Source organism: Sorex araneus, chromosome 6 (assembly GCF_027595985.1).
Source record: "Sorex araneus isolate mSorAra2 chromosome 6, mSorAra2.pri, whole genome shotgun sequence".
In the NCBI taxonomy this organism is placed as follows: domain Eukaryota; kingdom Metazoa; phylum Chordata; class Mammalia; order Eulipotyphla; family Soricidae; genus Sorex; species Sorex araneus.
This window is the reverse complement of record NC_073307.1, coordinates 145,156,763-145,211,299: the sequence shown is the minus strand read 5'-3', so window position 1 is coordinate 145,211,299 and position 54,537 is coordinate 145,156,763. Positions and strand designations below refer to the sequence as shown.

At 59.2% G+C, this 54,537-nt stretch overlaps 1 protein-coding gene across 4 annotated transcripts; it reads right to left on the bottom strand.

Annotated features, from left to right (window-relative positions):
* Positions 1–12,326: 12,326 nt before the first annotated feature.
* ALKBH3 (alkB homolog 3, alpha-ketoglutarate dependent dioxygenase) lies at positions 12,327–48,190 on the bottom strand. 4 transcript variants are annotated; one of them, XM_055143443.1, is made up of 10 exons: positions 47,984–48,190; positions 46,177–46,352; positions 45,794–45,897; positions 43,245–43,279; positions 40,129–40,176; positions 38,525–38,628; positions 36,743–36,831; positions 28,145–28,354; positions 13,760–13,858; positions 12,327–12,596 (listed from the first exon to the last, which is right to left on the bottom strand). In XM_055143443.1, exons 2-10 carry the CDS (start codon positions 46,283–46,285, stop codon positions 12,504–12,506), a joined length of 891 nt encoding a protein of 296 aa, XP_054999418.1. In that variant the 5' UTR covers positions 46,286–46,352; positions 47,984–48,190; the 3' UTR covers positions 12,327–12,503. The 4 variants fall into 4 exon arrangements, with proteins under 4 accessions (XP_054999418.1, XP_054999420.1, XP_054999419.1 ...); XM_055143445.1 differs by having other exon boundaries at positions 46,207–46,352; XM_055143444.1 differs by having other exon boundaries at positions 46,177–46,328.
* Positions 48,191–54,537: the final 6,347 nt, after the last annotated feature.

Below are 54,537 nucleotides of genomic sequence, written 5' to 3'. Positions count from 1 at the left end.
CAGGTACCTCACCCCAAAGTCACTGTCACTGTCATCCCGTTGCTCATTGATTTGTTCGAACAGGCACCAGTAACGTCTCCATTGTGAGTCTTGTTGTTACTGTTTTTTGGCATATTGAATACACCACGGGGAGCTTGCCAGGCTCTGCCATGCGGGCGCGATACTCTCCATAGCTTGCCGGGCTCTCCGAGAGGGGCGGAGGAATCGAACCCGGGTCGGCTGCGTGAAAGGCCAACGCTGTGCTATCGCTCCAGCCCAACCCCAGAGTCAAAGTAATAAAAAGAGAACGTGATGGCTCACGCGGGGACTCCAGACGGCAGAGCTGTCCAGGGGGGCTCGGGCGGAGCCGCTGGCACACAGCCTGAGAGGCAGCAGCCGCCCGTCTCGAGGCTGGACTGCAGAGCACGACCCGTCCAGGGACGAGAGGCACGTCTGGGGTTCCCCGGGGCCAGCCCGAGTGTGCGGGGTGTGCTGGGATGGAGGTCCCAGTTGGAGATGGGGTGTCGCTGCCTGCTGCCACAGATCCCGGGGGGCCAGGCCCAGCTGGGAGTTGGGGGTGATGCTTCAGCAGGTCAGACAGAGGTGGGGCAGGCCCGCAGCGGCAGGAGCACTGTCGAGAGAGGACAGCCGTGGGGCAGGCCAGGCCCTGAGAGGGACAGATGGATTCAGTTTGGAGCCTTCCGAGAGGGCCGGGGAGTGCTGAGGCTGGTGGGGGCTGGGGGGGCAGAGGCAGCCTGGAATCGGGGGTCCCTGAGGGCCGTTCCCAGGGAGCACTATGGGGCCGGGACGTCAGCAGAGACGGGGGCCTGGTCCTGGGCCCCCTGAGTCCAGGGAAAGCCCGGCAGCAGTGCTCCTCCGCGTTCCCGTGGGAAGGGTCTCGGTCCTTCCAGAAACATCCTTCCCTCCAGCTGCCCCGTGGCCTCCTGGTGGACGCGTGCGGGGCTCAGTGCTCCCGAGCTCCCTGTGGTGGCCAGTGTCCCGGGCTGCCTGGATGACGGCCTGGCCCCAGCCCCGGGCCTCGGCGGCCGCGTCCCGCCGTCCGCGTGGAAGGGTGACGCGGCCCGGACACACACCGGCCAGGGGGGCACAGCTGCAGGCCGTGTGCTGCATGCCCCGAGGAAAGAGGGTTGTGGGGGGGGGTCTGAAGGGCCGGGACTCACAGGGCCCTGGGAGAACTCGCCCCCCCACCGCCTCCCTGGGGAGCAGGAAGCCCCCTGGTCCCCCTCCCTGCGGGATGACCAGGAGCCTCAGAGGTGGCCCCGCCCCAGGGTCCCACAGAGAGCAGGCCAGGGGCCTGGGGCCTGCTCACGGGGCCTGGCCTCGAGGAAGGGGGAAGCCTTCATCGCCCCCCACACCCAGGCTGGTTGGAACCCCCATGATGCCTGTCCCCCCGCCCCCGCTCCCCGCCCCGCTCGGATCCAGCCACTCGCCTGCTTGTGGGCTCGGAGCAGCCAGAGCGGAGACCGGCTCCTGCTGACTCACCCCGGGGTAACCTTGGTGGGCCCACCTGGGGCCCCACCTGGAGGGGGGCAACCGCCTGAAATGTCCTTCCTGTCCTTCTTGGCTGCGAAACCTCTCCCCTCCCCCTCCCCTGGTGAGAGGAGGGAGAACCCTCCCCCCACAAGGCCACTGGAGGTGGGGCGGGGGGGGGGTGGAAGGGAGCCAGAATAGCAAGGACTCTAGCAGCAGAATTTCAGGGGCGCCCTGAGGGGCACAGCCTTGGCTCCAAACACACACACAAACACACACACACACACACACGCATGCACACATGCACACTCACACACACCTACAACTCTCACAATCACACACACACATACAATCACATGCACTCATACACATACGGTCTCACACATACACTCATACACATGCTCACACATATACGCTAGCACACACAAATACATGTGCGCTCACACATATGCATCAACACACATGCTCTCACACACATGCACACACACACACACGTGCTCACACACATATACTAGCACATGCTTTTACACATGCATGCATGCACCTCCCTAGCCCCCCCCCCCACTCACCCCTTCCTCTGTAGGTCAAGTCCAAGGCCACCCCCTATACAGGGTCTGGAGGGACAATAGGGGGTCTGAGGGACACTGGGGCCCGCCCTGGGCCCAGCTCAGTGCCTTAGTGCTCTGTGGTCTCTCACCTCATCCCTGCAAACACCCTTGAGGAGACCTACTTCACCCCAACTTCACAGACGATCCCTCAGGGGTCCCTGTCCTGGGTGGGCTCATCCCAGCACCGAGGGCCTAGAAGGTGAGTCCCCACTGGGACTGCACCACCCCAAGGAGCTCGGGGTGGCTTGGGCCCCAGAAGCAGGGTGCAGATATGGGTCCTCTGCTTCCCGGGGAGGGTCCCCTTTCTGTGTCTGCTCTGCACCCCCTGCCATGCGCCAAAGCCAGCTGCAAACCTTAGGTGTCCTCTTGGGTCTCCAGAGCAGGAGGGAGAGGAAGGGAGGAGGGGAGGGGGGCACAGGGGCTGAGGAGAGGGGGGAGGGGAGGGAGGGGCTTGGAGGGGAAGAGGGGAGGAGGGGAGGGGGGAGGGGCTTGGAGGTGAAGAGGGGAGAAGGGGAGGGGAGGGAGGGGCTTGGAGGGGAGGAGGGGAGGAGGGGAGGGAGGGAGGGGCTTGGAAGGGAGAAGGGAGAGGAGGGAGGGGCTTGGGGGGAGAAGGGGAGGGGAGGAGGGGAGGAGGGGAGGAGGGACAGGGGGGAGGAGGAGGAGGGGAGGGGAGGTAAAGGGGCGAGGAGGGGAGGAAGGGAGGAGGGACAGGGGGGAGAAGGGGAGGAGGGGAGAAGAGGGAGGGGCAAGGAGGGGAGGAGGAGGAGTGAAGGTTGTTCACAGCAGCCATGGGGGAATCATCTGGACTTGGGTGTATGTGACTTGGCTACCACGTGTGTGTGCATGTGTGCATGTATGTGCTCGTGTGTGCATGTGCCTACATATGTGTCTGTGTGCAGTGAGGAGCCCCTGCGGGCTGTGTGACCTTTCCCTGGCACTGCTCGGGGGTCACGAGTGGCTGAGCTCTGTCCCATCCCTGGAGGGAATCTCTAGCCAGGGGCGCCCCGAGACCTCCCTGGCTGCCCCCCACTGTGCCAGGAAGCAGGCCGTGGGCACCCCAGCAGCACAGGCCTGCAGGTGGGACAGACTGCATGTGTGCATACGTGTGCACGTGAGACCTCAGAGCCTGTGATAGGCGGGTGAGGTGGGCAGCCGGTCGTGCCACCCACGCTGGTGGGTGCGAGGTGCCACGGCGGCCCCGCCCGCCCGCCCGACTCTCTGCCCAGAGCCCACCCCCTCCCGGGGACCCAGCGGTCTGTGACTCCGAGCATCCCAGTGTTTGGATGATTCTGTTGGAGGGTTGCCATGACGATCCCCTGTGCTCGGGAGGGAGACACGGGGGAGGGGGAAAGGAGACGGGAGTGGGGGGTGGGGGGCGGGAGGGGAGAGTCCGGGAGACGCCAGAGATGCCCCCAGTCAGACCTGGAGCCTCCAGCAGCCCCTGGTCTGGGGCCCGGTCAGGGCGGGGTGAGCTCACCTGCTAACTGGGCCTCCCTGGGGCGGGGCGACCGTACCGGCTGCAGGCAGAGGGTGTGGGGAGGGCAGGGACAGCCCCTGGGGACACCGGGACGGGATGCATCTCAGAGAAGACCAGGAGAGAGCCGGGCAGCGAAGGGAGTCAGGGGGCCTCAGGAGCTGGGGCCCGGGAAGCCCCCCACCCCCACTCATGCTCCGACAGTGGGCACGCCGCCACTCATGTCCGAGCTCGGGACCCCCACAGCCTGCACAGCTCAGGGAGGTCTCAGCACCCCCCTCGTCTCAGGCCAGAGAGTCCCTGCAGGGGTGAGACTCAAAGCTCAGCCACTTGCCCCCTGAACTGCGCCAGCTTCCCCTTGGGGTCCTCGGCAGAGTGGCACCGTGCTGACTGTCCTGGCAGAGGCCCAGAGAGGGGAGGGACGGAGAGGAAGGGCACACAGCCGGCAGGGAGGCCGCTGGCAGGGCCGCCCCCCGCAGACGGGGACTTGGAGCCTGGCCCAGGGCTTTCTCTCGTCTCCGCACTTCCATCCTCTGCGGCAGTGGGCACTGTCCCTCCCCTATTCCCTGCCCGTGTCCACTCACCAGTCACAGTGCCAGGCTCTGCCACAATGTCTCCTAGTGGTTGGCAGAGCTGAGCAGCGGGCGGCAGCCTGCCCCTGGCGTCCCGCGACCTCGGGCTGGGGTCGGGGTGCCCTGCAGTCCCCCAAGTTCTGAGAAGCAGCCGCAAGGCCAGAACCCTCAAGCCCCTCAGGCTGTCTCCAGCTTTTAATCCTTCACCAGGGGGCTGGGCTGGGGGGGCGAGGGTAGGGGGTGTCCAAGGGGAAGTCGCCATCGCTCTCCGATGAAGACCCCCCACCCCCCGCCGTGAAGACGCCTGCCAGGCAGTCTTGGTGATGGGAACCAGCCAACAGCCCTTTGGGTCGATCTGGGGCTACTGGGGTTTTGGGCAAACCTGCGTTTGGGGGTTGCTAGAAAGTTCTTTGGGGGTCGGAGCAATAGTACAGAGGGCAGGATGTCTGCCTTGCACGCGGCTGACCTGGGCTCCATCCGCAGCACCCCGTATGGTTGGTCCCCCAAGCCCTGCCAGGAGTGACCCCTAGAGTGAAGACTTAACCCAGGAGTTAAGTCCTCAAGATGGCTGGGTGCGACCTCAAAATAAGTAAAATATTATTAAAAGTTCTGATGACCCTAAAATGGGGTCTGTTTGGGTTTTTGGGGGGGCCTGGGAGGTGGGGGTGGGGATGACACCGGTGGTGCTCAGGACTTCCTCCTGGCTCTGCACTCTGGGATCACTCCCAGCAGGGCACGGGGGCACCACTGTGGGGCGCAAGGAATGGAACCCAGGCCGGCCCGGTTGGCGAGGGCCCCCGCCCTCCGCCTGAGAAGCCTTGGAAGGTGGGTTCTGAGGGGCACTCTCAGAGCGATCTTGCCCTGCAGGAGGCCGGGGGGTTAAGTAGATTCCAAGAAGTCAGGAATGCTCCATCGTGGAATGTTCTGGGCCTTGCTCCACGCAGACTGTGCAGCCCGGCTTTCTCAGACACTGCCCCAGGGGCTTGCCGCTCGCCCACTCACCGTCCACGGGTGGGGACACGCTGGGGTGATCAGCAACCCCCCCGCCCCCCGTCCCCGACACTCGGCTTCTCCCAGATGTTGCCTGGTCTATGGTGGCCCATGGAGGGCAAATCCCCATCCTTCATCTCTCCCCGGGCCCCACACAGGGGATAAGCCTCGAAGGGAGATTTCGCTGAGTGACCACCTCCCACCCCCCTGCACCTACTGCCGTCCTGGCCGGAGTGTCAGCCCGGGACGGGCTCGGATGCCAGGGCACTTCCCCACGGGCACACACACAGCCAGGTGGAGGGGGACCTGGGATCTCTTTTGTCTTTTTATTTTTTTATTTTTGCGAGGGGGGGTGTGGGGTGGGGGGCACACACCAGATGCTCAGGGACCACTCCAGGCAGGGATTGGACCCAGGTCAGCCACATTCAAAGCAAGAGCCCTGCCCACTATTCTCTGGCTCCGGTGCCCCCACCCCAGTCCACTCTATTCCCAGAGTCTGGCAGGGGCAGACACAGGGTCCCCGTGGCAGAGACGGAGAGGCACTGTTCAGGGGAGCCGGACCCTCCTCCCCTGGGGTCTGCTGGGGCTGTTCAGACGCCTGCACCCCATGATCGTGCTTCCTGTCAGCCTGGTCCTGGGGCAGGGGTGAGGGGGCAAGTCAAGGAAGGGGACACAGTGATGGAGGGGAAAAGTGCCACAGAGGCAGGCTAGGGGTGGGAGCGACACTGGGGACACCGTGGAGGGCAGCGGACACTGGGGAAGGCACTGGTGCCGGAACAACGCACGCCTGAAAATTCAATCCAAAATGACTTTGTTAATTCACAGGGACTCAATTAAAAAAAAAAAAAGATAAATAAAGAAGAAAATCCCATGGGGCTGGAGAGAGAGAACACAGCGGGTAGGGCATTTGCCTTGCACGTGGCTGACCCGGGTTCGATTCCCAGCATCCCATACAGTCCCCTGAGCACCGCCAAGAGTAATTCCTGAGTGCATGAGCCAGGAGTGACCCCTGAGCATCACCGGGTGTGACCCAAAAAGCAAAAAGAAAAAAAAAAAAGAAAACCCCAGCGGAAGGAGACCGCACAGCAGCGCTCCACGAAGCGTCCGTCCCGGTCAGCTGTACGAGCAAAGGGACTCCGGTCAAAACAGCAACCAGAGCCCTGGACTGCACCCCTCTCCCCCCGCCCCCTGCATCTCACAGGAGAAAACGAGGCACGGGAGGGAGGGCAAACGGGGCCTGGAAAACACGGGCCTAGAGTCAGAGCAGGCTGGGGGACTCAGGAGCAGGCTCGACCCGCCTCCACGCTGGGGGTCCCCCCACCCCGCCCACTACAGAGGCCTGATTTCTCCCTTGTCTCCACCCCGCCCCCCCCCCCGGGGTACTGGGGGAGCACCCTGGGGTCCCACTTGGTGGTTCCGGGGCCTGGCACAAACACGTGCTCGGCTGCTCCAGCCGCACCCCCGGCCCCTTCTCTCAACCGGAGACGCCATCGGCCTTGCCAAGCGACAGGCAGGGCCCGAGGCAGGGGACCCCTCGGTCTCTCCCCTCCGCTCTGCTGGGGCCACACCCCAGCTGCCACAGCGGCCCTGTGCAGACCCCTCGCCCGTGGAGAGAGAGCGTCTGTGGCCGTGCCGTGCCACCCACTCATCTCTGCAAAGGCTGCCCGAGGGGACCCCGCCCCCCTGCCCCCCCACCCTCCCTCCCGGGCTCTGACTCCTCTGCAGGACAGCTCCCCGACGCTGCAGGCGCGCCAGCCCGCCTCCCCCTCGGTTGGCTGGTGACAAGGAGTGCTACGGGGACTGTGGCCGCCAGACTGTCATGCTCACTCCCACCTTCCAACCGCCACTTCGGTCCGTAGGTGGAGGAACTGGGGCGCAGAGATTTGCCAAATGGGCCAAGCGGCTGTGAAGGGGAGTGGGCAGGCCCCGAGAGGAGATGCCGGGGGCAGGCGCCTGCCGGCCCAGCATGCACCAGGCCCCAGGCCCCCCGCAGAGGGACCCCCTCCCCCGCCCCCGCCCCACCAGGAGTGATCTCAGGGTCTGGCCCCCAAATGAAAGCCAACAAGGGGCAGTTGGGGCCAGAGGCAAGTCCCAGACCGGGCATCCCTGCTGGCCGGGACGGGAGCACCAGCAGGCCGGGGTGACGCTGCGGCGGGGAAGGTGCTTGGCCTTGCGTGCATCTGTCTGTCCCAGGAGTGACCCCTGACACCCCTCATGATCCCACGGACCCCGACAGGAGTGACCCCGAGCACTGCTGGCTGTGGCCTCTCGCCCCTTCCCACCCCCCCAACAAAGGGTGGGTCACACTCTGGGCTCACCTTCGAGCCCCAGAGACTCTCAGACCCGGCGCTCATGTGGTACAGCACCGGACCCCGCCAAGAGTGACCCCCGAGCACTGCTGGGTGTAGCCTCCCGCCCCTTTCCCCCCCCAACAAAGGGTGGGTCACACTCTGGGCTCACCCGAGAGCCCCAGAGACCCTCAGAGCCGGCGCTCACGTGGTACAGCACCGGAGGGGGGGTCCGCCCAGCTCAGGCCCCCGCCAGAGCTCTCGGGGTGCCCTGAGCCCGGGTCCTGTCACTCCACCTCGCTCCCCTCGTGCCCCAAACCCACAGGCTCAGAGTGGACACAGGGACGTGTGTCCAGACCAGAGGGCTGATCACCTACTGCTCAGCTCCCCACCCCTGCCCGTGCCTCCCCTAGCAGGTCAGGGCCCCGGGGTCTGCCACGGCACCCCCACCCCACGTGCAGGGGTGCAGGAAGGGCCCGAGACCGTCCTCCCGGGCTGCAGTGCCTCTTCGCTGTCGTCTGAGACGGCACTGGCAGATGCAGGGTCGCCGCCTCTGGCCGGGAAGTGCCCAGTGGTTTTTCCTTCCCGAGTTTATCTTCCTGATGGCGTACCAAGATGGACGCAGACGCCTTTGTGAGGGGCCAGGAGGAGCTGGGAGAGACCCCGAGCAGGACAGGGCTCTCTGGTCCTGAACATGGTTCCAGCCAGGAAGCAGGTTTCCCCTCGGGCTGCAAGTGTAGAACCCATCTCTGCAGGGACAGCAAGAGCCGAGGCGGCAGGCGGGGTGTGGGGGGCCTGGGAGAGGAGAAGGGGCTGAGCCGGGGTTGGGGGAGGGGGCGGAACCGGGCCAGGCCGGCACATTAGGGGACCTGGGGAGCACGTGGCGAGGCGGCCAGGAAGGACCTGAGCCGAGACATGAGGCCACTCTGGCATCTGGACGCTCCGTCCTGCAGGGGGCGGGGGGTGGGGGGGGGTCCCAGGAGGGAGGGGCTGTGCCCGGTGTTGGCCTCAATAGGGTCAGCTTCGCTCACCCCTCCCTGCAGCCCCCGGGCCTGGCCCCAAAGTGCAGGGCCTGGGCAAAGGCTGGTTGTAGGGCCGGGGGGCACCAGCAGCCCCGGGAGGAGCAGGGCGGGGTCGACAGGGGCTGTAGAATGCTCCGCTTCTCAATGCACCGCTGTTGGCGCCGCCAATGGAACCACGGACTGTTGTACCCCCACAGGGCCCCCAGGGCCCCCCACTGGGAGGAAACAGCAGCTTGGCACTGGCTGGCAGGCCCCAGGGGGCTCGGCTTGGGCGGACGGGCGGGGAGGGGCCTGAGCCCTGGCCCCGCTGGCCCCCTGGCCTGCCCGCTGCCCACCAGGCCCCTTCTGCGCCCACAGAGGTCAGGGCAGGGCGAGCAGGGCTGGTCTCCCAGTCTGCGTCTGCAGACGGTCAGTGGGGGTGACTCGGGGCCAGTCTGGTGTGGCCGCCCCGCCGGGGCCGGTGCCCGGTGCGCCTGCGCTATTTTCAGCAGGTGGCGGCCCGGGATGCGGCAGAAGCCGGGGACAGTTCGCTGGCTGCGCCGGCCCCAGCCACCACCTGCTTTTAGTAGAAGGGGTGTGTGTGTGTGTGTGTGTGTGTGTGTGTGTGTGTGTCTGTCTGTCTAGGAGGGTGTGTGTGTGTGTGTGTGTGTGTGTGTGTGTGTGTGCCTGTCTGTCTAGGAGGGTGTGTGTGTGTGTGTGTGTGTGTGTGTGTCTGTCTGTCTGTCTGTCTGTCTGTCTGTCTAGGAGCAGCCCAGTGGGTACTGGCCCAGGTGACCAAGGCCGAGTGTGGGGCTGACTCTGTCTCAGCCTGCCCCCAGCCTCAGTTTCCCCTCTGTGCGGCGGGGACGGCCGTTGCTGGGTCGGGAGTTGCCCCCTCCCGGCCTCGGGCAGTCTAGTGGGGGGTGCCAGGAGGGGGCCCCTCGACTCTCACTCCCAGCCTCGATGACTTCTGGGGGAGAAGAGGCAGGGGGTGGGGAGAGCGACCGGCAGGCTCGGCCTGGACCCATTTTCAGGGAACATTCCAGGCCTCTGGGCTCCAAGAAAGAGGGGCTGAAGGAGTGGGCAGCACCCGCCTCGGGGAAGCCCCTCCCCACCCCCTTCTGGGCAGACCAGACTCCAGCCCTTGGCCCCTACTGCCCCGTGGGTGACCCCTCCTCACGGAACCCACGGCCACCTGCACCCCCCACCGGCCTTCGGGGAGTGGACAAGGGGCCCCAGGCAAAGTCACACCCTTGGTGGCCGAACAAGTGTCAGCCCTGGGCTGCGGGGAACAAGGGGCGACAGGCGCGTCTCAGCACCCCCAAGTCTCAGGGGCGGGCTCGTCCGCGGATGTCCACACCTGCCTGAGGGCAGGGGCCACTGGGCGAGGGGCATGACGGTGGCCATCACTGGCCCCCACCCCCGCCCCTGCTCTGCCCTCTGACCCCAGGGGGCGCTGGGAGGCATACCCTGAGTCGTCTCTTCCGGTACCCTGCTGCCTCCTGCCGTGGGGTGGGGGGGGATGGGGGGGCTGTGACACCCGCCCCACCCTGAGTCTCATGGGGGACCCAGCAAACGGCCCAAGCTCCAACCAACAGGCTGCGTCGCCATGGAAACGCTCTCCGGCAGGCGTCAAAGGCTTCGTTACAGGAAAATAAAGTTGAGGAGCCTTCGGGCCTGACACGGCGAGTGTTTATGCCCAGAAAAGGCAACGGGGGCTGCGGCGTCTGTGGCCGCCATGGAGCCCCGCCAGGAGCGCAGGGGGAAGTGCTCCCCTGGGGCAGGGCCGGGCTGCGGGCGTCCCTGGGCGCCCCCACTCTGGTCTGGGCCCCGCTCAACTCAGACCCCGCACCCCGGGCGGGGGCAGGAGTCGGAGCAGGGGCCCCAAGCCCGGAAGCAGCCGGGCGAGTGCCCCCCCAACCCGACCCATGTCTGAGCATCTCCGAGCTCGTCCCCGCACTCAGTGTCCCCTCCGGCACGGCCAGTGGGCCGGGCGTCCCCCGCCTGCTGCCCGGACACTTGTGGGCGGCAGTCTGCTAAGAGACCAGGACGTGGCGGGACCGGCAGCCCCCGGATGGAGCCGGAGGGGAGGGAGGAAGGGGGCCCAGGTCGGGGGTGGGTTCCCAAAGCAGTGTGCTGTGTCCCCAGCCAGGGAGAAACTGGACTGTCCCCCCACCCCCACCCCCACCCCCCTACTCAAATGAGGCTTCCCAGTTCCACGGCCAGTTATGGAAGCTCAGTGTAAGTGAACAGGAACACCTGCAGGGGGCGCTGCTCACGGGGCCCGGGGCACGTGTGTGTGTGTGTGTGTGTGTGTGTGTGTCTCTGTCTGTCTGTCTGTCTGTCTCTCTGCCTCTGAAGGGCCCAATGGGGTGACTTTACGTGGACCGCACAGGGCCAAGTCCTGCGGGGTGTGGACAGGATCAGGATTCCGCGTGGGAAAGGGAAGCCCCTGCTCCACGGGCACCCGAAGCTCCCCCAAAGGGGCAGCTGAGAACCCAGACCTGTTTCCCTCCCGGCCCCTGGCTCCGTCTGCCTTCACCAGTCACTCGGTAAAAATAGCCCGGCCCCCATTCCTCGCCGTCTCTGCACGGCAGCCGCCAGCGGCTCTGGGCTGCTCCGGTCCCTGGGCGCGACGGCGGCGGCCTCTGCCAGGGTCCCGGGTGCAGGGCCAAGCCCTGGGGCGGTGCCCGCCGGCCAGTGCTCACTGCAGGCTCCCGCAGGGAGGCCAGTGGGCAGGACACAGCCCGACCATCGCTGCTCCCGGATGGAGACGCCTGGGGGTGGCCGGGTGGCGGCACGGGGCTTGGTCCCCACTCGGTGGCGAGGGGCGGTGCCAGGGAGGACGTGGGCGCGATCAGCCAGGACGCCCCCCTCTCCTCTGCCCCGGGAGCGGGGGTGGCTCGGCGCAGACCCAGGCCAGACCCCGTGCGTCTGACCGGGGGGAAGCGGGGAGCAGCAGAGGCTCCGGTTCCTTCTCGGGTGGCCGTGCCCGTCCATAGCAGGGCGTACCCCGCCGCCCACACAGCGGCCGGCCTCTCCCAGAGAAAGTGACCGCGAGAGAGAGGGGTGTGGGGGGGGGCAGCGCAGAGGGGGGAGGAGGCAGATCCCGGGAAGCAGTGACGTGGCGGAGCCGGGAGCCCCAGGTGGAGTCGGAGGGAGGAAGGGCCGGGTCTTGGGTGGGTTCCCAAAGCAGTGGGGGCCAGAGGCGGACGGGGGAGACCAGACCAGTGCACGCGGGCGCTGGGCCTGGCCCCGAGGGAGTGGCAGAACGGGCCTCCCATGCCCCACTTTCCCTGTTTCAATCGTTTTCTTTCTCAGGCGCTGCCGCCGTGGAGCGGCCAGGACGCCACGTGCTCGCGTGCGGGAAGGGGAGCCGGGGTGACATCACCGCCGATCCCCGACTCCCGGGGAGCTGTGTGGAGGGTGGCACAGAGGCCGGCCCGCAGGGCTGGAGCTGCCCGGGACACACCGACTCCCCAGGGCCCTGCTCCTGGCACCGGGCGGGGCCCGAGTGACTCTCGGCCCCGAGAGACTCTCCGGGGTCAGCCAGCTGGGCCCGAACGTCAGCCCGCTCCTCATTCATGACCTCACCCTCCTCGGTCCTGCCAGGGAGGGGACGGCGACTCCTGTGTCACAGGTCACCCAGGTGAGGGCCCGGACCTGGCACCTTCCCCGGAGCCTGTAGGCTGGTCTGAGTCAGAGACATGAGCCGCAGACCCCACTGCTGTTCCGTGGCGCTGCAGAGCCGGGCGGGGGGCTGCTGCCTCGGGGCTGGGGGCCCGCTCTGCCCCCAGGTGGCTCCCGTGGCCCTGCCACGCTGCCAGGGGTCACGAGGAATGTGCACGAATGCACGTGTGTGTGTGTTCGCCCCAAAGGCAAAACCCGCTCCCGCTTCCCCAAGTCAAACCCAGGACAAGATCACAGGCAAACCAGCCGCAGCCGCTTTTAATGTGGCGAGATACAGAGGCCCTCGGGGACCACGTTCCCGCAGTGAACACGGACAGCGACGGCTGCCCACCAGGGGTCCCGCCCCGACCTGGCACACAGCAGCAGCACACGTCACGGGGAAGCCTTGCTCAGCGTCGGGGGCCCCTCACTCACGAGTGCGGCCCTCCGGGGTCTGGGTAAACTGTGCGGAAGGTCAGGTTCACACGTGGCTCTCTCGAGTGGTACTCCTTGGGCACTCGGTGCTAAACGATACACAAGGCACAGGGACAGAAAGGTGCAGTCAGACACACAGACACCAGGGACACACAGACACACAGACATACATGTGCACACACAGGCACAGAGGAACACACAGACACACACGTGCACACAGACATAGACATACACATACAGACACATGCACGTAAATAGACATACACACACGCAGATAGACATATACACAGACACACATGCATGCAGACATGAGACACACTGACATACACAGACACATACACACAGACATACATGTGCACAGACACAGAGGCAAACAAACACACACATGTGCACTCAGATACAGGTGTACACAGACACACACGTGCACAAAGACATGAGACACATGCATACACAGACACACAGACACCCACACACATACAGATACACAGACACATACACACAGACACACACATGCACACAGACAGGAGACACACAGACATATACACATACACAGACAAACATACACACACACAGACACATGCACACACAGACACACCCACAAAATGTTACGGCAAAACCCAGTGCAGGTCCCAGAGGCCGCCACCCACGGGAGCCCTGGCACACGGGTGACCTGCCCTGCAGAGGCCCGAGACATGGAGACACGTCTGCACGCTGGCGGCACCGCCTGGGGAGACTCAGTTTCCTGCCAGCGCCACCCCCTCCCTCCCTGCCTCTGGCTACTCTCCCCGTCTCAGGCGAAGGACAGGTCTGAAGCCACAGCACAGCGGGTCAGGCACTTGCTCTGCAGGCAGACCACTCGGGTTCGACCCCCGGCACCCCAGAGGGTCCCCTGAGCCCCTCCAGGAGTGAGCCCTGGGCACTGCCGGGGGTGGCCCCAAACCCAAACCAACCCAGTGAAAACAGCCACCTCAGGGAAAGACAGAGGGCCGGGACAGCGGCCGGAGCTCCCGCTGGCCATGCCTGGTGGCTGGGGAGACGGGAAGTCCCTCCTCAGCCTCACCGCCATCGTGCCCGGGGGGTGGCGCGGGGACGGGAACCACCGTCCATTCACAGCCGGCCCTGGCATGGCAGCTGGGTGAGTCCCCCCAGCCCCACCCCTGGGCCTCCCTCCTTCCACCGCCTGGACTCCACTGTTCCTGAAGCTTCTGAGCCCCCACGCGCCCCCCACCCCGCCCCCCCAGGCCGCTCTCACCTGCCAGTCAGCCTGAGTGGCGCCCTCCATAAGCAGCAAGGCCCCGTGGCCCAGCGGGATCCTCACTCTCTCCGCGTAGGTGTAGTCGCCGTCCTCCTCCTGCAACACAGCACCGGCCCGCCGCGCTCCAGACGGCACCTGCGCTCGGGACGCCCGCGCTCGAGACGGCACCTGCGCTGGGGACGCCTCCGCCGAGGCCCCGGGCAGGGCTGCAGAGCCCGGGGGCCCGTCGCTCCCGGCCCCACCACAGGCGAGCCCTGGCCAGTGCGGGGCCCTGCCCCCCTCCCCCCCTCCCCCCCCTCCCCCCCTCCCCAGGTGGCAGCAGAGCCTGCGCTGGCCCGGGAGGAGAGTGAAAGGGGTCCTCGGACCCCTGGGCCGCGACGGAGTAGCAAGGGGCTTTCACGTGTGGCGCTTTACTTTCGGGGGTTGGGCCACGTCCGGCTGTGCTCAGGCATCACCATGACAGGGCTGGGGACGCCACATGGGGCGCCGGGGACTGAACCCGGGTCAGCTCGTGCAGGACCACGAAGCGTCTGACCGGCTGTGCTCTCTCTGGCTTCAGGAAAACGGGTGTTTACGGAAGGCGCGGCAGACAGGGGCCACGAGCGCTGACCCCCTTCCCACTTCCTGGTACCTACGCTTGACACTAGTCCTGGCCATTTCCAGCGCTACTTGGATGTTCTGGAGAGGGTCCTGATTCTTTTTTTTTGGCTTTTTGGGTCACACCCGGCGATGCACAGGGGTTACTCCTGGCTCTGCTTGGGGGACCAGATGGGATGCCGGGGATCAAACCCGGGTCGGCCGCGTGCAAGGCAAACGCCCTACCCGCTGTGCTATCGCTCCGGCCCCGAGGGTCCTGATTCTTTCCAGAACAATCCAGGGCCAAGACTGTCTCCAAGGCGAGCGAGTGCTCTGGCCGGGCCAGCCCAGTTCTGCTCCGTGGGCTCCGGGCGCCTTGGATGCACCAAGTTCCCGGGCCAGGCAGCCAGGGAGCTGTGTCCATGCCACGCCCCGGGGGTGGCCAGCGGGTGCCCCTGGCCCTAAACCTCCTCTTCCTCCCGCCATGAGTGTCTATCCTGCCCTGGAGGGCCTCATCTCCCTCCCTCCCCTCCGGGCAGACACGCCCATTCTCGACTTCAACTTGGTGTCACACTGCGCTCCCCAGGGACACCAAGACCCCCACAGTAATGAGCTTAAGTGAACGTCGAAGGGCCAGGCCTGGCCCCTTGGCAGTGACCTGTGCCCAGCGCAGACGGTTTTTTTTTTTTTTTTTTCCAGGCAGAAAGGAAGGACCTCGGATTTCAGGGGCGGATTCTGTCCGCACCGTTTCCCTCTCGGGAGTCAGCAAGCCCCCAAGTCCCCACCACTGGCCAGGCCTGACCCCGCTGACCCAGGCCCAGTTGGGAAAAGCATTAAGTCTGGAGCAGCCGTGCGGACGGAGGGGGCGTCTGTCCTTCTGGAGGAAGACACGGTGGCAGGGAGCCCGGGGGAGGGTTTACAGAAGGAGCCGGGGACCCTGCACTCAGGCTGGGGGGGGGGGGTCAGCACTCAGATCAAGGGCCAGGCGTCAGGGCGACAGAAAGGGCTTCTGCCGACCTGCGAGGGCAGGAAGGGCAAGCGGCCGGCAGAGAGCAGTCAGACGCGGGTGAGGGACGTGGAGGAATACTGACCCACAGAGGGAGACAGCTGGAGACCAAGGCAGTACTAGGGGCTGGGGGGACCAGGGGAGGGGCAGCCACTGGGAAGGCGAGTGCCGCGGATGGGGCTCCGTGGGAGAGCATTTGTCTGGGACAAGCCAGGCCCTGAGACTGGAGCAAAGGAGGCAGGCAGGCAGGCGTCCTTCTGGCCTGCAAAGGTGAGCAGGAACACCTCAGCAGGAGAGAGAACGCCCAGCGGCAGCAGCGGGCAGAGTCGACAGACCCGCAGAGCGGCAGAGGGGGTGCCCGTGCTCGGGGGGAGCCCCAGGTCACTGCAGGGGGGCTGGCTGCCCCCTTGGCCCGGGAGAGCGGAGAGGGGCAGGGCCGGGCCAGCCCGGCACAGAGCAGAGGCGCTTCCGTTCCCTCTGGGTCAGCGCGCCCGCCGTGGCGGCGAGGCCCGGGGCCCCGTGGGAACGGGTCGGGCTGGGGGGCCGAGCACGCGCGGGGCCGCGGGGCCGGCTCCAGTTACCCAGGCGCGGCTCTGTGTCTCTTCACGGCCTCCGAGCCTGAGCCCAAACAAAACAGAACAGAACACACCCTTCGAAGAAACGTGGCTGGGGATGAAATTTTCCATGCCCAGGTGCCAGGGGGAGGCCGCTGCCGGGCCGGCAGCAGGGGCGGGGTGCGGGGCCGACGGCCGCGGTGGCCCACGGGCCTCCAACAACCCGAGGGGGTGAGAGGGAGAAGAGAATCTCTCTCGTCTGGGGCAGCAGGCCGCCCTCACCTCTAGCCCCCAACGCCCGAGACTTGGGGCGCTGTGGCAAAGTGGGCTCGTTAGGGGTGAAAAGGAGAAAGCGGGCGTGTTCCCTGGGCCCCAAGGAAGCACCCGGGGCCGGAAGCAAGAGGAGAAGTCGTCTCTGCCTCACCGGGAAGGGGCCGTCCCGTCTGAGGGCCGTGGAGAGGCTTGGTGGGTGACTTTCTGTGTCCTGGGAGGCTGCAGGAAGGACCGCTCTGACGGGGGGCACTCCCCGTCCCCCTCTGCCCCGTTTCTTTCACACACCCCGAAGAGGCGCCTGGGCCTGCCTGGAGAGCCGAGCGCCCGTCTCTGTGCGGGGCGGGTGCCGGGGCCGAGGCTGCGCCTCCCTGGACTCTGTGTTTTCGACACCACAGGGTGAGCCACTTCCTCTACCCTGAACGTACGGGCTCGTTTAAAATCTGGTCGTACGCCGTTGTGTGAAATGGGCGCTTCCCGCCTTAAGCCCCTGCCTCTGTCATTGGTCCTGCCCATGCCTCAGGGACGAGTCCTGGTGTCACAGTGCTCCGTGTCGAGGGTCACTCCCAGAGTGCTCGGCACGGCCACGAGGCCCCCAGTGTTGGGGGGTGGGGGCAGGGAGGGTCCTCTCCCTGCGGCACTGAAGGCAGGGAGGGAGAAGCGCGGGGCGGCGGGATGAGGGGAGGCACTGGTGTGGACAGCATCTTCTCTGAGGGGCCAGGCCAGGAGGTGTCTTTTAAATTAAATGGAATAACGAGAGCCCAGGGTGCACCCTGGTGGCGTGGCCTGATCAGCAGAGTCCCCCAGGAGCTGCGGCGGCCGACGAGACCCCTGGAAAGCGCCGCAGAAGCCACCGCTGGCCCCCCCACCACACTGATCAGGGTCCGTGGCCAGTGAGGAAAACAGCACGGGGGGCACGAGGCTCAGAGCGCCAGTTCCCACCCGCCTCCCCAGGTGCACGGCCCCGGGCCCACACTGCCGCCACCTGGGGGCAGCCCCCCACCCGCGACCACCTGCGACCCCGGGAGCTCTCTCCCCTTTGTCCTGCCGCGTGCAAACATCTGCCTCCTCTCCCTGTCGCCTATTTTAGACTGTGTTTATGCGAGTCAACAGAGAGTCGCTGAAAAATTCCTCCTGGGTTTCTCCTGACCTTTCTTTGGCGCTCCCTCACAGTTTTTAGGCTTAGGAAGAATTTTCCCATCCTGAGAAAAGTTAAATAGACAACTGTGTTTCCTTTCTGTTAAAAAAGAAAAAAAAAAGAAGTTTACATTTTGGAAACTGAACTCTTGAGGGTCTGGCCCGGGCGCAGAAACAAAACAGGGCCGAGGGGCCCGCGCGGCTGGGACGGCAGGGACCTGTCCGCCGCGTCCTGCCCGCCCCTAGGGGGCACGTGCGTCCGGCGGAGCGCAGAGGACGCGCACGGCGTCCATCAGGCCCACGGCCACAGCGGCAGCGAGACACGCTGTGTTCGGAGCCGTCTCTGCTCGGTGAGCTCGACTCACCGGGGGTCGCACGCCCTCAGGGGCCTTCTTACTGCAGGGTCGGGGGGACGCGGGCCACAAAACATGCGGCAACGCTCAAGGCTGTCTGAACACACGATTAATTCTGAAGTCACCCGCAGGCACGGAGCTGCCGGGGCCTGGCAGTCTGTGCCTGGGCGGCATCTCTTGGGCAAGAGGGTGGCGAGGGGAAAGGCTGGAGCAGCCCTGGCCAGGACGAGCCACTGACGGAAAAAACGTCCCCCTTTCCCCTGGGAGGGTGTGACACAAAAACGAGCGAGCAGGAGGGACGGTTCGACAGGGCCAGGCCTGTGTGATGGCGACAGAGGCCCATGGGAAGGTGGAGAGCGGGCACTGGGGGGGTGAGGGTGCCCGAGATAAGCCAGGGCGGGGCGGAGAGCGAGCCAGGGACAAGCTGGCAGAACTGTGACTGTCGGGGAAGGGGAAGGAATTTCCACTCGCCCCTTCACGCCAGAGCGACTCTGAGTCGGCAAACGGGGGGTGGGGGCAGGGAGCGCAGCGGGCGCCTCCCGCCTTCTGTCCCCAACATGAGGTTCTGGGTGGCGGGGTGTCTGCTCTGGAGATGCTCAGGGGTCACTCCTGAGGCGCACAGGGGGTGCTGGGGGTTGGATCCGGGCAGGCGCCCTCCCCTGCGACCTGCAGCTATTGGGGCAAGTGCGAACACCGGGCCCCAGACCGCGCATCTGGACCCAGGGGCCACATGGCACGGCCCCCCCAGGATGACGGCACCTTGACGGGAGCAGCGCTAGGTCGTGGCTATTCCCGATTCTGATCTCAGGGCTACTGTCCTGTGGCAGCGGTGGCGGCACGGACCCTCTCAGGACCCCCAGGCCCCCAGCACCGAGGGCCGGCCTGGCAAGTGGGCGGGGAGAGAGGGGGAGGAGGACAGGGCTCTGTCCCCTGCAAATCCTGCTCCAACGAGGCCCACGTGGAACCTGGCGCCCATCTCGACGAGGAAGAGGAGGAGGGACGGGGCCTCTGGCAGAGGCGGGTGTCTGTGCTGTGACTCCTGGACGCCCACGGTGTGGCGGGGACACGCCGTGAGCTCAGACGGACGCAGAGGGAAACAGCAGGCGCACACACTGACTCCGTGACCCCGAGTCTGCAGGGTCCGCAGGGCGTCTCCCCGAGACCTCGCTCTCGGGCCCGAGCACCAGCACTGCGCTGGACCACCCAACACAAGGCCGGCCCGGGGGCTTCTGCAGACCGAGCGGACCCGAGCCTGCAGCTCTCGCAGGCACCACCCTCGCTGCCCTTGGGCGCCCGCATAGCGCACAGTGCTCTTTGGGCCCCAGGCTGGCTCCCAGAGCGCCAGCGCCCACCCGCAGCACGGCTGCCCGCTCTCGAGGGAGAGACATTTCTTCAGTCTCACGCGACACACCACGGGCGGTGGCCATCATGGAAGGAGAGAGTGGGGAGGAGAACAACAACAACAACAATGACAACCCCCAGCACGCCGTCCCTGCAGAGTTTTCTGCTGACTCGAACCCAACCGCATTTCAGATCGCCCGCATTGATCTGAAGTACATTACTCTAGAAACAGAAGCAGCTGCTTCTGAAACCGGAGCTGCCAGAGACAGAGGCGGGCGGGGAAGGCGGGGATGCGGAGTCACTGGGCTCTGCTCAGAGCGGGCCGCAAACGGTCCAGCGGCCGCTGCGCTTTCTGCCCACCCCAGGCCCCCCTGGCGTTTGGTAATGATTTGGCATGGAAAGTTCTGGTGATGTGCGTGAGAACGCGAAGCCCAAGGGCTGGGTGCAGGAGTCGACCCCACCCCACCCCACCCCGCCCCACCTGGCCCACCCCGGGACCTGGGAGGACGGTGGGAGGGACCCCACCCTGTCTCCACACTGGCAGTGTGAGGCCCCCACACCCCCACCAGGTGCCTGCCTTTGGGGACGCTGAGAGCAGCACGGTGGGGGCGGGGGCAGGAGTGACGCACGAAGCCCAAACCATCCTGGCGTCACTCTCAATATCAAGGTCACTCCAGCAGCTCCGAGGGTGAACTTGAAACCAGAAAGCTTGGCCTTGCCCGACTGCGTCCTCAGTGATAAGAGGCCTCAGAGAAGGCCCTGTCTGAGCCTGCTGAGGCAGGACAGGCGTGTGTGTGTGTGTGTGTGTGTGTGTGTGTGTGTGTGTGTAAGCGCCCAGTGCAGGCTCTGCGTGCGGGAGCCCCGGGTGAGTGCGTGTGCACGTGTGCACAGAAGGTTCTGTATGTGGGAGCCCCAGGTGTGTGTGTACATGTGTGTGTACAAGGGCCGAGTGCAGACTCTGCGTGCAGGAGCCCCTGGGTGTGTGCGTGTGCATGTGGGCAGGGAAGGCTCTGTATGTGAGAGCCCCAGGTGTGTGTGTGTGTGTGTGTGTGTACATATGTGTGTACAAGGGCCGAGTGCAGGCTTTGCATGCAGGAGCCCCCGGGTGTGTGCATGTGCACGTGGGCATGGAAGGCTCTGTATGTGGGAGCCCTAGGTGTGTGTGCGGGTGTGTGTCTGTGTGTAAGGGCCGGGTGCAGGCTCTGAGTGCGGGAGCCCTGGGTGTGTGTAAGAGCTGAATATAGACTCTATATGCCTCTGTGTGTTTGTGCATGCGTGTGTAAAGGTCGGGGCAAGCTCTGCGTGCAGGAGCGGTGTGTGTGTGTGTGTGCTTGTGCGTGCACACTTGTGTGGGCTGGGTATAGGCTGTCTGTGTGGGAGCCCAGGGCCATCCTAGCACTGCAATCGTGTCCCCTGTCCCAACACCACACACACACCTCCCCAGGGCTGCTGGTGTGGTCGCCTGTGTCCCTGCAGCCCCACAGCAGCTCGGGACAGGTGTCTCCCCCACCCCTAAGCAGGACCAGCGTCCCAGGCCGCACCCCGTCCCAGCCCCTACTGCTCCCCCTCTCGTGACCTCCGCTGCTGATGCATGCCGGATCCCCCCAGCTCGGGGGAGGGGGCACCTCCTCGCCTGCCCCTGCCCCGTGAGGCGGGCGCCATCGGCTCCACCCCGTGCCCCTGGTCTCCGCGCTGCTCTTGCGCCCACAGGACCAGTGACCTTGTGCGAGGACAAGACTCTCCTTGCTACAGGGACGGCTGCAGGAGCTGGCCCTGGGGCCAGTGTCTGGAGCAGGGCAGGGGGAGGCGAGGCTGCAGGAGTCAGGCCTGGGTCCAGCACAGAACCACTCCCTGCTCAGGGGGGGCCCCCGGGAAACAAACGGTGACTCCAAGCCTGGAGGGAGCCCCCCGCCCACACACACCTCGAGCCCTCGCAGGCCTCTGGTCTCTGCCGTCTCTGCAGACGGGAGAATGTCTCTGTTCCCCTGCCGCTGCTCCCGCTGCCGCCATGACCAGGGCCCGGTGCCGTGAGCGTGCGCCCTTGCTCACTGGGAGCTCCGCCCGCGGCACACGGCGTGGGGAGCACTGGTGAACACGCGCTCTGGCGTGAGCCGCACCAGGGACCCCCAAACAGCAGAGGAGCCGGGCCTGAACGCGTGGCCTCCCCGGCGCTACCCACCCACAGGCATGTGAACGCGCCCGCAGACCCTTGCGCACGCCCGTCACGGCCATGACCCCGCCGAGCCCATCCCGCTGCCGCTCACTCCCTCTCTCCATGCCCACCGCAGCTCCCCACCCCCTGGAAAACGCTCTCCCCCCGCCTAGGGAGCAGCCAGAGGCACCGGCAGGTCACCTGCCCGGACTCCTTTGTGCCCGGGGTCCGAACAGCGGGCACTTACTAAGAGTCTCACTCGAGACATCCTGAGACTTCTCAGAGCAGGGCTGTGAGGAGGAGGAGAAAACGGGGTGGCTGGGGCAGCAGCAGCAGCGTGTGTGTGTGTGTGTGTGTGTGTGTGTGTGTGTGTGTGTGTGTGTGTGTGTAACCATGAGTTCTTATGCGTATGTATGCACGTGTGTTTCTCTGAGTATGTATGTTTGTGTGTGTATATTTGTATCGTGTATATGTATACATGAGTATATATGAGTATGTGTGAGTGTATTTGTATTATGTACACGTGAGTATACATGAGTATATGTGTATGTATGCATGTGTTTGTATGTGTGTGTTTGTGTTTATGTTTGTATTGTATTTGTATATGTATAGCACATACATGTATACACACAAACACATACTCATATCTAAACATCTGTGTGTATGCATAGATGCTTGTGTGTATATTTATATTGTATATGTATATATGTGAGTATACGAGTGTGTATGTGTATGTATGCATGTGTGTTTGTACGTGTGAGTGTGTATGTGTGTGTCTGCGTGTGTCAGTGGGGTGGGGGGGTCCCCAGCCATCGCTGCTTTTCCCACCCTCAGACCGAAGCTCCCAGGATGCTGTGACTCGGACTCATTTCCTCGCATTCCGGAGCGAGCCTGGCCCGTTGCTCCCGGGAGCCCCTCCACGGCCGCTCCCTGGCGAGAGGCACCGAGCCCCGGCCGACTCACGCACAGGCGGTCTCACAGCCGCCCCTGCTGGGCAGAGACGGGTTCCCCTGCGTCAGAGGGCGCCCTGACGGGACGGCGGAGGGTCGTGCCCACCTGGTCTCGGCTCCCTCCTGCGTGGCGCCCTCAGGGACCCCTCACACTGGGGCCCAGGATGAGGCTCCGTGGAAGCGGCTCACCCGGCCCTTGATTCCTGCCGCTGTAGACAACCAGCACCCTCACCACACACACACACACACACCACACACACACACACACACACACACACACACACACCCAACACACACATATCCACCCATCCACCCCACACCCAACACACACACCACACCCACATACACATATCCACACACACACCCACATACACATCTACCATCCACCCACACCCAACACACTCCCCCACACCACACACACACCACACAACACATCCATATACACACCCCCCACAACACACCCCCACACCACACACACACACACACACTCCATACCACCCACCCCCACACACTACACACCCCACCTCCCTACACTCCCTACACCCCTCACACACACCCACTACACACACACACACACACACACACACACACACACACACACACACACGAGGATGGAGGCCAGATCCCCTCCGCGGACAACCTGCTGAAAAAACCAGGTCCTGACTCCCAACCCTCAGGAGCGTCACAAACTTCCTGCCATTATCTAATAACCCCCCAGCTCAGCCACCACGGTTTCCGTGGCAACCGACAGAGAAATAGCAGCCTGCCAAGTGGCTTCTGCAGCTCCGTTCCCGGCTTGTTTTTCGGGACAGAATTAAAGCCAGCAGGGAACAGCAGCAGACTAATCTTTACAGCGGGGACACGACGCAGCCCGCAAGGCACGGCCGGATTCGGGATGAGAAGGGCAGGAGAGCTGTCAGGAGCCGCGGGGGAGAGGAAGCAGATAAATTAAAAAGGGTCCTAATTGCGGACCGAAAAGAAAAGAAGGCTCCAGAAGTTCACCGGGCAAAGCTCCGCCTCTGCCGTGAGACTCTCCGCCGTCTGCCCCGAGAGAGGACGGTGCTTCTCTCTGGGATCCGGAGTGACCCAACAGAGGAGGGGCGGGATGAACGGGACGGCAAGACGGACCGGCCCCCTCCCCGAGGCCTGGGAGCACCCAAGGGGAAGACGTGTTTCTAGAATGAACACAAGCCAGGAGTGGACAGTGCAGGGCAGGGCGGGCAGCATGGAGGCGGCGGCTGGGTCTACCGCAGGGCACGCCGTGCAGAGCCCCTCAACCCTGAGGGCACCCCCGGGACGCGCTGCCCGGGGAGAGACGGGAGTGCTCTCAGCAGGTGCCAGTCCAGGAAACACACAGCCGCAGCTGGGGCGGAGGAGGCAGGGTTATTAAAAACAACAACAACAACAATTCCGGCTCCCTCTCAAAGTGTCCCCAATGCAGACCTGCGTGAGTGCAGGGAAACCCTCGGACTCTCCCAGGGCAGCCCCGGCTGCGTAACCGAGACTCAGTTTGACCAGCGAAGACTCCTCTTCCGGTGCTCGCTCAGGGGGCTCGGGGGCGTTGCTGGAGAGACACACCCCCTCCCGCACCCGCCCCTCGGGGGCGCACCGCGCGAGTCAGGCCCATGGCGGGCTCACCTGATCTATGCTTTGTAACTTACGCATTCACCTTGGGCTGCGTGAATCATATTCTCCCAGCCGTCACCAAGGCGTAGACAAAAACCAAGATGACACAGTTACAAGAGGAACTTCCTCTCCAGCTCGCGGAAAAGGGGCTGCCAGAGTAAGATCTTCTCTGACATACATTTCCAAGGCCGACAGCTCCAAGCAAAGAGTAGCCCCCGGGCTGGAGAAATGACTGCGGGGCGGAGAGGAGGGTTCGCCTTGCACTCGGCGGACCCACCCAGGTTCAATGCCCGGCGTCCCACATGGCCCCCGAGGCCTGCAAGGGGTGACCCCTGGGTGGAGAGCCAGGAGTAAGGCCTGAGCATCCCGGGGTTGCCGCCCCCGCCTGCCCAAGCCACGGGGGAGCTGGGGAAGTGGGGTGGGGGGAATCCAAGAACAGCTCTAGCACCAATTGTTTGGGGAGATCTGGGGGGCCCCAGATTTCTGGAATGTGTTCAAGAAATTAGAAGTCTGAACACAGGGGCTGGAGTGATAGCACAGCGGGTAGGGCATTTGCCTTGCATGAGGCTGACCCGGGTTCAATTCCCAGCATCCCATATGGTCCCCTGAGCACTGCCAGGAGTAATTCCTGAGTGCAGAGCCAGGAGTAACCCCTGTGCATCGCCAGGTGTGACCCAAAAAAAAAAAAAAAGTCTGAACACAAGTTTAAAAGTGGGTCTCCCATGACACTCTTCAAAGAAATGGATCAAGCAATCCTAAAATTCATATGGAATAACAAACGTCCAAGGATAGCTAAAACAATTCTTGGGAAAAAGATGATAGGAGGCATCACCATCCCCAACCTCAAACTTTACTACAAAGCAGTAACAATTAAAACAGCATGGTACTGGAACAAAGGCAGAGCCGTAGACCAATGGAACAGGGTGGAATATCCCTACACACAACCCCAAATGTATGACCATCTAATCTTTGATAAGGGAGCAAGAGATGTGAAGTGGAGCAAGGAAAGCCTCTTTAACAAATGGTGCTGGCACAACTGGACAACCACATGCAAAAAAATGGGTTTAGACCTTGACCTGACACCATGCACAAAAGTCAGATCAAAATGGATTAAAGACCTCAACATTAGACCACAAACCATAAGGTACATTGAAGACAAGGTCGGCGAAACCCTCCACGATATTGAAGATAAAGGTATCTTCAAAGGTGACACGGAACTAAGCAATCTAGTAAAAACAGAGATCAACAAATGGGACTACATTAAACTAAAAAGCTTCTGCACCGCAAGAGATACATTGACCAGAATCCAAAGACTATCCACAGAATGGGAAAGGATATTTACACAATACCCATCAGATAAGGGGTTGATATCAATGGTATATAAAGCACTGGTTGAACTCTACAAGAAGAAAACATCCAACCCCATCAAAAAATGGGGCGAAGAAATGAACAGAAACTTTACCAAGGAAGAAATACGAATGGCCAAAAGGCACATGAAAAAGTGCTCTGCATCACTAACCATCAGAGAGATGCAGATCAAAACAACCATGAGATACCACCTCACACCACAGAGACTAGCACACATCCAAAAGAACAAAAGCAACCGCTGTTGGAGAGGATGTGGGGAGAAAGGGACCCTTCTTCACTGCTGGTGGGAATGCCGACTGGTTCAGCCCTTCTGGAAAACAATTTGGACGACTCTCAAAAAATTAGATATTGAATTCCCATTTGACCCAGCAATACCACTGCTGGGAATATATCCCAGAGAGGCAAAAAAGTACAATCGAAACAACATCTGCACATGTATGTTCATCGCAGCACTGTTTACAATAGCCAGAATCTGGAAAAAACCCGAATGCCCCAGAACGGATGAAACTTTGGTACATCTATACAATGGAATACTATGCAGCTGTTAGAAAAAAGGAGGTCAAGAATTTTGTAGTTAAGTGGATGGGCATGAAAAGTTTCATGCTGAGTGAAATGAGTCAGAAAGAGAGAGACAGACATAGAAAGACTGCACTCATCTATGGTATATAGAATAACAGAGTGGGAGACTAACACCCAAGAACTGTAGAAATAAGTACCAGGAGGTTGACTCCATGGCTTCGAGGCTGGCCTCACGTTCCGGGGAAAGGTCAACTCAGAGAAGCGATCACCAACTACATTGTAGTCGAAGGCCATGTGGGGGAAGGGAGTTGCGGGCTGAATGAGGGCTAGAGACTGAGCACAGCGGCCACTCAACACCTTTATTGCAAACCACAACAGCTAATTAGAGAGAGAGAACAGAAGGGAATGCCTTGCCACAGTGGCAGGGTGGGGTGGGGGGGAGATGGGATTGGGGAGGGTGGGAGGGACACTGGGTTTACGGGTGGTGGAGAATGGGCATTGGTGAAGGGATGGGTTCCCGAACTTTGTATGAGGGAAGTATAAGCACAAAAGTGTATGAATCTGTAACTGTACCCTCACGGTGATTCTCTAATTAAAAATAAATAAATTTAAAAAATAAAAAAAAGAAAAAAAAAAGAAAAAAAAATAAAAGTGGGTCTCCTGCTTACCTGAAAACATCACTTATAGGCTCTAGGAAAATGCTGTTTTGTTTGGGGGCCGTTCCCAGCGGTGCCTGGTCGGGGGGTGGGGGCAGGGGGGGCGGCCTGAGGTAGTGACGGGGACTGAGCCAGTGGTCAGCTCTCTGGACCCAACGTGTCATTTTCAAACAATTCTAGTTTCAGACAAATCCAGACTCAGTTTCCCCTCTCCCATAACCGCCAGGGGTGGGGGAGCAAGCCACGGCGGCCGGCTGCTCCCCAGCTCGGGCCAGTTCAGCTCCTCGGCCAAGCGTCTCGGGTTTCCCGGCCTCAGCCCTTCTCAGCGGCCGGAGCTGTGTTTCAGCGCCAACTGGCTGCCGGCCTTACAGTGCCGAGTCCCCGCACCTGGCAGACCACCAGGGGACTTCCCCTTACAGTGGGGCTCACCGTGTGACACTCTGAGGATGGCGACGCTTGGAGGGCACTGGAGACATGCAGGGCTCGAGGCGCTGGCCCCGCTGGGTCCCCTGGGCACCCCGGGGCCTTCCTCCCGAGCACAGACCTGGGAGCAACGCCCACCGACTAACCCTCACGGAGGTGGTGGCTGGACGGGTCAGACACAGCTGCCACCCTGGGGCCGGGGTGGCCCGGGCTGGGGGAGGCAGCCCCGGAGACGGCGCCTCTCCCCGCGGCCTGCCACCCTTCTCTCTCGGGGGGCTGGTTTCAGCCGAAGGAAAGAGCCTGGCCCTGTGACCCCCTCCACGGCTCACGTCACAGCAAGCCCCGCAGGGGAGAAGCACTGCTCCAGTCCCCCCCCCCCTGCAGGTCTGGCTCGCCCCCCGGGGGGACAGTCACCCGAACCTCAGGGGCCGGTGAAGAAGAAAGTAAGGAGGCTGGAGAGAGCACCGTGGGGAGGGCGCGGCCCTTGCACACGGCTGACCGGGGTTTGATTCCCGGCACCCCGCAGGGTCCCCTGAGCACAGAGCCAGGAGTCAGTCCTGAGCAATGCGGGGTGTGTGGCCCCAGAACCAGACTAAAGAGAGAGAAGGGAGTGAGGGCGTCAGAAAAAGCAGCGGCCCTGCCACGGAGGCCACCGGGCAGGGGCGAGACGCTTCCTTCCGCCGCCGCCCTCTGCCGCACTCCCTGTCCCAAACAGGACAGGGTGGGCTCCGTCCTCCCCCGGGGAGTGAAGCCCAGTGCCTGGCCGTGGCGTGCAAGTTGGGCGGGACAAGCAAGTGTCAAGGCCCAACCTTGACAGCAGGGCTAGGGGTTGGCCAGAGACAGAGATGTCTGCTCCATGCCTGTGGGCCAGAGAAATAGCACAGCAGGCTGTCACTGTCACTGTCATCTCATTGTTCATCGGTTTGCTCGAGCGGGCACCAGTAACGTCTCCATTGTGAGACTTGTCGTTACTGGTTTTGGCATATCGAATGCACCACGGGTAGCTTGCCAGGCTCTGCCGTGTGGGCGCGATACTCTCGGTAGCTTGCCGGGCTCTCCGAAAAGGGCGGAGGAATTGAACCTGGGTTGGCCGAGTGCAAGGTGAACGCCCTACCCGCTGCGCTTTCACTCAGTATGTACTGGGCTGGAGCGATAGTGCAGCAGGTAGGGCGTTCGCCTTGCACGCGGCCAACCCAGGTTCAATCCCCAGCATCACATATGGTCCCCCGAGCACACCAGGAGTAACTCCTGAGTGCATGAGCCAGCAGGAGCCCCTGGGCATTGCTGGGTGTGATGCAAAAATTAAAAAGTAAAATAAAATAAAATAAAATGAAAATATATACTATAAACCCTGACCCTGCAGGCGGCCAACTGGAGTTCAATCCCCGGCATCCCACGGGGTCCCTCGAGTCCCACCCCGGTCAGCCCTGAGCACCGCGTGGGCCACTCACGGGGGGCGGCTTCTTCCTCATCTCGAAGGTGCGGGTGGCGCCCAGGCTGAGGGAGGCGATGACGGGGCGTGGGCCCAGGCTGGGCTCGTCGTCGCTGTGCCAGTCCACGCTGTCCTTCTCGTCGCGGTACAGGTTGCAGAGCAGCGAGTTGAAGCGGTGGCCCGTGTTCGCCTCCACCTGGCCCTTGAGCGCGAGGAGCACGGGCAGCCACTGCGGGCGGGGCGGAGGCAGCGCGCCCGGAAAGGGAGAGAGCAGGGAAGGCCGAGTCAGGAGCCGGGGTGGGTGGGAACGACACCCCCCACGGTGGGCACAGCTGGCGGGTGCCCCCTCGCTATGCTGCGCCCGGCACAGCGATGTCATGAGGACCAGACGGTGCCTCCCCACCCCCGAGGCCAGCACACGCCGGGCAGGCCCCCGGGCCCAACACTAGGTGGGGGGAGTGAGGCGGGTGGGGGCTCCGAGGACCCTCTGTCCCTCCCAGGCCTCTGTCACCCCCCACAGCTTCTCTGTCAAGAGGCTCGACCTGCCAGAGCGGCCCCATGCCCAGGAACAGATCAGGAGAAACAGGAGCTGTGCGCTGGCATCGAGGCACGGCCCCCCAGCCCGGCCTCTGCACGGGGCGCATGCCTGCCGCCTGGCCTCAGAACCACTGTCCAGCCAGGGCCTATGGGAAGTGACCTCTGACCACAGCGTGTGCGCCAAGGCCGAGAGCGGCTTCACTCTTGTCCAATGCCCATCTTCCCTGGAGAAGTCTCAAGTGCCCGGGCAGCCTCCTTGGTAGAGACTGTCCTCGCGCTTCTCCAACGTTATGACAACTTATCGGCCTCCCCAAGACAGCCTGGGTGTCCGTGCTATTCACAGGCCTCAGGGTGGAGCAGGAAAAGGGGAGACAGGTACGCTTTCAATGACTCAGAAGCGGAGTCTGAAATAAGATAATGCCAAGCCCGCTACGTGTTAACTCAAAACGTTTGTTTACGGTTCTCGTGGAGGCCTGGACCAACGGGCAGAAACGGTTGTGGAAGACCGCAGTCCAAGGCCATCGGGGCCAGCTCTCAGAGAGGTCTCGAGCCAGAGGGAGGCCCGGTTAAAACCCAGCTCTTCTTAAAAATGAAGGTGCTTGGGCCTGGAGCGATAGCACAGCGGGGAGGGCGTGTACCTTGCACGCAGCCAACCCGGGTTCGATTCCCAGCATCTCATCTAGTCCCCCGAGCACTGCCAGGAGTAATTCCTGAGTGCAGAGCTTGGAGTAACCCCTGTGCATCACTGGTGTGATCCAAAAAGCAAAAAAAAACGAAACAAAACTGAAGGTGTTTATGCTCAAGCTGAAACTGAATTCTCTCTGGGCAGGAGACGTGCTTGCGTGTACGTGCAAAGAACAGCACGGTGTGTTCAAACCGAGCCAGCCAGAGTGGCCTGGGGAGAGGCAGGGAAACAGAGGCGTGGGTCGGGCCAAGCTCCCAGGCAGCCTTCCTGCTAAGGCAACTGCTCCCAGAATCCATATGAGGCTGCCGCCCTCAGGGATTTAAACTGAGAAGTAAATCAAGTGTTGATATTTAAAAAAAAATTATTTATGAAAAATAGCTATGATTTCCAACATGGAAAGTTGGGAGGTTGGGGCTGGAGTGACAGCACAGCAGGTAGGGCATTTGCCTCGCATTCGGCCAACCCGGGTTTGATTCCCAGCATCCCATATGGTCCCCTGAGTACCTCCCGGGGTAATTCCTGAGTGCAGAGCCAGGACTGAGCACCACCAGGTGTGACCCAAAAAGCAAAAAAAGAAAAAAGAAAAGAAAAGTTGGGAGGTTACTGTTGATATTTTTTGTCTCCTATTTATTTTTTTTGGGGGGGCACACCTGGCAGAACTCAGGGACCTCTGCTGGTGGGGACTGGGGGACCATAAGCCGGGGATCGAACCGGGGCAGAGCAAAAGCAAGGCAAGCTCCATCCCCGCCGTCCTCTCGGCCCGAGTCTCTCTGCTGACCTGCTGGGCACAGGCCCACGCTTAGAAAAGGGAGTGATTCAGAAATCCGCACGTATCTCCAAAACCCGTACGTCCTCTGCACCGCGACACCCAAACTCAACAGAACTCAAATGTTAGTCAAAACGCGGAAGCAGAGAAGATCCTGGCAAGCGCTGTCACTTTGTTACCTTTCAACCCACTAGTACAACTTGGACCGATTTTGATACATCGTACACTGGCCGTTGGGACAGTGTCGGCCCAGGAGGCCTGGGGCTCTTCTCATGACTGGCAGGTTACAACGGCATCCCAAACCCCTGCTCGCGGACACCCCTGACCCCGGCGAAGCAGATGGGGATCTGCACCACGGGGGGTTTCTCCTTAAACACTCAACTTCGGGGCTGGAGCGATAGCACAGCAGGGAGGGCGTTTGCCTTGCACGCGGCCGACCCGGGTTCGAGTCCCAGCATCCCATATGGTCCCCCGAGCACTGCCAGGGCTAATTCCTGAGTGAAGAGCCAGGAGTGACCCCTGTGCATCACTGGGTGTGACCCAAATAGCAAAAAACAAAAACAAAAACAAAACACTAGAAACTCAACTTCTGGGATGAGAACGAAAGAGAGGGAGGGTGGGGGGTGAGAGAGAGAGAATGAGAGAGAGAGAGAGAGAGAGAAGGAGGAAAGACAGAGAAGGAGAGGAGAGAAAGACAGAGAAGGAGAGGAGAGAGAGAAGAGAGAGAAAGGGAGGGAGAAAGAGAGAGAGGAGAGAGAGAGAGAGAGAGAGAGAGGGAGGGAGGGAGAAAGAGAGAGAGAGGAGAGAGAGGAGAGAGAGGGTACAGTGGGCAGGGCAGTAGCCTCGTATGTGGCCAACCCAGACTTGGTCCCCAGCTCTACATATGAGCAGTGCCTTGAGCATGACTCGGGTGATCCCTGAGCAGTGAGTCAGGGGTAAGCCTTGAGCACCACTGGGCGTGGCCCCCAAACAAAACACACACACATACACACACATACACCCCGACCCCAAGACCAAAGATAAACTCAACTCTTATCATGAACCACAGCAAACCCTGCTTGCTTTCTCCCTGGAGTGACTGTCACCCACCGGGAGACACCACCAAGCACTCCAGTCTGAGCGACTCTTTGCCTGCTTGCTGTTTCAAGAAAACGGTGCTCGGGGCCGGAGCGATAGCACAGTGGGTAGGGCGTTTGCCTTGCACGCGGCCGACCCAGGTTCGATCCCCAGCATCCCATATGGTCCCCTGAGCACCACCAGGAGTAATTCCTGAGTACAAAGCCAGGACTAAGCCCTGTGCATCGCCAGGTGTGATCCAAAAAGCAAAAAAAAAAAAAAAAAGAAAGAAAGAAAGAAAGAAAACGGTGCTCGTGTAGGTGGGTGGGATGACAGCTCTGGCCCTCACGCTTGTGTCCCCTCAGCCCGAACAGCTCCCCTCTCTGCAGCGCCAGAGCTGAGCGCATACTTCATGCTCCTCAGCTCTCCTTGGCACCAAGCCAGCCCACGGGCCCACAGAGCAGGGGGCAAGAAGCTGGACGTTTATTGCTGCCCCGAGGCACGCCCCTGAATGAAACCCGTGCTGTCTCCGCGGGGTGGCGCGGTGGGGGAGCCAGCGATGGCTACTCGTGTGGCCTTGGCAGTGCCTTGGTTCTGTACCAGGGGTGCCAACAGGGCACGCGCCACCGTACTTTCATACTGTACGAGACTTGCCACGAGACGTCAGTCTTAGCCTGTGGCTAAAGAACACCATCCCTTCGACTTTGCAGGTTCTCAAAAACGGTCCACGTCTTGCCTGGCCTTGCTTCGCAACGCAGAGCTCAGACTTGGTGAGACTTTATTTATTTGCTTTTTTGGGTCACACTCGGCGATGCACAGGCGGTCACTCCTGGCTCATGCACTCAGGAATTACTCCTGGCGGTGCTCGGGGGACCATATGGGATGCTGGGAATCGAACCCGGGTCGGCCGCCTGCAAGGCAAATGCCCTACCTGCTGTGCTATCTCTCCAGCCCCAGACTTGGTGAGACTTTAGCGCACCCCCTCGAAGCCCCGTGTTCCGTCTGGTAGTAAAGGAACGGGTGTTTGGGGAGAGAAGCCGAGTACCGCGGTGGGGGGCGGGGCCCGGCTACTGGCACATGCTGCCCGAGCCGGAGTCAAGGTCCGACTCTCGCTGTCTTGTGACGTCATCCCCGCGCGCAGCTGGCACTCCTGGTTACGACGCTGACACTACATCCTTAGTAGGGCAAATTGTAAGCAATCAACAGTAACAAGTAAAATGTAGGCCACCAACACGCAGCCCTTACTCAATCGCACGTTTAAAAGCGAAATTCGGTGATGGTGACAGCAAGCTGAATTTCCCAGTTTTCTTTTACAGCTCACAGCTCTGCGGCGACAAAGGCCAGGTGGAGGAACTTTGCAAACTGAGACAACAGCGGGGAAAGCTTCCCTGGCAACGGGCCTGAGAAATCAGCATCTTCCTGACTTGCCCTGAGGAGACCCAGCTGCGAGATGTTTCCAAGCAGGGATATTATTATTTTTTCCCTTAGTTATTTCTGGTGATGAAGGAAGGAGGGGAAAAAAAAGAAAAAGAAAAAAAAATGGGGATAATGAACTGGGGGATTAATTTAGACTCTCCAACCGATTCTCTATCTGCAGATCCCTCGGAGCCGAGCGTCTAAATTAAAATTCAGTGTCATCTCACTGCTCAGCGAGTGCCTTCTATCCTTAAAAGACATCTGAGGAGTAAGTCGGAGAGAATACGGCTCGCAGAGGGAAGAGTACAAGAGCACCTAGTCCGTGGGCGTCCAGAACATTCTGCAGCGGCCGAGGGGACTTGGGCGGCTGGAAGTGAAACCACGGGGTGCCCCTCTGCGCCTTCTTACACTGAGTTCAAGAAAGATTTAGTTTTTTTTTTCTTTTTCTTTTTGGGTCACACCCGGTGATGCACAGGGGTTACTCCTGGCTCTGCACTCAGGAATTATTCCTGGCGGTGCTCGGGGGACCATATGGGATGTTGGGAATCGAACCCGGGTCAGTCGCGTGCAAGGCAAATGCCCTCCCCGCTGTGCTATCACTCCAGGCCCAAAAGATCTAGTTTTGTTTTTTTTTAAATGGACTATTGGCTGGAGGCAAGGACCGGGGCTAGGGTACATGTCCTGCACGCGCCAGACCCAGGCTCAATCCCTGGTACCACATGAGCCCCTGGCACTGCCCAAGAAATGGCCTGGTGGGCCAAGGACCGACAGGCAGTGCCCTGGGGTCCCCAGAGCACCGCCTGGGAGGGTCTCCCACAAAGAGGAAAGGAAAAGACGAGAAGGAGCTGAAGACGCTAGCATGACTGAAGAGAGAGTGAGCTTGAGGTGGTGACGAGTCAAACGCTGTCACACGCAGACCCAGCACAGACACGCCCCAGAGAGAGAGGCGCCACGCTGCCTTCACTCACGACAGTCTTGGAACTAAACCCACTGGCCAGAAAGCTCTGGGTCAGCGAATTCAAATCAGAAGAGTCCCGAATCCTGGCCGGGGAGACAGGAGGAGGAGGAGGAGGAGGGTGCTGGCCACGCTAAGCTGATTTGGATCCCACCCCCGGCACCCTCCCTGGCTCCTGAGCCCCACCAGGAGGCAGCCCTGAGCTCGGCTGGGTGTTCGCCCACCACCGACATTTCTTTGAACACCCTTAACATCCGATTTAAAGAACACTTTGCCTGGGCCTGAGCTATAGAATAGCGGGGAGGGTGTTTGCCTTGCATGCATGCAGCTGACCCGGGTTCGATCCCGGCATCCCATATGGCCCCCCGAGCATGGCTGGGGCGCCACCGGGAGTGATCCCTGAGTGCAGACTTTGTGCGGAGTGAAGAGCTGCTCCTCTCTCAGGCTCCAGGGCCACTCTCTAAAGCTTGTCTGTGTGTGAGCTGAGGGCACGTGTAGAGATGTTTATTTGGGGGTGGGGCTCCCCCCAAAATAACTAAAAACCCCAAACTCTGCCTGGACGGCGTCCATAGTAAACGCCGACTATGGAGCACAGAGTGAGCAGACGCGCTGCCGTGAACATCGGTAAGACCCCGGATGTGTCCGTGCCTTTAAACACAGGCAGTGTCTACGACGGAGCTTTGGGGGGGGGGGTGTTCCGGCCAGACAACGAGGTGCTGGGGGTCAAACCCAGCCTCTCACATTCAAAACACGTGCACCCCAAACTCCCCAACCCCCAGGGGCGGGGGAGACAGAGCACAGATGCCTAGGCCTGGCTCTGCATGATGCCAGGATAGCCCTGGCGTGGATTCAGATCCTCCCCCCACTCCCCCCTCCCAGCACATGTGGTCTCCCGAGCGCCACCTAGGGGCCACTCCGGAGCACAGCGCCAGCACTGAGCCCCGCTCCCATCCTGGGCCAAACTCAGGCACCTGCCCCGAGTCGAGTCGTGTCCCTGCCCTTGTCTGCTCCGAGCAGTGCTCCTGGCTCAGGGACCCTTGACCTGGCTCCCTGCATGCAAAGGATGTGCGGCGGCCCTTTGAGCTATCTCTGGAGTCCTTGAGTTTGTTTTCGGAAAAAAGTTCTCAACATATATTTGACGAAGTTTTTTTGTTTTGTTTTGTTGTTTTTTGTTTTCTTCTGGGTCACACCTGGCGATGCACAGGGGTTACTCCTGGCTCTGCACTCAGGAATTACTCCTGGTGGTGCTCAGGGGACCATACGGGACGCTGGGATTCGAACCCGGGTTGGCCGTGTGCAAGGCAAACGCCCTACCCGCTGTGCTATCGCTCCAGCCCCTATTTGATATAGTTTTGAAAAGATCAAACTTGGAACTATAACATCAAGTAGATTTGTTCCAGCGGGCACCAGTAATGTCTCTCATTGTGAAACTTATTGTTACTGTTTTCGGCATATCAAATATGCCACGAGTAGCTTGCCAGGCTCTGCCATGTGGGTGCAATACACTCGGTAGCTTGCCGGGCTCCCCGAGAGGGACGGAGGAATCAAACACCAGTCTGCCGTGTGAAAGGCGAACACCCTACCACTGTGCTATCGCTCCAGCCCAACATCAAGTACAATCATCTCAAAATTATCTCGGTATTTAATTTTAATATTTTGGCTTGAGAGCCACACCTGGCAGTGCTCTTGGCATATATATATCATATATGTCATATGTATGTATGTATATATATATATATATGTGTGTGTGTGTGTATACTGTTTTTTTCCCCACAGCCGGCGATACTCAGGGGTCCTTTCTGGCTCTGTCCTCAGGAATCACCCCTGGCGGTGCTCAGAGGAGCAGGCTGGGTGCTGGGGATCAACCCCACTCAGCCTCGTGCAGGGCAAATGCCCGTCCCGCTGTACTATGGCCTCAGCTCGGGGCTCACTCGTGGCCCTGTGCTTGGGGCTCACTCCTGGTGGTGCCCCGCAGACAGACGCAGAGCCAGGAGTCCAGCTGCTGTCGGCTGCGTGGAAGGCGAGCGCCTTAACCCTTGGACGCCAGCCGATTTTTATCGTTTTTTAAGCCCTGCCGTTTCCACATCTTTGATGAGACACGTTACCATGGTAATTAATGTTTTTTTTGTGAAAACTCTTTTGGAGAGTGCTCAGAAAGGCCTCAGGGCAGGGAGGCCCTGCAGCAGTGCATCCTGGGCACGCGTGTGAATTCTGCAGCAGCAGCGGTCCGGGGTTCAAGTGCCTCCCCACTGCGGCAGAAGTCTGGCAGTGCCTAGAGCCATGGGGGAGTGGGGGGGGAGGGCGAAGCATTGCCCCTCGGAGCAGAAGCCAAGGAGACCCCTGATGATCCTACAACGCACAGGACAGCCCCGACCACAGGACACCCGGCCTCACACGTCACCACCACCAGGCAGGACTGAGAAATCTGACTTGAAAAGATGAACCAGAACGAAGGAGAACCTCTCCACATCCGGTTGAATCCTCCACTCGGCCGTGCCAACTGCCGACAGGAAGGGCCCTGAGAGCTGACAGAAAGCGGCCCCCCGCCCTCCCCCCAGGTCAGCCTCGGAAACCACCGCACGGCCCCATCTCCGTAACAGGCAAGCCAGGAACCGCCCTCCTGAGCGGGGTCTGCCCCTCCACCTGTGAGGGGAGCCGCAGGGCACGGCGAGGAATTACGAGAAGCTGTGAAAATGTGTCCTACTGCTGTTCCTCTCGATGCCGTAAGCAAAGCTCCCACTTCCCCCTGTCGCCCTCGATCGAGGCCAGCACCATCTGCCAAGGCGAGAGCCCAGAGACTGACCAGGACGCCAGTTCCTGGGCCTGAACGCCGTCCTCTTGACAAGCCGGGTTGACACACTCGAGTTCCTTTGTCTACTGTCACGGAAATTTCTACAGACCCAAGGGGCAGCAGAAACAGGCCAGACGGCACGGGGCAGTGGGGGGCAGGGAAGGGCCAGGAGCACGGGCAGCAGGGGGGCGGGCACCGGGGCCTGGTGTGGTCACCCCCTCGGGGTTCCTCCCCGCATCCAAGGCACAGAGACTCCGAGTCTGGACCCAGAGGGTTTTCTTGCTCTTTTCCCTTTCTGGTGGGGAGCAAGGAGCCCGCGGGCAGCTCCCCGGGCCGGCCTGTGGCTACTCGAGGGCAGTCCACAGGCCCAGCACATCGCCTCCAAAACCCTGCCCACCGCGGGCGACGTACGTGCGGGTTGGGTTCCAGAGTGATTCTCGAGTAAGTGTACGGAAGCTCTCCATACCACGCTGTGAGTCGCGGCTGCTGGTAAGTCACATCTGGGAAAGAAAACACGGGGCCTTGGAAGGGCGTCCTGACAGCTGCAGAGTCCACAGCAGGCGGGGGGGGGGGGGAGGGGGCACCGCCCTCGGGAGCAGGACGTCAGGGGGACAGCTAAGAGGAAGGGGCCGGGCGGGAGCAGCTCGAGGACAGCGGCCAGGGAGGGGGCGGGCGCGCTGCCCGATTGTCGTTGCGGCGACAGAGAGAGCAGGAGAGGGGCCCGGCCCCGCAGGGTGGTGGGGTGCAGAGCCGGGAGGCGGGAAGGAGCGGGCTGCAACGCCTGGAGTGTTTCAAGCAGGGACGTGGCAGCAGCGTCCACAGGGGGACGCCGACAGGCCGCTCACACGTGCTGGCCTTGGGCCGGCCCTTTGGGTTCCCGGTGAAGGGAGACGTGGCCTGGCCGCGCGGAGCAGGGAGCTGACTGCAGACGGCACCGAGGCGCGGCGCCCTATTTGGAGAGGGCTGCTCTCCAGACCCGCTCCGCTGCCTCACCGCCACAGCCACGGGAGGGGCTGACACCGGCTGACTGCTTCCCATGTGCCAAAACCCTGTTAAGCTGGTTTTTTTATCCATCTTTTGGTTTGGGGGCTCTGCACCCCTGGTGGTGCTCAGGGCTTTCTCCTGGCTCTGCACTCGGGGATCGCTCTTGGTGGGGCCCGGGGAAGCATATGGGGTTGAACTCGGGTCAGCCGCATGCAAGGCAAGTAAGCATCTTATCCACTTTGCTACGCTTTGACCCCCTTTTAAGCAGGTATTCACACTATACATGATCTCAGTACCACAATCTTATATGGAAGGTTATTACTATTACGAGCTCCACTTTACAGATCAAATAACCAAGGATCAGAGGAAGTACCCTGTAATTTGCTTAAAATAAACAATTACAGGGGTTAGAGCAGTGGCCCAGTGGTAGGGGAAAAAAAATCACAATGACTTTGTACTGGATGACCAAGCCAGTCATGAAAGGCAGGTCCACTCCCCAAAGAAACTACTGCAGGGACCGCCGCCGGGAGTTGACAGGAGGTGCCCTGGAAAAGCTGACTCCTGTTCTGATGGCTGAGTCACAAAAATGTTGCCAATATATGCGGTGCCTCAAGCAAACGCTGTTCCCTACGCCAGGAAGGGAATTCTCCGTGGAGCACACGAGCCCTCCAGTGGCCACCACTGGGATAGCAGGCACTATCGCTCCCCACACGGCTCAAGTCATTTCTACAAGCTCGGGAGAAGCAGGGGGCTGAGGAGGGGAAAGGCAACCAAGGCACCAGACAGCGAGAGCAACTACAAGGAGAGTCAGAGGCCAGTAGAAGGACCCGGGCAGAACACATGCCCAACAGGACCCGGAAAAGGAAGCGCTGGCAGCTTCTGTGAAGGAAGAGGAAGGTTGGCATGATCTGAACTCAGGAAGGCGAGGAGAGACAGAAGGGAGGGGAGGAGGGGAGGACGGTCACCCCCGTCCCGCGAACTCACACCTGCTTTGGTTCCCTGACCCCGCACGCCCACACTCCTGCCAGGCGCCCTCTGACGGGAACCCAGAAGACACGATCCCATGCCTGTGCCCAGCCGGAGGCCCGTGCCCGCTGACCCCGGGAGGCTGGGCCGGGAGGGGGGGGGCTGGCCGGGGGAGGGGCGCTAGTAGGGAACACTCAGGAAGGTGAGAGCAGGCAGCTCCGGGCGCCACCAGAGCCCACTCACGTTCGCGGATGCCAGTTCTCTGCTGCCAGGGGACGTCTCGACAGAGCTGCTCCAGCGCGCGGTCAGCTTCTTCCACGGCCACGAAGCCCGGGTACAAGGACACCCTGGGTGGGGGAAGAGCCGGCGAGAGCTGTGGGCCAGGGACGGCAGCCTCTGCCTCCATCCCGTCGGCAGACACGGCCACCTGGGAGCCGCTCCGTGGGCACCCCCTGGACAAGTGGATCTGAAACCCACCGGGGCTACAAGGCTTCCCCTTGAAGCCCCAGGGGCGCGTGGCATGGTGAGGCCACAGCACAAGGCCGGGGGGGGGGGGCAATGGCCAGGAAGGAAATGAGGGCTGAAGTGGGGGTGGGAAGACTCCGAGAAGCGGCCTCAGGAACTGCCCGGAGGTCACGGCGGGGAAGGAGGCGCTGGTTTCCCTCCGGTCTCCCCCACGCCATGTGTGGGAGCAGCCGAACCCCTAATGAATCCCTAATCCCGAATGCATGTCCCTGTGTTACTGCTGGGTTGTCTGACAGCTGGCAGTCTGCTGGAACACTGCCACTCGTAAAGGAAAGCGAGAGAGCGCGGTGACTGGCCGGAAGGGGCGCCTAAGGCACAGGGATCTACTTCAACCATCGTCCAGGATCCTTCTGGAACTCGCGCCTGGGAATGTTCAGCACACCCCCGGGGCACTTTCTGGAGCAGGCCTGTGGCCGTGTACCGTCCCCGCAGGGACCCCGATGCTGTCAGAGCTCTGCAGAAATCACGCCCGGCTGTCGTGGAGACGGGACGATGACACCGTGCCTGGCCTTCTGGTGTGACTGTGAGGTGTCTTTCGGGGCGACGCTCCCAAAAGGATGAGAGCAATGGCGAGGCCACCTTACAAGCTAAACAGATGTCCCTGGACACAACATTTCTGATACACTGAAGGGTGTTTCTTTATCTCCTATGGACAATGAGTATATTCATAGGTTAAAGAGTGATGTTTTAGGGCCCGGGCAGTGTAATTCAGTAAAGGGCACAGCTCACAGATAGAAGGATTTGAGTTCAATCCCTGGCACCAAAACAAACAAAAAAGATGATTTCAAAGTGCTTTTAAAATAAAGATTAAAGGGGCTGGAGCAATAGCACAGTGGGTAGAGTGTTTGCCTTGCACGCGGCTGACCCGGGTTGGATTCCCAGCATCCCATATGGTCCGCCGAGCACTGCCAGGAGTAATTCCTGAGTGCAGAGCCATGTGTAACCCCTGAGCATCACCAGGTGTGACCCAAAAAGTAAAATAATAATAATAATAAAATAAAGATTAAAGCTTAATCCCCTACTAAAATAATCCTGAGGCAGCACTATAACTTGCCCCATACCTAGCATCTCACCAAGGGATCGCAGAATCACAGGTAACATACCCTATTAACTACGCTGCACTAGCGGAAGGCCTCCCTGGGAACCGTGAGCTAACAGCACCACTGCTGCCTCACAGAGAGGCCGTGGAAAAGTCTGGAAGCTAGAAAGGCCACATACTTCATTGGCTTTGGGGAGAGATATAAGGTATCCACTTCCAGGAGGGGGGCAGAATGTTCTGGGAGACTCACTCTTGCACATCCCCTCACTTCCTGGCTACTTACCTGGACACACCCGTCGGCGCCAGGCTGATGTCATACACGCCCGCTTTGCTGCAGAGACAAAGAAAAGATGTTGGTTCGTGGCAGGCCACAGCACACACTCCACCCAGCAGCAGGGCTGTGCTGGCCCCCTGGAGAGTGAGGGTCCCCGAGCCCACCCCCTGCCACTGGGATCTGGGACACAAGGAGGGCCTTGCCTGCCTCCCGACAGACGGGGTCACTGAGCCTGGCCCTCCCACTGAGGCACCTGACGGGGCTCTTCCACTGACCTACATCCTTAGGGAGAACTTTGGGCCACACCCGGTGGCTCAGGGATAACTCCCGGAAGATTTGGAGGCACGTATGTGTGGCCAGGGAGTGAACCCAGGTGTCAGAGGCACAGGGCAAGCACCAAAGCCCCTGTACCGGCTCTCTGGCCCTGATGAAAATTCTTGGTTTGGGGGCTACAGGGGACAGTGCTCAGGGCAAGTGCTGACCCACTGCCAGGATGCTTTTGGTCTACCCCAAGGTCCCTGCGGTGCTGGGATTGGACCCAGGCCTCCAGCACACGGAACACATACACAAGTCCTCTGTGTACTCCCCCCAGTTTGGTTACAATTCCTTAAAGGCTCCCCTCTGGGGTGGGTGAGCCCAGTGCCCGCCCCAACAGAGTCCCGGCAGCCGAAAACTCCACATCCCACAATCGCCACCATGCTCACAGCCGGACTTAACCAGTTGAGAAACTCAGGTATGCAGGTTTTGTGACTGAAATCTCCAGGCTTTCACAGAGTCAGGGATGGGCTACCTCCCCCCACCTCCCTGTTCTTCTGGGAGCCCCGGCAGTCACACCCATGTCCCAAAGCCACCACCCAGTTAAAAATTTAACTCCAGCTGTATCACTCTGTTAAAAATTCTGAACTTCCTGGAGCAACAGCTCAAACTCCACAACACCCATAAACCAGGAGTAGCACGCCAGATCATATGGGCTGTAATGTAGAAGGCACCAATCTCCATGAACAAAGTATCAACACAGAAGGATTACCCTGTAACGTCCTAGCAATCTCTCATACAAGGACTACATGGCTCCATGGTGAGCTACAACCACCTTCACTGACTTTCTTCTAAAGAAACATTTTTTGATCATTCTTTCAGCAAATTATTTATAAAAAGCAATATAAAATAAATTATTGAGGGCCTGATACGGCGGCAGGCTTAAGGGGTGATTGAGAGAACTAGAAAAATGGTGGCTGGGAAAAACGGCGGTTGGGAAGATGCAACACTGGTGGGATTAGTGTTGGAATATTGAATGTCTGAAACAAGTCATGAAAAACTTTGTAAAATAAACCACTGTATCACTGTAGCACTGTCACCCCGTTGCTCATCGATTTGCTTGAGCGGGCACCAGTAACGTCTCCATTGTGAGACTTGTTGTTACTGCTTTCGGCCTATCACTTGCAAATTGGTCGCGGCCCTGTTCTCCAGCTTGACTCATCTGTACCGGTCAAGGGTTTCCGGGCTTTACTTACTCTCTTTATCACCAAATGGAAGTGACCTCACGTGAGCAACTGCAGAAGAGGCTCCCAGGAGGGCGCTCAACAACGATGCAGGCCCCAACTGTACGGAGAAGGGATCAAAGGTCCAGAGAGCAGGCGGCAGCCACGGCCTTGACCTCAGCACTAGTGTCACAGCAGGGAGGCGCCTGGTCACGGCCACACTCCCGGCGGCGCTCAGGGCTGACTCCTGGCAGGCTCGGGGACCATGCGGGACGCTGGGGATCACACCCCGGCTGGCCGTGTGCCAAGTCTCGCTGTGGCCCTATATACACCTTCTGTGTCAGTTTGGGATTTTCCCAAGACGGACGAGCCAGCCTGCAAAGCTCCAAGCAGCCGGACTGCTGGCGGACGACGCCAACGTTCACACCAGATGCGCGTGGGAATGAACGTGCTCTCACAGAGCAGGGCAACTGATCGTGACCCCTGAAAACAAACCCCCGGGACTGTGACCACAAAACTGCGGGGACAGGAGGCCTGAAAGCCCTGACGGAGGCTCCTGGCGCTCTGACAGCAGGTGTGGTTTGGTAACATGGTACCCCTGAAACACAAGCCTTTTACAAGCCAATGCCACCTCAATAAAATCTACATTGTGTAACGGGAAACTTTCAATAGACAACTGATACCTGCTGGAAACGGAGAACTGTGAACAGTTAAAGCTTTTGGCATGGGTCTGGGGCTCCAGTGACGGTACAGCCAGCAGGACGCTGGCCTTGCATGCAGCTGACCTGGGCTCGATCTCCACATCCCACCGTGTTCCCTAAGCAGTGCCAGGAGTAACTGATGAGTGCAGAGCCAGGAGTAAGCCCTGAGCATCACCAGGCAGGGCCCCAAACCAGGCTGCTTGGTTTTGTGCTGTGACTGTGGGGCCCTATCTGGTGGTGTTCAGGGCCTACTCTTGGCTGTGCAATCAGGAATCTCTCCTGGCAGGGCTTTGGGGGCCACATGGGACAACAGGCACTGAAGCCGGGTTGGCTCTGGTCCCAACTTGTTTGTTCAAAAAGGAACATTTCAGGGCCAGGGCGACAGTACAGTGGATTTGGCAATTGCCTTGCACATGGCCGACCTGGGTTGGATCCTTGGCATCCTGTATGGTCCCCTGAGCACCGCCAGGGGTGGTTTCTGAGTGCAGAGCCAAGAGTCACCCCTGAGCGTTGCCAGATGTGGCCCAAAAATAAATAAATAAATAAATAAATGAATAAGAAAAGGAACATTTCACATACAGAGCAGGGTGAAAGGAATGCCTCCCATCACACCACCTGCCTGCTAACTTTATACCATTGCTAGTCATGGAGTCTAAAGTTTCTCCAAGAGCCTGGCCTCAGGGGGTTGGGAGAAATTGCCCTGCTTGCCCTGGCAGAGATGTTTGCCTCCGGCCTGCAGAGACATAAGCGGTGAGGCGACCCCCACCGGCCACCAGAGGCCCAAGCTTAATGCGCAGAGGGTCTTGCTGTGGCTTGTCCCACACCAGTGGCCGCAGACTCGGGCAGGACCCTCACTGGGCCGGTACCCCGGCCAGAGGGAAGGCCCGGCCCGCCACTGGTCCATGCACCTCGGCTGAACAAAAGCGGCGCATCATCCGGTACTTACTCAATGACGCGCGGCTCTGGGACCCGGCGGGCAACCTGCAAGGAGGGAGGCACGATTCCTCAGCCCTGGGGCGTAGTGGACAGGCTCCCGGGACCTCTTATTTCTAGTCAGAGTAAGCCAGGGTTATTGGGCTTGCTTTTGTTTTTGAGCCACGCCTGGGGATGCTCAGGGATCACTCCTGGTGGTGCTCAAGGGACAATATGGGATGATGGGGGTGAAGCCCAGATCAGTCACGCTGTACTATGGCCCCCCAAATATTATCCATTTTATTGTATTTTTTTATTTATTTTGGAGAGTCTCTTGCCCGCACGCCTGGCTGTCTTCCCTGGGGCCCCTCGGAGGGGATGGGCTCCAGCTTCCCTCCCCACCCCGAGCAGAGCTCCCGGCGGCCGAAGACCACCAGAACCTAGCTGCAGCCATGCTGGAGGCCTCTCTCCACACGTTTGGACAGGCCTCATGCATGAAGGTACCGGCAGAGGAATCCAGGTGTGTGTAATCCCATCAATGGCCAACATCCAGAGAGAGACTTAAAAGCAAGCTCTCAGAAGCAATATCTTTGGCCTACTTCTCCCTCTGGGAGAAACTGGCAATCCTCTGAGAGTTTCCTGCCCCCATGGGACAGCCTTGCAAGCTTCCCATGGTGTATTCATATGCAAAATCCAGTAACAAGCTGGATCTCATTCCCCTGACCCTGAAGAGCCCCCAGTGCAGTATGTTAGGAGGGCCGAGTCGAGATAGACTTCTAAGATCTCAGGGAAAGGACGAAATGAGATGTTACTGAGCCCACCCGAGAAATCGGTGATTAATGGGATTTCGTGATTCGTGATTTTGGAGGGTCACACCTGGTGCTGCTCAAGGCTTACTCCTGGTTCTGTGCTCAGGGATCACTCCTGGCAGGGCCCCAGGGGACCATACAAGGTTTCAGGGATCAAACCTGGGTCAGATGTGTGCAAGGCAAGTGCCCTACACACTGTATTATCTCTCCAGCCCCTATGTTTTGTTGTTTTTTTTTTTTTTACCATTTTTTCTTTTGGCTTCCAGGCTACAGACTGCTATGCTCAGAGCTTACTCCTGACTCTGCACTCAGGGACCACTTCTGGAGGGGCTCAGGGGAACCATATGGGATGTCGGGAATCAATCCTGGGTTAGCCACATGTAAGGCAAGCACGCTACCTGCTGTACTATCGCTCCGGCCCCAAGCTACCCTTTCTCATTCTAGTCTTTCATTATCCCACCAGAAACTAGGTCTCCTGCCAAGCAACAGGAAAATAGAAAATTGGGAATTACCAAGTTTCCCAGCCACCAGGAGCTGTGGAAGCAACCTTTCCAGGAGAAGACACAGAAAAATAAATGATATGAAATCGGGGCCTTTAATCAATCGTGATTACAGCCAAAACACTATATATTTAACTTTTTGGAGTGGGTTATTAGAAAATGACTCCATGGTTTCTTACATTTTTACACACGGTGGGGCGGGGGATTTAAAAATCAGGTGCTGTCGATGGCCACTCAATGCCCCTATTGCAAACCACAACACCCATGGAGAGAGAGAGAGATCAAAAGGGAATACCCTGCCACAGAGGCAGGGTGGGGTTGGGGGGAGATGGGATTGGGGGTGGGAGGGATACTGGGTTTATTGGTGGTGGAGAATGGGCACTGGTGGAGGGATGGGTTCGAGAACATTGTATGAGGGAAACACAAGCTCGAAAATGTGTGAATCTGTATCTGTACCCTCATGGTGACTCACTAATTAAAGAATAAAATAAATTAAAAAAATATATATATATGAAGAAAAAAATCAGGTGCTGTATCCTGAGCCCCATGGCGCGGGGCGGGGGGGGGGGGTCAGTTGTACTCAAGGGGATGCCAAATACTGGTGTGGTCCTGGTGGCCCCGTCCTGGTGGCCCCCAGGTTGGCCCAGCCCAAGTAGCCTGTATCACTGGGTCTGAGCACTGTTCGCTCTCGTTGGCCTAGGACCAAGTGGGCCCTGGACCCTTGGCCACCAAGTGGGTGGCCGCATGTACCTCTTGCCTACCACTCCCAAAATGGAGACATTGCAGTAGTTGAGATTTCGATCCAATTCTAGAGGCTTCTGCTGCGTCAGCACGGACAGCACAGGTTAGCACTGTCAGAACCGAGATAGCCAGGTAGGAGCCCTGATTCAGCAACCCCTCTCGCCTCCATCCAGGCTCCCAGCTGCCGGCCAAGACAAAGGGACGGTGTCTGCACGTAAATGGGGCGGGCATCGGAGAAGACTCCTCAGACGCACTCAGGAACCACACTCCACGCATCACTGCTCTAGAGCTCTCTGCTCGCCTTTCCTTAGGGGCTTTATTTATTTATTTAATTTGGACTTTTGAGTCATGCCCAGTAAGCTTGGGGCTTATTCCTGGCTCTGCACTCAGGAATTGCTCCTGGTGGTGCTCGGGAGACCATATAGGAATGCCGGGGGTGGAACCCGGGTCGGCTGTGTGCAAGGCAAGCGCCCTACCTGTCTAGCCCCTCACTGAGGATTTTATTCGATCGTCAAGGGGAAGGAGGTGGCTACCTGCTGGGGCTCAGTGAACAGGAACTGTCTGTCGCCCGGATGAAGCTCCTTGTTCGCCCAGGTCAGGCCAGGCTTCCGGTGGGAAGGACTCTTCTCGGTGGAGTCTGAAACCAGAGCACAGACAGGCTGAGAGCGGGACCATGTGCTCCTCGCCTTCTGCCGGGCAAAGGCCAGCCAGACCCACTTGGGAACGTGCTCCATGACCGCTGGAGATGAGTGAAGCCCATTGGATGGCCCAGAGATACGAAGCCACCCGGGAGAGCAACCTTCAGCCCAGCCTTGACCATCGGACATCCCACCAGCCCCCGGTCAGTCCCTCTGCATCTGCTGAAACAGCCCAAACCGAACGACGTGAATTCGAGGTGGCGGCCACCCCTACATACCGTCCCTCGAAGCTCCCCGCAGGGCCTTGCCTGGAGGAGCCGGGGCCTGGCCTTTCGCTGGGACAGACCAGGCCCCCTGCACCCGGGCTCGCCGCCTTTTGTCCTCCATAGTGACCACGGCTCCTTCTCTTAGCTTGCAGAAGGCTTCATGCCTGACGGAAAGCACACAGTAGAACCTGCTCAAACCAACCAACAGAGGATTCCATTAGGCTGTGCGCGCTTAGACTAAGAGGCGGTGATTCTTTCTGGCAGAGCACATAGCTCAACAGTAATGACAGCGACTTCTAAATAAAACCCACTGCTGACATCATACCTCAAGAAGAAGCTGAGTCACCCAGGGCTGCTGGGTCTGTCGTTTATCTTACAATCCTACTGGGCTTCTTTTGCTTCATTCACAGGAGCGCATGCTCAGAAACCTCTGAACCGGGATTCCCATAACACTTATTATAGGAGGATACTATAATATTCCTTCACGTACACAGACACTAGGAAACTGGCTAAGGTTCAGTTTCCAAACCCTTTTCTGTTATTCCACTATCACTGACTGCATGGAGCTTCCCTGGTTGTTTAAACCAACCAGATCCCTTGCCAGTGGACTGACTGCCAGTGGACACAGGCATTGGTCTTTAGAACAATTAGGTCAATGTTTCTCAACACTTCTCCAACCGTGGCCCCCTTCTGTGTTTCCTTCCTGTGGCCTCCCTGTCCTACAGGTAGGCCCCTAGTCTCCTACTGTGAGACATCCAGTTTAGCTCAAGAGAAAACACAGAGTCATGTACAAAGACTAGAGCCACGTACAAAGACTAAAGCCATGTACAAAGACAAAAACCAGGACGGTTCAGATCACATGTGTTCTGAACCTGTGCGCCATTCTTCTCTCTTCTCTATTTTTTTAATCTTATTTTTTAAAGCTGAATTGCTGTGAGTTACAAAATTACAAAGATATTTCTAGTTGAGTTTCAGGCACCCACTGTTCCAACACCAATCCCTTCCCCAGTGTCCACTACCCTCCACTAATGTCCCCAATTTCCCTCCTGCCCCCCCCCCCACCACCACCATAGAGTGCCTCCGGGGCAGTCACTTTCCCCCTTCCTCACTGCTATACTCCATTCTCAAATGCTCAAGCTAATAAGCGCGTTTTATTGCAAGCATATACTTAGGCTTCCCGGCCACACCTGGTAGTGCTCAGGAGCTACTCCTGGTTAGGTGCCTGAGCTTCCTGCATGAAAAGCTGGGTGCCACGAAGCTCATTTTAAAGTCTGCTGAGCCCACAGATTCCCAGACCCTCTGATGGAAGAGAAATGACCTGGCAGGTTAAATAAATTCTCCCAGGAGATAATGATAATGATTCTTACTAAGCAGGAGGGGGAGCAAAGGAGGCAGCCCTGTGCCCCCCAAAGAGGTCCTGGTAGGATTCAACGCCAGCTCACGAGGCCCTGGGTGAAGTTCCAGGGCGCTCCTTGGACGCGGGCTCTCGACGGAGGCCTTAAAAGCTTTACAGGGATGAGCCCCGGCCGCCGGGCTGGGCGGGGGCAACACTCCCCCTCGGGCTCTTCTCAACAGAGCAGCGGAACAGCCGCTGCCCGTGCAGATTCCCGGGCCCCACCCGCAGACCCGCTGGTGCTGCGGGGCTGCCCCCCAAAACTGTAACCCACCCACCCCCCGACCCCGCACCCCGGGCTTCCCGGACCCAGATGGAAACTTAGTCTTGCTATAAGGGGCCAAAGGCAATCATCGCTTCGGCCGCAGAACTCGCTTAGGAATCGCCCGCTCACCTGGCACCTGCCCACGCCCCCCTCCCGCTCACCGCAGCTGCAGCCGGGCACACTCGGACCCGTCTCCAGGGAGGCCGCCACGAGGTCCGGGAGGTCGGGCAGAAGGGTCGTCGCAAGTGACTTCAAACCAGAGCCGCGGGCGCTGCTGAAACTTGGACGGTCCGCACCCGCGCGGGACCCAAACGTACCAATGGAGCCCCAGCCCCGGTGCGGAGCCCACTTCCGGTTCGGCCGCCAACGCGCCGGGGAACCCTAAAAAGCGGGGCACCAGCAACGACCAATCACAGGCGGCGGCGCCCGGCACTTCCTGCCAACGGCCGCCGTCGCTTCCGGCGCCTTCTCCGGGCGTCCGGGCAGCCCCGCGCTCCCCGCTCCGGAGGGGCCCGGGCGCTGAAGGTTCTCGGGGTGGGCGATCGAGGTCCCACACACCTTAGAAGTGGACCGAAGACTCTCCAAGAGCCAACGTCTTTGAATAAAGACGGGACTAGCAAAAAGGGCGAGATTGGGGGTGGGGGCGGTCTAAGTGCTACCCAAAAGGACTTGAACGTCAGGCTCAAGGCCACGGATAAAGGATGAAGGATGGAGGGTGGAGGATGCGCCTCCTTTGGGCGCCCTGGGCATCCCCAGATCACGGCGGCGCTGGGGACCACGCCCCTCTATGTCCTTGCTCCGCTCTTTGCTAAGAGCATACAGACCTAAGATTCTCTTCGCCCGGGACGCGGGGAGGAGTCACTTAGGGCAAGAATCTGCCTGTTTGCCTTGAATTCTGCAAGGATGAGTTTAGCAATGACTGGGAGGATGAACTGAGAACAAGCGTTTAGAGAACCTAGCACAATCTAGAAGAAAAGAGAAAAATTCTGCAGTTCACTGCCACGTGGGTGGATCTGAAGGGCATCGTGTCAAATGAAATAAATTCGCTCATAAAGGACATTTGTCTCTGGTCTCACGCATCTGCACAATATGGAAAGACAAAACAAGGGAATAGACAGTATCGAATGACGACAAATTCTTTGCCTTGGATCAAAAAACTCAGAAGCAATAAGCAGTGGGAAATGTATGGGAGGAATGAAGAGGTGACATAAGGACGTTGGTGGGGTGTTGTTGGTACATTGATGGTGGGGGGGTGTAGCAACTTTGTACATCAGTGCTATAAAGGTTGACACCAGAGTAACCATGTTACCTGTAGTCTTTTGTTTTTCTTTGGTTTGGTGGCCATTGGCAGCTGTACTCACTCAGGGATCACTCCTGGAAGGTCTCAGGGGACACTTTGGGATGTCAGGGATCAAACTTGGGTCAACTATATGCAAAGCAAGTGCCCTACCAGCTCTCTTGGAAACTATAGGGTTTTTTCTTTAAATTCTAATTATAAAATTTTCATGAATTGGAACCTAACAGAAACACAATAAATGTCAAGTGTCTTGGGCTGGAGTGATAGCATAGCGGGTAAGGCGTTTGCCTTGCATGTGGCCCACCCAAGTTCAATTCCCAGTATCCCACATGGTCCCCTGAGCACCGCCAGGAGTGATTCCTGAGTGCAGAGCCAGGAGTAACCCCTGAGCGTTGCCGGGTTGTGACCCAAAAAGTAAAAAAAATAAATAAATGTCAAGTGTCTTCCCTCCACTATATCTAGGGTCTCGAAAAACATCAGTCACGGGGCTGGAGCAATAGTACAGCAGGCAGAGCGGCTGCCTTACATGCGGCCGACCCAGGTTTGATTCCCAGCATCCCATATGGTCCCCTGAGCAACGCCAGGAGTGATTCCTGAGTGCAGAGCCAGGAGTCAGCCCTGAGCATTGCCAGGTGTGACCCAAAAAGCAAAACAAACAAACAAAAAAACCCATCAATCACATTGAACCACATCTTAATGTGATACTATTAAAACACCGCTTTAACTATTGTCTAAGCCACTGATTTACTCTGCAGTCACTATAGCACTGTAGCACTGTGGTCCCCTTGTCCATCGATTTGCTCTAACAGACACCAGTATCGTCTCCATTGTGAGATTTGTGGTTACTGTTTTTGGCATATTGAATACACCACGAGTAGCTTGCCAGGCTCTGCCATGCGGGCGGGATGCTCTTGGTAGCTTGCTGGGCTCTCCGAGATGACGAAGGAGTCGAACCCAGATTGGCTGTGTGCAAGGCACACGCCCTACCTACTGTGCTATCACTGCAGTCACTATAGATTTTTTTAAAAAGCCCTGGGTCAATTCTCTCAGAGCACAGCTAGGAGGAAGCCCTGAGCACTGTAGGGTGTGACCGAAAAGAAACCCACCACCCCCAAACAAACAAGTTACTATGTACTATATTGTTACATTTTACTGTATTGTTGACATAGTTGCTTACACAAGCTCAGTTACCTGGTCAATTTGCCTATATTGTTGCTTTATCAAATTGAGTTTAACCAGCACTATCATGTGTTGTGATATAGAAGGAAAATTATACTAGAATTGGGGTGGGGTGAGGTGAGAAGACCCAACTCGATTATTTTTAATTCTTCATTTTCCCTCTCTCCCCCAGCAGCTAGGTGTTTGTCAGTGCCTGCTCTGGCTCGGGAACCTGGGCAGGGTCTTGGGAAGGGTGTTCTTTCTTTCAGTGATTACGGTTTTGGAACATGAACAGAGATGTCTGACTAGGAAGCCCCGAAAAGTAGTGACTAATACTTCTTCAGCCTCTAAGTAAATGGTTTCTGAAAACTCAATCCACCTCTCATTCGTGTTCATAATAATTTCATTTTGAACAGACTTATCTGCAATTTTACCAAGTGTTTCAAGAGGATTCTGGTGCACAGACTGTTTGAAAACCTTTGGAACACATGTAGGGTGACAGACTGTTCTGATCTGTGCGGGACTAAGAGATTGGGGTGGGGGGAGGACACAGGATTTTAGGTGCTGAAAGTCAGGATAGTCATGGGCAAACTGAGATTGTTGACCAGCCTAGATACATGTGAGCATGAGAAAGATGTTCTTTGGTGGGGAGTGGGCAGAAGGCACCAGGAGGATAACCAGTGTTGGCCAAGTTCAGGGGGCTATGCCATGCCAAGGGATCGAACCCCAGAGTTCCTGCATGCAAAGCAAGCACATAGAATGGGTTGAGGTGCCAGAGCAACAGTACAGCAGGCAGGCCTCGCACATACATGACTTGGATTTGATTTCCAGCAACCCATATAGTCCTGAGGTGCATCAGGAGTGATCTATAGGTACAAAGCCAGGAGTAGCGCTATGGGGTATGGCCTCAAAACAAAAACAGTGCATTGATCTCTATATATATACCCCCCCCCCATAGGAAGATCTTCTTGATGGGTATTTATCGTTTCTATTTGCAGTGGTTTTGTCTCCATAAGTTGGCCATGGTGGAGACTGTGGGAGAAGAAAATCAAGGTGAAGTTTCTGGCTGGTTACCAGCCCATCAGTTTTTCACTCCAGACCCTTCCTTCTCTACCCTGACATGCAACACTGGACCATTTCTCCCTTGAAAACTGAATCTGGAATTGAGTTCTATCCGAAAAGGATAGCAGGACAAAAGAGAATCTTCTAGATTCGTGTGCCCCTCTTGGGTGCACGTGCCAGGCCTGTTTGGCACCTCTCTGTCAACTGACTTACAATGTGCTTATGCAGTTGCAATAACCTGAAGAGGAGGCATCAGTTCAGAAGGAGGAGGATTCCCAGACGCAAACCTAGAAGAAGGGACAATTATGGGGGGGAGGGGAAAGAAATGGTTCCCTGTTGTTGGAGTGGGGAGATTATGTGGTGCTGGGCATGGGACCTGGATCTCCTACATGCCCCCATGCTTTGAGCATCTCTAGCTGCAACTGACCATCTTGAGCAATTCTAAGTCCCCCAGAGGCTCCCTTGGCAGCGGAAACGGCTTATTCACCAGTGTCTGAAAATGGCTGTTCTTGGCTTGAAAACCTGTGACGCCCCATCTGGAGGAGGGAACTGGAAATGGGGAGCTATGCATGAGCCCCGAGCTCCCGAGAGACAGGATGGCGTCCAGATTTGTGCCGCCTGGAGTCGCTGACCGTGACCCACATCTGCCCGGCTGCGGGATGTCTTCTTCCTCTTGTAGGTAGGAGACTACTCTGGCCCCGTTTCTCTCCTGTTTGAAGTCGTATATAGTTCTGTCTCCTATCTGAGACTGCAGCCAGCACGTCTGTGGGGTGAACTGGTGTTCTCAGAACACGTTCACAGCACTCTGAGGCTTGCCAATGCGGCGGCATCCCTTCTTGGCACTGGGGTGCAGTGATGGATAGGAACCAATAGGAGTCCGTGAGGCAGTTTGCCCACTGTTATGAATCTTGTGAATGACACAGGTGTTAAAAAAGAAAAAGTACAAGTTCTGGGACTAGAGTAATAATAATACAGCATGTAATACAGCTGTCACTACAGCATCTGGCTCTGCATGCAGTTGACCTGGGTTCGATCGCAGGGACCTATATGGTTCCTGGGGATGCACAGGCCCAGGGGTGGGTGGCAGGGTAGGCTGGGAACAGCAGCAAGAGCTTGTCTCGACTGACTGTGCTTCCAGAATAAATTATGAGAGAAAGAAGAGTCCAGAAGGAACGCAAGGCCAGTGCCCCTTTGCAGACATTTGAAAGGACAGGCACACCAAATCTCATGTGGGACCTGAGACCAGGCCCCTCTCCACACGCTCCTCTCTGGATGTAAAGGAGAAAACGGGACCTGAATGCCACCAGGCCACCATGTCCTTCTCACACATGGGCACTGCCCAGCAAATCTACGTGGGAACCCAGCGCAGGGTGTTACAAAAGGCCCTCACGGACGATTACGAGTGTTTGGAAAAACAGCACGAATCAAATGGATATTTCTACAGATTTAAAAATAGGCCACAAAGGCATAATTTACATAAGCTCATTTGAACGGGCAATCCGCATCCAGTGAAAGGTACAGTCGCTGCAATTAAGATGGATTTAACAGGAGCCTCTACCCTGAATCCGAGAGGCTAGGCAATCGGGAAATGAACGACGCAAAGCAACACTAAGTACTCTGACTTTACAATCCAGTCATCGATATTTCTAAATGAGTTGAAAGTGTTCAATTCCATAAAAACCTGAATATAAGTAAGTGCAGCGGGTTTATTCACTCGCAGCTGCCCGAGCTGGAAGCAAGCAAGGTCTGGCTCCGTGGTGGGTGGAGAAATGAGTGATGAGATGTCCATCCAGGGGGAGCAACCAAGACCTGCTTTCTAGAACGAGTAGGAAGCGATAGGATGGTACTCAGTGAAAGGAGTCTGTCTGGGAAGGCTGCATAAGGTACTGGATCTGGTAACGATGCCAACTGCCACTTCCTGGCATAACTATGGGCAGTGGGAAGATGAACAGATGCTAAGGGTGTGTGAGGAGGGAGGGGTACGAGGAGCACAGTGGATGCTTGGGAGGGGGCAAGCGGCTTTATTAGTATCCGGTGTAAGTGATGACCAGAAGGGGCTCGGGGCTCTAGTGCCTGCACTCAGCTTGTGAGGCGAGTTGTCCCCCAAATTGTGAGAGAGAGAGAGAGAGAGAGAGAGAGAGAGAGAGAGAGAGAGAGAGAGAGAGAGAGAGCGAGCTAAAGCACTGTGGTGGCCTCAGGCTGGACTCCTGAGCACTGCCAGGGATCACTCTGGAGAATGGAGCCAGGAATAACCCCTGACACTCCCCCGCTCCCGAGGGAGCCCCAATAGCCATCACCTTGCCTCATGGAGATGCCCTGGAAGCAATGTGAAACGGTCACAGCAAAACCTATTGAGCTCTATGTTTTAGTGAGAACCTACACGGGTATTTTTGGAGGGGGACATGAGGCAGTGCCACCACCAGAAGCCACTGCTGTTGGTGCTCAGGGGACCATGGGGGGGGGGGCGCTAGAGCCATACTACATAAGCAGGGAGCTTGCCTTGCACACAGGCAACCTGGGTTCAGCCCCCAGCACCCTCTATGGTCCCCTGAGCATCACCAGAAGTGGCCCCTGAGTGCAGAGAGTATGCCCTGAGCACTGCTGGGTGCAGCCAAAAAAAAAAACAAAACAAAACAAAACAAAAAAGTGCTGGGGATTCCTGCCACTAAACTCTGGTTCGATCTTGAGTACCACAGAGGTCCCCCTCTCCCAAGCACCACTAGATACAGCCCCAGGGGTCCCCCAAGAAGCACCAAGGCAGCCCGGAGAGCCTCTGGCCCCACAGGCCCCAGGCAGCATTGCTCCGAGGGACCCGGGCACTGACCGTTAGCAGGATTAGCTGAGTCTGTACAAATGAGAACGTCTCAGAATCCCGAAACACACGCGAAAGCACGTCAGCCAGGGAGGAACTGGCGAGAATGTTCGTTTTCTCAAAGACCAGGGACTATTCGAGAAGGGGCAAGACCCGCTCACTTTTCATTCTACTGGCGATGTGCTGAGAGAGGACTTAAACTCCCGGGAGCCCCAGGCGGGAGGAGGAGGAGAGAGAATGAAGATCTGGCGTTTCTAACTAGCAGCTCACGTGGAGACCATGCAAAAATGTTCGGAAATGACCGAAGACAGGACCTCCTAGATCGGGGAAGCCAAATGTCAACCAGGTAGGGTAAAAATGTCAAACGTTCATTGTCAAAACATGAA

What these genes read in the sequence shown, in the direction of transcription:
- ALKBH3 (XM_055143443.1), bottom strand. Translation starts at nt 46,285, where the DNA reads ATGGAGGACAAAAGGCGGCGAGCCCGGGTGCAGGGGGCCTGGTCTGTC. An exon ending in GCGGGGAGCTTCGAGGGACG is followed by an intron (nt 45,898 to 46,176) that starts GTATGTAGGGGT and finishes CTCTGGTTTCAG; the next exon opens with ACTCCACCGAGAAGAGTCCT. An exon ending in GCGCCGACGGGTGTGTCCAG is followed by an intron (nt 38,629 to 40,128) that starts GTAAGTAGCCAG and finishes TCCCCCACCCAG; the next exon opens with GGTGTCCTTGTACCCGGGCT.